Below are 72089 nucleotides of genomic sequence, written 5' to 3'. Positions count from 1 at the left end.
TTATTGCTAATATTATAGGTATAGAAGTTAGCTTTTGCTATGTAGCAAAAGCCCACAACACCTTAGTGGCATGCCACAATAATCGTTAATTTCACATATATTTATGGGCTTCAGGTGGGCTTGACTGCACAGCTCTGCTGATCTTGTTTGGGTTCACTTATATATCTGCAGGTTTGCAGGAGTTGGTTAATCTAGGCTGGGCCTGGCTTCCACATACCTGAGACCGTTGGGATAATCCCATGTAAAAGTTCTTCTCGTGTAGTGGAAGACATGTAGGAGTAAAGCCCAGTGCTTAGTTTCATCTCAGGCCTCTGCTTGCATCACTCTGCCTACATGCCAGTACCAAAGCAAGTCATATGGCTGATCAATGAGCGAAGCAGGGCACCTTGCCCATGGTGAGAGGAGATGTAGCAGTTATATGGCAAAGGGCATGGATATGGGGAGGAGGGAGGAACTAGGCCAAATGATGCAATCCAACACAAAAGAAAAATGATTAATGTTTGTATCTTTATCTTATACCCACCAACTACTGAACCCTCTTATTAGTTTTAATGATTTTCAATGGATTCTCTTGGTTTTTTTCCTTAAGTAGATGTTCTCATCTGAAAATAATAATCCTCTAGTCCAGGGATCAGCAAATTTTTCTTAAATGTCCAGCTAGTGGATATTTCAGACTTCATAGGCCATATGGTCTCTGTCCCAACTCCTCAACTCTGTTGCTGTAGCAGGGAAGTAGCTAGAGACATTACATACATTAACGGCTCTGGCTTTGTCCCAATAAAACTTTATTTAAAAATAAACAAGCAGTCAGCCCGTTTTCTGACCCCTGCTGCTATAATCAATTTCTTTAGAATACTATGTCTTGTTTCCTTTTGTTGTTATTATTTCACAGCTAGAATTAAGGAAATGCCATTTTTGTCATAGCAAGCCTGGTGGCCATTTTCTTCACTTTACTGGGAATACTTTCAGTGTTTTCCATTTAAATATCATGTTTGCTATTGATTTCATCATAAAGAATGGTTTTGTATTTCTAGTTTACTAAGTTATTAGAAATGTCTCTCAATTTTACAGAGTGTCTTTTTAAGTTCCTGTCAGGACCGTGAGTTTTATCTTTTCACTTATTCAAGTGATAAATTATTTTAATAGATTACCAAATGTTGAATCATCCTTACATTCCTTGAATAAAATCTATTTGGTCATACTATGTTACCTTTTTAACACATTGCTGGATTCAATTTGCTATTCCTTTATTTTGAATTTTTTATTTGTAATGCACACTGGGAGGTCTTCCTAGGCTCAATCAAACATTCAGCTAAATGTGGACTCAGCTAAACATTCAGACTCACAAGACTATCCTAGGTCACACTCAGTACCTGCCTCCTCCGAAGGGTAGAGGATGGACATAATTTGCAGGAAGGCAGCGTTGGTTGCTTCTCTCCATGGGAGCGGTCATCCAGGAGACATTCCTTTAGCCCTCCACATGAGATGGCTCAGGTGTGACGTAGCAAGACTCCCACTGCAAGGGGATAGGATGGTGGTGGCTTAAAGGCCTTGTGCCCCATAGGAGTCAATATCCCTTGGAAAAGTTCCACTGGGGGGGGGGGCTTCCAAGTCCCCTGCATTCAGGGGAGCCCAAGGCTGTGATGTCCCCATGAGGAATTTATAGTTCATTGGTAGTCCTCCCAGTCCAGACACACTTTGCCAATCAGGCCCAGTTTATATTTTACCTTCATCTGGTTTTCAGGGAAACAGAACTAAAAAATTAACGGAAAGGCCAAATTCTCTTTTGGAAGGGGAAACTGTTGTGTTAATACATTACGTGCACCATCTACATCCATAAGTTCATTCCTAATTTTCTCTTTTCTGTGCTTTTTCAGGTTTTGGTCAGGATTATGCTATCCTCATAAAGTGCGTTAGGAAGCTTTCCATTTTTCTCTATACTTTGTAAGAGTTTAATCAGCCTGAGAATTTTCAGTGTTCACGCCTCCATGGAAAGCGGGGGATTTTTCTTGTTCATTTCCACAAACCCAGTGACAACAGTGCCTGGGACACAGCAATTAGATTATTTGCTGTCCTTTCTGTTCTACCTAGACAGGGGTGCGTGGCATTGTTCTGGGCTCCTGTCGTAACTTAAAGGGAACCTTTCACAATGTCTGGAGCCCTTGAGGTCCTGCAAATGAAGGAGGGTATGTCCTCAAATTCCTTGCAGCAGGAACCCAGTTAGGTGGCACCAACCTTGACTTCCAAATGGAACGGTACGTTTACACAAGAAAAAGTAATGGTATCTACATCATAAATCTGAAGAGAACCGGGAGAAGCTTTTCCCGGCAGCTCGTGCCGTTCTTGCCTTTGAAAATCCTGCTGGTGTCGTGTCATATCCTCCAGGACTACTGGCCAGTGGGCTGTGCTGAAGTTTGTTGCAGTCAGTGCGGCCACTCCTATTGCTGGACACTTCACTCCTGGAAACTTCACTAACCAGATCCAGGCAGCCTTCTGGGACCTGCAACTTCCGGTGGTTACTGATCCCAGGGCCTGCCCCGCATCTCTATGGGTAAGGCACGCTCTCCTCTATGCCGTGTGGACGTTGCCGTCTCACACATGCGCAAGGGCGCTCACTCAGTGCATCCGATGTTCTTGATGCCGGCCGGGGAAGTTCTGCGCCTGCGCGGCGCCATCTCCCGTGAGCACCTGCGGAAAGTCAGAGGTGATCTACGTCTACGGAGACACTGAAGAGATGGCAGAGGTAGAGCCGGCTACAGCTGAAAAGGTTGAGAGCACGGAGGAACTTCTGGGTGAACGGACTGCTCCAGCTCCCGAATTTACGGCCCCTCAACCGGAGGTGGCAGGCTGGGCTGCAGGCACAGGGGCTCTCTGCCCTCTTCGGCGACTCACCGTTGAAGACGAGTCAGCCCGCCTCCCAGGACGGCACTGCAGCCAGTGGGTAGGGACATCCGCCAAGTCCCCTTAAGCTGTTCTTCCGCAGACTGTGAAACACAAAATGCAAATCAGGTTGACGGAAAACAACCATTTCTTTTTTTAAAAAAAAGCATTGCTGAACGAATTAAGTTCTTATAAGAACTTGTCCATAAAATCTGGTTCTGATGACTTTCGGAGGTTAACTCTGGCATTTTTTTTTTTTTTTATCTTTTTAGTGCTCTATTAGGTTTTTCACTTCTTGATTTTTTTTTATTGTGCATTTTCCTAGAAGATGATCCCAGATTTTTGCTAACAAAGTAATGATATTGTGCATTTTGCCCACATTTTCTCTTTGGTGAAACTTGTAGGAAAGTTTGTATAGTTGATTATTTTCAGAGAATCAAGTTATGCTTTTATTTATCAATACTGTGTATGATTTTTCTTATTCTAATTTAGCATTTTTGCTAAGTTATAAATGATTATTGCCTTTATTAATTCCTTCTTACCTGATTTAGATTATTTTATTGTTCCTCTGCTAGCTCCTTAAGTCACATGTTTGCTTCATTTTTTAAACAGATAGTAGCTCCAGTTATTGAGTACACTATCAAATGTATTATCTCACTGAATCCTTATAACACCCCATAAGGCCTCATAAGAAGTCTTTAGTATAGTGGTTATGAGTGCAGACTCGAGCTACAGTTGCTGCCATTTGTAACTTGTGCATGTGACTTCTCGGTGCTCCTATTTCTTCACCTGTAAAATGGGATAATCATATAATCTACATTATAGGCCTGTTAGGGGAGATAAATAAATTCATACACATAAAGCCCCTAGAACCGTGTCTGGCACATAATTTGCACCATGGAAGTAGTTGATATTATTATTTAAAGGTGAGGAATTGAAGCTTTATAAAGTTAAGTAACTTGCCCGGGATCACATAGTTATTACTAGATAAGAAGCCAGTCTTTTGAACACAGCAGCCCTGTGTAGATTTTGGGGTATGGTTTGCTTGTTCTCATTAATTTCTTAATAGTCTATAATTTCAGTTTTGTTTTCTACATGAAGTTTCTGTTGGTTTCTTCCTCTGAATGAAACCTTTTTGTTTCTTCCTATCCACGTGATCTTCATCCTTGGAACTCAGAAATTTCACCAGAATTTGTGTAGTTGTGGCTATTCTTTTTGCTCCTGACCAGCAAATAGCCCATTTGATCTTAAGATCATAATCTTTCTTCCAGTTAAAATCTTTTCTATTAGTTTCTTGATCACCAATCTTCATTTTTGTCCTCCTATAATTCCTATTGTACATATTTTGAAATGTCTTAAACTTAGTTTTCTTGCCTTTGTTTTTCCCTTAAATTTCTTACCATTGTTTTTACTCCTGATTTCTGGGGGAACTTTTGGATTGGGTCCTTTAATTCCCAATTCAATTATTTGCAGAATCCAATCTGTTGTTTAAACGCCTCTATTGAGGGTTTTTCCCCCATCAATGAATATTTTAACTTAAAATTTCAATGTGCATTCCAAATAGTATGTAATGAGCTCATGAAGCCCATCATGCACCATTTTTATAAAAATGATTAATTAGGAATTCCACCAAAGCTTTCATTTCCATTAAAGTTCTTTGACCCTGGATATAGCCATCCAACTTCTCTTTCTCCAAAATCTGACACCCACTGTCAGACCCTAAACCAACTTATTTGGTTCAGGCTCACTCTCCCCCATACCTTACTTCAGCATCTTTCCATGTTCCTTTTTGATCTTTAGTAAAGTTTTAATTTTAGAACAGTTTAAGCTTTACAGCAAAGTTGTGAATATAGTACAGAAAGTTCTCATATAGCCCACATCTAGTTTCCCCAGCTATTAACATCTTACATTTGTTACTTATGTACATGGTACACTTGTTACAATTGATGAACCAATATTGATACATTATTATTAACTGAAGTCCTTACCTTATTCAGATTTTCTTAGTTTTTCCTTTATGTCCTTGTGCTGTTCCAGGATCCCATCCAGGACACCACATTACGTTTAGTCGTTATGTCTCTTTAGGCTCTCCTTGGCTGTGACAATTTCTCAGACTTTCCTTGTTTTTGATGACCTTGACAATTTTGAAGAATACTGGTCAAGCATTTTGTAGAGAATGTCCCTCAGTTGAGATTTGCCTGATGGTTTTCTCACGATTAAACTGAGGTTGTGTGTTTTGGGAGGAGGACCACAGAAGTCAAGTGTTGTTTTTGTCACATCATATCAAAGGTACATACATCAACATGACTTATCCCTACTTATGTTGACCTTGATCATCTGGCTGAGGTAGCATTTGTCAGGTTTCTTGCTGTTGGTTATTCTTTTCTCCTTTTTCCATACTGTACTCTGTAGAAGGAAGTCACCATACGTAGCCCACACATAAGGAGCAGGGAGCTGTGTTCCATTTTCTTGAGGGCTGAGTATCTACATAAATTATTTGGGATTCTTTTGCATGGGAGATTTGTCTCATTTATTTGTATCAGTATGGACTCATGAATATTTATTTTACACTTTGGGTTACAATCCAGTACTGCCTTATTTATTTGGTTCCTCAAATTGCTCCAGCTTTAGCCACTTGGAGATGTTTGAATTGTCTTCTGTGTCCCTTTTGACCCTATCACTGTGGGTTTTTTCGTTTTCTGAGCACTGTATTACTTTCTGGTACTGTAAGATATTTCAGGCTCATCTTGTCTATTTGCTTCCCCAGTCCTAGAATCAGCCATTTCTCCAAAGAGTGCAGATTCCTTTTATTGGGGAATGGTATTAGAAAGCAAGATGGAAGCTAGCTTTGTTCATTGCTGCTGGGGTTTTGTTTTTTCTTCTTTTCAGTTGTGCAATTGTATTTTTTATCTTCAAGAATTGTTACATATTATTTGTTTTCCTAACAGCCTGCTCTTGCTTTATTGATACAATATAAGAATAAGAATTGTTAAAAATATATACACAAGAAGTGGGGGAGGGAGAAGCTCTTTTATTAAGCGCTTTTCATTCAGTATTATTTACTCTGAATGTTCTATTTAAACCGCTGAGTATTTTTATATATTTGGTAATTTTTTGCTCTGCTGATGCATATGGACAGTTGTTCAGAAAGATAATCAGGACAGGCAGCTGAGATGGGTTCCAACAGAGACTATGTAAGCCAGTGTAATTTCTTTCAGTCCTTAACAAACATAGAAGACAGATTTAGATGTATAATTTTTCTGTAGCAGCTTACAGATTGAATGGTTTGTTCAGGACAGGGATGGTGCTGTAAGCAGTGCTAAGCTGCTTGCGTGGAATTTCATGTTAGCTCAAGAGCAAGGTCTCCTTCTTGTCTTGGAAGTTGGACATCAGCTACCACAGAGCCTCCCTCTAGGTGACATCTTGGCCATCACAGAGTCTTCCTCCACCCAGAGGACAAGCCCTGTCCTCAGCAGCCTCAAGGATGCAGATTTTAAGCAAGGTTACTGGATTCCACTCCCCTTGGTCTCCAGCACCTGCTCTAGGTACTTTAGGGAAAAGACTCAAAACGAAAAAGTATTGAACTTTGTCTCTGCTCACTCCTTTTTTTTAAAAACGTCTTTATTGGAGTATAATTGCTTTACAATAGTGTGTTAGTTTCTGCTTTTATAACAAAGTGAATCAGCTATACATATACATATATCCCCGTATCTCCTCCCTCTTGCGTCTCCCTCCCACCCTCCCTATCCCACCTCTAGGTGGTCACAAAGCACTGAGCTGATCTCCCTGTGCTGTGTGGCTGCTTCCTACCAGCTATCTGTTTTACATTTGGTAGTGTGTATATGTCCGTGCCACTCTCTCACTTCATCCCAGCTTACCCTCCCCCCCCCCAGTGTCCTCAAGTCCATTCTCTACGTCTGTGTCTTTATTCCTGTCCTGCCCCTAGGTTCGTCAGAACCTTTTTTTTAGATTCCATATATATGTGTTAGCATACAGTATTTGTTTTTCTCTTTCTGACTTACTTCACTCTGTATGACAGACTCTAGGTCCATCCACCTCACTACAAATAACTCAATTTCGTTTCTTTTCTTTTTATGGTGGAGTAATATTGCATTGTATATACGTGCCACATCTTCTTTATCTATTCATCTGTCGATGGACACTTAGGTTGCTTCCATGTCCTGGCTATTGTAAATAGAGATGCAATGAACATTGCGGTACATGACTTTTTTTTTTTTTTTTTTTTTTTTTGGTGGTACGCGGGCCTCTCACTGCTGCGGCCTCTCCCGTTGCGGAGCACAGGCTCTGGACGTGCAGGCCCAGCGACCATGGCTCACGGGCCCAGCCACTCAGCGGCACATGGGACCCTCCCGGACCGGGGCACGAACCCGCGTCCCCCGCATCGGCAGGCGGGCCCCCAACCACTACGCCACCAGGGAAGCCCGACTTTTTTGAATTATGGTTTTCTCAGGGTATACGCCCAGTAGGCTGATTGCTGGGTCGTATGGTAGTTCTATGTTTAGTTTTTTAAGGAACCTCCATACTGTTCTCCATAGTGGCTGTATCAATTTACATTCCCACCAACAGTCTGCTCGCTCCTTTTATAGTAACCTGCTCTATCTCTAGCTCCCTGAGGGGGTACAATGGCAATCCTTTCAGTTACCCCAGGTGAACATCCTCTCATGGTGGGATGTCTGACCAGCCCTCCCTTACTCCGCTCCTACCTGGGTCATTCCAAGTGAAACCTCATAAAATAACAAGGTTGGCATGTTAGTTATTTACTGCTGCGTAACAATTTACTCCAAACTTAGCAGCTTAAAACACACATTTATTATCTCGCAGTTTCCGTCTGTCAGGAATCTGGGCATGGCTTAGCTGGGTCCCCTACTTCAAGGTCTCTCACAAGGTTGCAATCAAATGTCAACAAAGGCTGTGTGGTCTCATCCAAAGGCTCAGTTGGGGGAGGATCTGCTTTCAAACCCACATGGTTTGGGCAGGAATCAGTTCCTCTGTTTGGACTGAGGACTTTGATTCCTCTCTTGTTGGAGGCTGCTGTCAGTTCCTTGTCACGTGGGTCTCTCCGGTATAGCAGCTGGCTTCACCGAAGTGACCAATAGAGAGCATCTGCTAAAAAAACAAAAGATCTTTTATAAAACAAAAGATCTTTTATAACCTAATCACCGAAATGACACCCTATCACTAGGTCCAGCTCTCACTCAAGGGGAAAGGATTATACAAGAACACAAATACCAGGAGATGGGGATCACTGGGGTCATCTTAGAAGTTGGCCTACCACATGTAAGGATGGACCCTACTCCAGTCTCCAGCTGGGATACATAATTTTTTATCTGGTATGGTTGGGTTGTTTCTGTGGGACTCTGGGAAAGAATGCACATTAAAAAAGTGGGCTTAAAACATTTATCTAAGTCCTGGTTATGATGAACTTTATTTTTTATATGCTGAGTTTGAAATATAGAAAGAGCTTCAGGTGAAATTTTTCATTCTGTTGTTCACTTAACAATAATTCTTTTGCCATTTTCTGTAAGCCAGCTTTTAATTTAGATATTCTGTGTACATTATCTCACTTTAAACCTCACACCAATTGTTTGTGGAAGGCATTACTACCTGGAATTTTGGGGTGAGAAAGTTGAGGTATAGAGAATTGAGGTAACTTTCCAATGTCTGGGCATCCCAATACCCTAAGCAGCTCCCTCCCAGCCCCAGGATTGGCTGACTCATCCAGCTGCAGTCTCCATCTCAAAGGGGACAGGGCTCTGTGTATCAGCACTTGAGGATTGTGGTAGAATCCACTTCCTATGCACCCCCTCAGATCTGTTAACTCTATGTAATTGGCACCTATGCACCCCCTCAGATCTGTTAACTCTATGTAATTGGCCCCATATGCAAACGATTGGCCTCTGTCTCAGTTTCCACCTCTGTATCCTGCTCCCTTGGATGGAATGCATCAAAATGACTGTGTCCTTATACATCTCCTTATACAAAATGACTGGTTCCTGACTCGGTCTCCTTATAATCATGGCAAGCCCTGCTCCTCCTCCACGGCTAGTGACAGGTCCTAGAAACCCAGCCCAGCTTAGAGGGCAGGTTTCTCACTACCCACCCCACAACCCACTGGATTACTTAGACCTCCAGTATCACTAAGCTAGTGAGAGGCAGAGCCAGGATTCAACCCATGCTCTTTGTAGTATCTCATTCTGTCTCTCAGGTTGACCATTAAACAGTTCAAACTCAATCACTGTTTGTATTGTTCTTTCCATAGTCTAGATAGTATTAACTTGATTAAATAGGTAAAATGGAATAGAGGAACTTAATAAAGACACAGTGGCCACAGTCACAATTACAAGTGAAGGTCAGGGTAGGGGTAGCAGGCACCATGAACTAAGAGCAATGGTGGGGAGAAGCATGAGGCCACAGGCACCATGCACATCCCAGGGGTTTATTTCACGGCTCCTTTTGGTGGAAAAAAAGGACCATCTCTGGCTACATTTCTACAGTTTCCAGAATGCCTGGGACACCAAGCATGGGAGCCAGCAGAGGCCTCACCCACAAAACCATGTGCTTTAGTGTCTGCCTAAAAGAATGAAAGACTAATGTGTTTTCCAAGTTGATTTCAGAAAAAACGATAAGCAAAGCAAAGAAAGTCACCTTGCTCTTCATGACGCTGCATAAGAGGCAGACTGGAGATCCTGTGCAGTACCTCTAAAAGTTCTCAGTAAGGGCAGGGGATCTCCAACAGCCAGTGTTCACTTCAGTCGTCCTGATGGGGTTTCAGTTTGGCTCAAAGAGTGCAGAAATTGCTGAATAGAGTATCATCTTAGTTAACAGTGGTTACACGATTTTATGAAGTTTTGCTACTAATGGTCCTTTTAGATAAGATATTTGTTTTATTCATTCCAACTTGTCCGTATTATCCTTCTAAGGAAGCATTGGGGGTCTGAGGTAGGGTCAGGGTCAGTATCAGAGTGTGGGTAGGGTCTTTTTATAGGCTTGTCCCACTGGGAATGTTTGATTCAGTTGCACACTCCCTTTTTCCGGAAGCTTGCTCCTCTTGTGGCCCCAGTGACAGCACACGCTCGTAACTTTCTTCTGCCTCGTGCACTACCTCTCAGTGTCCTTTGCTGGCTCCTGGCTCCGTCCAGCCTCTCTGTACTAGATTGCCCCAGCACTTGGTTCTGGGCTCTCAGCGCTTTTCTACATGACTTAGATGCTCTCCTTCATTCCTGGCTTTACCCCATCCACATGCTGGTTTCTCTCAGTTGTATCTCCAGCACTGGCAGTTTCAGTGAGCTCTATACTTGTGTTACAAGTGTAATATATTTAAATATGTCTAGATTGCATTTCCCTCTGAATAATCATATCACCATTTCCCATAATCCCTTGGCCATAGCAATGTGACTGGAAAGAATTTTTGTATCCTTCAATTACATTAGAATTCTGTATATAGGGAGAAGATTCTCCCTGCCCCCACCCCATCTCTGCTGTCTGGGCTCTGATGCTTGCTTCCCAGGGCAGAAGAAGAATGGACCAGGATGAATGAAAGTTGGAAGCCCACCTCTTCTGGTACCAAGGGCTTGTTGGGAAAAGAAGATGGGGCAGAAGAGGCAGACAATGAGAGTTTTTGTTCAGGCTACTTTGGAGGCTAAGAGAGGAGATTGTCTGCCATCTGGGCCTGATGCCAGCTTGGGTGATGGGAGGCAGATGGTGGACAAACATATCAGAGTACAATCAGTGGTATGGCATGGTCAGGCAGAGACAGGGCTGGGTGGTCACTCTCTAAAGGTATCCTCAGTTCCCATGTGATGAGGATGGGACTCAGAAATGCCCACATGTTCCGAAAGTGTCCGTGGACCATGGCTGGGTAGAGAGCTAGTAAACGTTCATAGGGCCACAGTGTGGTTTGGGTCAGGGGCTGGGTGGAGAATATGGCAGGCACCCAGAGGGCTGTACAGGGCCAGCTGACAAGAGGCTGAATCATCCAGGGAGTCCCAGAGCCTGAACCGAGCTCTCACCAGCCATAGGCTGCCAGTTTCAGCAGTGAACAGCAGCAGGGCAAGCAGTGACCAGGGCCATGCAAACAAGGTGCACTGCTGCAGAAGCCAGAGGTGGTAGAGGACACCAAAAGGAACAAAGACTCCTGCCAGGCACTGCTGGGAGTGCACCATGGGTGCCCACCATCTTGGGGGAGAGAGGGGTGATGGGATGGAAATCCGAGAGATTGAACCTGTTTAAATTCTTCCCTCAGTTGAAGAATAGCAGACTGGGCTGACTCTAGTTCTCTTCCTCCACCTGACCCCATCCCTCAGTGGGTCAGGAATCTCGAGGAAGATGTAAGAGGCTATGATCTCTTCACACTTCTGAGTTCTACTTAATAGAGTCAAAAATTTCCTCAACTCATATGTCTGACTGTTTGACACCTAACATGCATCTCAGGCTAACTTTGCCAAAATTGAATTCTTGACCCCTCTTCTAAAAATAACCTAGCCCACTCCCCGATTTCCCTCCCTCAGTCAGTGACAGCACCGTACCCCATGGGTTTAAGGATCAGCATTGATTTCTCCTTTCCCCTCGCCTCTCACATCTAATCCATTAGTAAGTCCTGCCAGCTCTTCATCCAGGCATATCCTAAACCCACTTCTTTTTTTTCTCCACCATAACTGTTATCCCTACAAAGATTCTTTCAATATCTTCCCCCCCTGTTCTCACTCCTGAGGCTGCTTCCTGCCCGTATGGTGCATTATGTGTGATAGAAAAATATATGCCTTTCTCCAGGTGAACGTAGGCCCCTGCTGGACACAGGGCTTGGTGAGTCGTGCAAAAGCTGGATTTCAAGCCCACTCACCTACTCTGCGTGCCTTCCTCGCGTAGGATCCAACCTACATAAACAGAACCAGCACCCCTCCTCACTCCTAAGCTTCTCCCTATGGTCCGTTACCCACCAGCTGCCAGAGGGATCTTTTAAAAACACGAATCAGATATCACTGCCCTGGAAGACCCTCACTGTCTTCCCCAAACCCTTAGCACAGAGTTTCAGCTCCCCCCACCACCTGCTACCCCGTGACCCATGGTGTCCTGCATGCTGGGACCCCTGCTTCCTCCTTCAGCCTCATCACGCTCACTGGTGGCCGCTCTCTCTCTTTCCCTCCTGCACAATGCCGGTCCACTCTTTGTGCTCCTGCTGTCCCCTCATGCTGGGAAATGCAGGCTGGCTCCTTGTCATCCAGGTTCAAGCTCAAATGTCACCTCCTCAGGAAGGATTTTTCTAAACGCCCCTATTCATACCGCCCTCCTCCCACACCCTTTATCATATTACCTGTTTTGTTTTCTTGAAAGCATTTACCAACCTCTAAAATCATCTTTTTAATGAAAACATTTCCTCTCTCTCTCTCAAGAATAAAAGTTCCAAAAGCAGGGAAAGCATTTCTGGCTGGTCTGTTTTCAGAGTCTTGAACAATGAATAGCACATATTTGTTGAATGAACACTTGAATTAAAGAATGAATGGTGAAGATGCATGTGGTGCTATTGTAGGTGTTTCATAAAAGGACTGCACTGCTGACTGGCAAAGTCAAGTCTTTAGTGTTTCTCTGAGAGACAGTGATGTGGCCCTCGACACACACAGAGGGAAGAATAGCACAAGAAACCAGTGAGCAGTTTGCTGGACAGTGAACCATACACTCATGTTGTAAGTTTTTCAATAAATGACATGGCAAATTGATACCAGTGCCATTGGCGAATCTTAACAAAAGTCATGCTTATGTAAAGTTCTATCAGTATTTCAAAAGTTCAGAAATAATTATTGTGATGTACTCTACTTGGAATATAAAACCGTTGATAGAAACTATTGATGTCTAGCTTACCATATGAGTTAAGGCAAAGATTTCTTACCTAAAGAAAAACTTATTTTAACAAATAATTCACGTAGTGTATTCTATTTTGCTAATTTCATGAGGGTGAGAGTGAGATCTCCCTACCCCTTCCTTTTTATAATGTCTAAATTATATAATATGGTAAAAGATGCCCTTCAGTTCTGTGTTTATGATATTAAGGAATCTTTTGGGGTGTTGTTTTTCATTACTCAATTTAAAACTAGAAAAGAGCAAGTTTGAAAGTGTCTGGGTACTTTTGAAAGTATCTGGGTACTTTTACCATATGCAAAATATGCAAAACATATTCTCCTGATGACCATCTTATTTTCTGACTCTGAAACTTATTTTTTCACCTTTTGTCTTCATCCTGGTTGTGGTTTAAAAAGTCTGATCACAAAGAATGATAATAACACATACTAAACAATAATTCAAATAGAATAATCTTCACATCTATTCATCATCAAGTGCTCAAGTTTTCTAAAACGTTGTTCATTGTGTTACTAAATCCAGGAACCGCCCATTTTCACACAGTTTATTCCACAGCCCTTGTAAATGAATATCACTACTTGTGACTGAGCCCTGTCGTAACCAGTTCATGGAACTACTACAATTAGGGCATTTATCAAGAGTCACCATCTTCTGTTACCTTATTTGTTCCTAACGTTCAATCCTCCAAAGATGGGCTTGTCGTCTGAGGCTCTGGCTTGAGGTTTCTCTTCTCACGGTTCCTTCTGTTCAATTTAGGAGAAGCAGTAGTGGCATAGCAGACTAGGTTTCATGGCATTTATTGAGATTACTGTAAGATACTAGTTACTAACTTACGCTCTGTTGAACAGTAGAAAGAACAGTTGATTTTTACTTGAAACCCACTCTACTTTTCTTCTTCTTTCCTCTTTCTCCCCCTTATTGCCTGCTTTCCTCCCTCCCTCCCTCCCTATCTTCCTTCCTTCCTTCCTTCCTTCCTTCCTGTGTATACTGAGTTTCAACTATGCATTAAACCCAGTGTGAAGTAACTACACATGAACACATTTATAAAAGACCTTATTCTGTGCCTGGAACACAGTAGATGTTCCATTGGCAAAAGAATAGAATCAAGTACATGGTTTCTACCTTTGAGCCTGGCATGATCGAATCTTTTATTTGGAGTTACCTAGGCACAAATCAATTAGTTTAAATTGTCTTATCATATCACAGAATCTTTGGCAAATGATCCTTCATCTTTTGCTTAAATAAATGAATTTTGCCATGATGCAGTATGGTATGGAAAAAGACCTGTACTTCATTTAGAAAGTGTTGAATAATTCACAAGATAGAGTATATAAAGCACTGTGCAGTAGAAAATGTGTTGGAATGGAAATCAACAGATCTGATTTCAAGTCCAAATTTCGTCCCCAGTGTGCTGTATAACCTTGAGTCTACCACTCCCTCTGTGTGAACCCCACTTTCCCCATTTGAAAAATTAGAGGATGTATTACTCAGGATTCTTTTAATCAAAAGTGACAGAAATCTGGCTCAAGCTAATTCAGGCAAAAAAGAGAATTTTTCAAGTCAAACATCTTCAGGCATGGCTGAATCCGGGAATCAGACAGCATTGTTGGAACACTGTCCTTCTCTCTGCTCTGCTTATCTCTGTGTTGGCCTTACCTCTCCTCCTGCAGATGGACTTCCACTATGGGCTCAAAGGAAGGAGCCACTGTAACCTCACGTTTGCACCATCCCAACTTATTAACGCTAGAGGAAAGGACTGCTATTTCCCAAGATCTGCACACCAATCTGAGGAAATCTGAGAATGGTTTGCTTTGGTCACATGGCTATCCTTTGGCCCTGTTTCTTTTGCTAAGGGGAGTAGGTACTATCCTTGTTTGCATACAGATCACATGTCTACCACTGAAACTGGTTTTGGGGAGGGATCTTCTTGGTTGCCACCTGGTGTCCGTTTTCTGGCCACAGAAAAGAGCTGGAAAGACTTGGGATGGCACAAGCGTGCTCTCAGCCTTCCCAGGCAATCTGTTTCTCCAAGCCTCTGATAGATGAGGAGACGCTGAACCAGAGAGACATTTCTCCTTTAAAGTAAAACTGTGGCCCATTTGCTTTGCTCATTTCTCTGCCCTGTCCTAGTGGATGGTAGTAAGTTTGTCTGCTTACTAGGAGGGTTTCTATTTCCCAAAGAGATGAGGTACTCGCCAAAAGTGAAATGGCTAGACTGCGAATAAGTCTGGGCTAAAACTCATACCTACCTTCTCGCATCCAGCGTCCTCTCCACACCACCGTGCTTTTTCTTTGCTCAAGCAGGTAGTACTGATTTACCACTTGGTGCCTGAGGTCGTGGGCTACCCTAGTTTGGAGGCAGTTGACAAGTTAATTCCTCCTGGGCCCAGCTTGAAAATCTTCTTATTAGTTTATATGATTTGCATTCCTAGAATACAGGCAGTTTTGGAGCATTCTGGTTGACAAGCTCAATCAAATATCACTGCTTTTGGTGGTTGAGAGTCCGCCTGCCGATGCAGGGGAACGGGTTCGTGCCCCGGTTCAGGAAGATCCCACATGCCGCAGAGCGGCTGGGCCCGTGAGCCATGGCCACTGAGCCTGCGCGTCCGGAGCCTGTGCTCTGCAACGGGAGAGGCCACGACAGTGAGAGGCCCGCGTACCGCAAAAAAAAAAAAAAAAAATCACTGCTTTTGATTAAGAAGATGTATAGAATGAATGATTATGTTGAATTACAGGACCTTTTGCAAGAAATGCAGTCAGTCATTTCCAGGCACACACAAAAGCAAGACATGGAATGTGCACTGAGGGGCTCAGAGGACAGCAGTTAACGTTTAGGAACCTCAATTTCCTCACCTATAAAATGGGAGAGTTACACTAAATGACTTCTAAGGTCCTCCAGAAGTCTGTGAATATATGATTCAAGGCCTGTTGGAGTCTCTTTCAGACTTTAGACCCATGGGGCAGAGTTTATTTTAATAAGTAGAGCAGCTGTGTGCTGGAGATGCTTGGGGTGCAGGGGTTGTGAGTGTTTGGCCTACTTGACTCTATCTCCAGGGCATTGGCAGTCAAAGTCCTGCCCCCAGACACAGAGGCCTGGCTTGTTGATTCCTGAAACGTCACTGCTGGCATTTCATTCATTTTATTTCTGGCTTTGATCTCTCCAAAAGGACATATAACAACTTTGGAAGAGGCAACTTATTTAAGCCATAATCAGAGGCTTTCCTGTGTGCTAGTTTTGAAAGTAAGAAGAGTGAGGGTTCCGGGCATGAGAAGAGGGGATTTAAGGTGATGAGGGGCATGCCATTAGGAGACCAGGGCACCGAAACCACACTCTAAACATTTGACAGCTTTGTAGGGGCTCAGTCTCATAAAGGACGTTTGTCTTTAGATTGTAAGTGTGGTCAACACAGAGCATATGTGTCACTCACACTTTGACCTCAGGAAAACACTTATGGTTAAGAAAAAAGTGCCGAGAGTGAACCCCTCTTCCTTCGCCAAGCCTTCTCTGAGCAATCTGCTCAACTGTGATGTGGTAAGAAGACAGGAAGAACCAAGTGAAGTTAACTGAGGTCACTGGCTGGCCCAAGGTCGCCAAGACACTCTGTTGATAGTCAACACTTCATTTCACTTTTTTCTCATGCTGATAAGCGAGGCAACAATAGACTTTCTAAGGCTTAAATGACATATTGTAAATGTCAGCCTGCTGCTTGGGCTCCTCTTTCATTTTCTGTTCTATTGCAAAGGTGTCAAAAGCCAGTGAGATCTTGAATCCATTAAGCCTTCTACTGCTACCTGATGTTTAAAGTGATGTATAAGTACATGTAATTATGGTGCTCTTTTTTTAAAACACATTTTAAGATGTTCAAATGAAAGGTATTATTTAATACTTAATTTCTAAAACATATAAAATGTGTAATGATTATATGCTGTCCTTAGCCTAAAATGAGAAGTTCTGTCTTAGTACTTCTGCTCTTTTTTCTTGGAGTAGGGGTGGGGGAGTGGTAGTGACAGGTTATACCAACCTATCTGTATATAGGCTTGCTCTGTCTATCCATCCATCTATCCATCTTCTGTCTACTGGAACAATTTTGTGAGATGACAAGACATTCATTTACTCATGCCCTTTACAATTATGCTTTGAGTACTTCCTATGTGCCAGGCGCTATTCTAAGTAGTGAGGATACAGCACTGAATGAAACAGGCAGAAACCCCTGCCTGCCTAGAGCTTCCATTTTAGTGGGGGCAATCGATAAGCAGAACATATAGTGTATTACACAGTGGTTAGTACTAAGGAGAAATAAAGTGGGTGACATTTGAGTAAAGCCTTGGAGGAGAAGAGGGAGTAAGCCCTGTGGATATCTATGGAAAGAGCATTCTAGAGAGAGGGCAAAGTGAATAGCAAAGGCCCTGAGGCAAGAGTATACTGGGAGGGTTTGAGGAACAGAGAGTAGAGTGAGGGACAGACAAGGGAGGAGGTAGTAGATGAAGTCAAAGGGATGGAGTGGCAGACAGCGGACTGCAGGGAGGCTTCTTAGGTCCTTATAAGGACTGCTTTTTACTCTGAGTGGAAGGACGCCATTAGAGGGTTTCAAGCAGAGGAGTGACATGGCTGACTTGACATTCTCATAGGAGTCCTCTGGCTACCGCATTAAGAATACATCGTAGCAGCAAGAGCAGAGGCAGGGAGGCCGTTAGGGGCCACCAAACACTCAGGAGAGATGGTGGTGGCTTGGATCAGGATTTTGGCAGTCAGCGTGAGGAGAGGTATTCAGATTCTGGACATGTTTTGAAGTTAGAGCTGAGATTTGCTGACATTTTACGGAAAGAAAGGAGAGAATTCTAAAGTTTTGGGCCTGGACGGAAAACGTGGTGTTGCTATTTACTGAGATAGGAAAACAGCAAGAGAAGCAGGTTTTGAAGAAGAGGATCTAGAAGTCACTCTGGGCACAAATTTGAGATGACTGTCGGAAATCCAAGTCCAAGAGAGAACTGGATATAAAAGTCTGGGGTTCAAGAGAGAGGGGAGGACTGGAGATCTAGACATGGGAGTCAATAACATGTAGGTTGAGCTTAAAGTCAGGAGAAGGGGTGACGTCACCAAGAGAATCAGCATAAATAGAGAAAAAAGTGCTCCCAGAACTGAGCCAGGGCAGAGGTCGAGGAGCTGGGAGAGGGGGCAGCCAAGGAGAGGAGTGGCCATGTTAACGCAAGTTCACATGCCCCACACACAGTGAGGCCAGACAAACTGAAACGGTGGAGTTTGGAGCCGAGAAAGGCTTATCGTAAGGCCGTGCAAGGAGAGGAGGTGGCTCACGCCCTGAAAAGCCTCGAGCTCCCCGAAGGGTCGGTAAAGCATTTTTAAAAGCCAGGAGATGGGGGGTGGGGGTCACAGGGTAAGTGGTCAGCTTGTGCACAGTTCTCTCATTGGCTGATGGTGAGGCAGCACGGTGCTGTCACAGGGGTTAACATTATCAGTGCTTAGGCTCCAGAAGGCCTGGGGCTATGTGCTCGTGGTCTCCAAGCAGTTCTTCCATTTGGTGGTGGTGGTGTGGGGTTTCACATCCACAAAACAACTCAGGAAATTTGCATCAAATACTGTTATCTAGGCACTTCAGAGAGGAGCTAAAGCAGAGGATATGGGGGAAGGCCTGTCCCGGGAAGGCCCCATAGGGTCCTGCTCGGTTACAGCCAGAGGAACCAAGGGAAAACCAGAGACTACATCCATAGTCTTTGCCATGGAATAGGACATAATTAAATAGTGTACTAAAAACATCATTATACGTTATTGTCCTATATTTAGAAAAGTGTCTGTGATTTGGGTTGAGAGTAGGACAAACCAAAGCTAAAAGAACAGGCAAATGTGATGTCTTCTGGTCAGAGAAAGGTGATGCCTTTCCATCATTTTTCCTGCTTTACAAGAGGCTGCCTACCAAAGTATAAAATTTGAAGCATTTGTTTTAAAAACTATTTGGGGATTTTTTTTTTTTCTGCGTAATTCAGGAGTAAAGTCATTATAATTCTCAACATATTTCTATGGAATATTAGCCAAAAATTTTAAAATTAAATTTAGGCTATTTGAAAATAGGTTTTATACAATGTCCAGAATATAGGGCAATCTGAGTCTGTGAAAAGGCACTTTTACTCAAATCCTTTACCTTTTATGGATAATGTTCTAACTCTGTGTTGAGAACATTTAGGAAAAGTGCGAGGGATGCCATGAATATTGCATAAGAAATGCTGTGATTTATTAATTAATGTTTTTAGCATAATTTTCTAGGTAGTTAATTCAAGGAAATGCAACTGAATTATACTCAGAAGTCAGTGAAGTAGTTGCACATCATCACCGTCACTTGTCAAAGGTAACCTATATATGGCATTCTACAAGCTTGAAATTTGTTATTTTTTCTGGATTCAAAATGAAAACTGTTGCAAAGGGAAATACATCAGTATAATAAGAGTTTGACTCGGTTCTCCTCTGAAGTACCCATACAATTTTTCTGCTAGAAAGAACAAATCACTTTCAGGATATGACTCAACAGCAACTTGCTCTGAACGAAACACACTTCATTCAATAGTGGATGCTGTCATGATTTCCTTTCAAAGATTTGAAAAGTTCCCTAAAGGCAAGAAGGTGTGATCGATGTTGATAAAGGAATATGAGTAACAGAGTTTTCTCTGAAGAGAAAACGTCTTTTATTAAACATAAGGGCAAAAATGCTCAACAAGGATTTGAGGATCTAAAATATACTCTCACTATGATTTGACCCACACTGAATACATATTCTGTGACTCACCATCAAGGGAAGAAAATAGCTCCAATTCTCACACATGAGATCTGCTCCCCGCTTCTGGAGGAAAATCGTTCCCCCTAAGCCCAAAGCTTTGTGCCTTCTCAAAAGCCTCAGAGACCATCTTATGAGCGCACACCACTCCACGTGCTGGGTACGCATGTGGTCCGGAAAGTGGTTTCACTTAGATTTTTATTTGACATGTTTTGCACACCTCACCCCATTTTTATAAGGCTCAAATAAGAAGACTCATTTGAAAGATTTAAAGATGTAACTCTCTCTCTAAGTGTTGAGCTTTATAAGTTTACTCAACGGGGGAGTCCACACAGGGAAATGTAAAAACCAGACATGCTGTGTTCTGTTTGAATGTCTACTGATGCAGTAGTTTAATTAATACCACCATCTAGGAGCCTTGGTGGTAGGTGTGTGATCAGCAGTGACGTGAGCAGTAGTGAACATTATTGTCGTGAGCATCTGGCTGTGTTGCACAGGTGACTGTGTGGTTCAGTTTGTTCTTGCTCTGTTCTCTGTCTTGCACTGGTTACCATTGGTGTTGACTGGCAAACTCTGGTGATGTCTATGAACCTGTTTTTTCAGTGTCTCCTTATTACCTTGGTAACAAAGAGCTGCCCTGTTTCTGTTTGGGTACTTGATTGGTGTGTTCGCTGCCAGTCTACTGCTGTGCTGTAGCATTTAAAATATTACTTCCCCTAAATATTATAGTATTTTTTCTATTTCCTCTGACAATTGTTCTACTTTTATGATCTAATGTAATTGACTGGCAATATAGTATATCCCTTACGATAATGAAGAATAATCACTTTTTAAAAAAAACCCTACTTTGGAGCATTTTCTTTCTAAAGCCAGTAAGTCAAATTAAACTATTGTGTAGTTAATTTCCAATCTTAAGATGTGTTGTTTTTCAGAGATTTTAAATTAACATAGGAAAATGTCATAAACAAGAAAATTTAATACACTGAAAGTGTTTACTGCTCTACATAAGGAAACTATTTCAGCGTTAAATTTTTCCTCTTGTTAAAAAAGCTAAGACATTTTCATTCTTGCTAATGACTACTTCTTGAAATGCTCTAGAAATGGCTGATCACCAGGACAGCTATAAAACATGACCTACTAACATACTTTTATCAAATGATTTGAATGGCTGACCCTGTTTCTCTCTATAATCCCGGATTAGTGCTGACAATCAAATTAATAATATACATTTTGCCTTTCATAAATAAAGTGACTGCAGAAAATTATCTCTAAATTAACGAAGTATTTCTATGAAATGTTTAAACATAGCAATAAATTAGTTTCTTTTTAAAACAAAGTATATTTGCAGAATCATTTACTTGAGTTACAGCTTTTAAAACCAGATAATCTGCAAAGTTGAACATAATTCAAAGTTATACTTTATTTTAAAGACTTTGCATATAAAAACTTGACTAGAAAAGCATTAGTGAAAAGCAACAGGTTCAAAATCATTTTTCTTCTCTGTTTTAAGAAACGATAAGTTCAGATCCATGAGATGGTACAAAACAAGGCTACCTCACACCAGGTAGAACATGGTGTTTATGAAATCTTGAGCTCCGTGCAATCCCCTTGATTTTATTCACTTTTCAAAACAGGATAGTGGCTTTGAATCAGTATTGTCGGTGATGACTAACCCTGACCCATTTAGAAATGCTCATTTCATAATTCCCTCTTTTTACAGGGGCTTCATACTGTGTTTGAATACAGTAAAAACAGCAGCAAGTTCTTCCACATTTAGGAACACACTAACTGGCATTTCTGATTTTAAAATTAAAAGCCTTAATTTTTACTTTACTAATTTTACCTTTACTAATTTCCTTTGGGGAAAGCTTAATCTAAAGGAATATGAAGTGAAATCAGAAAGTCTTAACCTATTTAGAATAGCTTATATATCTTTTTAAATATTAAAAACCAAGTTCTTAAAAGGAAGGTAGGATAGATCTTCAGAGCATAATTATATGGATTTTAGGGTTCAATTGGGACAAACTGTAACAAAAACAACTTTTAGAGGGTCTTTTTATATAGGTAGTGTGTTTGGCAAATGTGACATTGTTTTTTCCCATCACACTACCAAAACTAAAGACTTTTTATTCAGCAGTACTGATATAATTCAAATGTTTTTTTGTTTTTGTTTTTTTGCAGTATGCGGGCCTCTCCCGTTGTGGAGCACAGGCTCCGGACGCGCAGGCTTAGCGGCCATGGCTCACGGGCCCAGCCGCTCTGCGGCATGTGGGATCTTCCCAGACCGGGGCACGAACCTGTGTCCCCTGCATCGGCAGGCGGACTCTCAACCACTGTGCCACCAGGGAAGCCCTCAAATGTATTTTTCTTTCCAGTAGGATACAGAGACAACTTAATTGTAGAGTTCTGAAATGATGTTGAATCAAATATGATTTAACCCCTGTGTAGTACAGAATTATCCTTACCTGAAGAGAGGTCTCATCTTCACCCTCAGCTCCCATAATGTGATCTCTAAGTCCTTGGAATGTTCTGCCTGATAAGAGTGTCTTTGTTTACCTGGGGCTTTGGGCCACACCAAACAGTCTAACAATGTGATTTATGGTGAGGGCTTTGGGCCATGTGGTATCATCTCTACCTCTGGTGGGGCTGGCCAGTAATCAGTCACACTGGCAGTCAACCATGTCTATGTGACCAAACCCCAATAAAAACTCTGCATACCAAGGCTCAGGTGAGCTTCCCTGGATGGCAATACTCCATGTGTATTGCCATACATTGTTGCCTGGAGAATTTAGTGTTGTCCATGACCCCACTAGGAGATGACAACTGCCGGCTTGCATGGGGAACTCTCCTGGTCTTTGCCCCATGCGTCTCTTCCCTTGGCTGATTTGATCTGTATCCTACCACTGTAATTAACCATAACCATGAGTATAGCCACTTTCAATGATTTCTGTGAGTCATTATAGCAAATTATCAATCTGAGGGTAGTCTTGAGGACTACCTGAATGGTGTCAGAAGCAAGATGGTCTTGGGTATCCCTGATATCTGTAGTTGGTGTCAGAAGTGACTGCAGTCTTGGGGACAGTCCTTTCCTGAACTTGATAATTCCCCAAAGTGAGACATTCTTTTATCCTTGAAAATATTTTTGGTGACATTTTGGTTGCACAATTTTACTAATATGACAGTCCTTATGGCTGTTCCCAGGTATTCCAGGTTTTTCCTTCTAGATATGTGATAGAATTGCACTTTCTCACCCACCTAAATTTGAGTGTGGCCATTTTGATGAGCTTTGACCAATGAAATGAGAATGGAATTGACGTGAGGTTAGATGCATAAGATACAATTATGCATCCCACTGCCTCTTCCCCTCTGCCACAAACTGATAACTTTCTAGATAGTAACTGTTCCATCATTCTTGGTCCCAGAATGAAGACAAGAGGGACCAGAGCTCCCAGCTGAATTATGAGAGAAACATAGCATGACTGAGAATTAAACCATTATCGTGTTAAATCCTGGTGGTTTGCAGTTATTTGTTATGCAGCATAACCTAGACTATTCTGATTCAAACCACCAAAATCACTATTTGTTCATAGCATGACAATGACATTCCCTACAAAAGGGCTACACAGAGATGCTCTTTTTAAAAATTATTATTGGCATATTTCTGTGGTCCTTAGCTTGAAATGAAGTATATCACAATTGTCTGTCCAGCATTCTTTTAGATATGGCCGTATCTGTCAAAATCTAATGTAGTTGAACAAATAATTCCATATCTAGGATTATTATTCAGTAATATCTGCAGAGGTGCACTAAGACATGATTTTCATAATAGTAAAAACTAAATTTCAGCGATAGGATAATAGTTAAAGGAATTGTGATTTTTCCATATAAGGGGAACTTCTCACTCATCCACTACAAAATATGAGGGGGAGACCTCCTATTCCAACCACGATAAACAGGGACTAGATTTACCCTCTATGGAAGAAAAAAAGGTGGGGAGGAGACAAAATATTAGAAACAACAGCTTTCAAGACACAAGACATCAGAAGCCCTGTGAGTGCTGCCATTTTACTGCATTGAGAGCTTCTAGACTGCTATACAGGAAGGGGGAACCTGGGCTGAGTTTAGTGGACCCCCTGAACTTAGGTATTTGTGATATGCCACTAAAGCAGTACTTAGGGGGATAGTTATAGCACTGAATGCCTATATTAGAATAGAAGGAAAGTTCAAAATTAATGAACTCCACTTCCACCTTGAGAAACTAGAAAAAGTATATCAAATTAAACTCAAAGTAAACAAAGGAAATAACTATCAGAATAGAAATGAATGAAATACAAAACAGAGAAAACAATTCAGAAAATCAATGAAACCGAAAGCTGGTTCTTGGAGAAAAACAATAGAATTGTTAATACTTTAGCCCGACTGAACCAGTAAAAAAAGAGTGTAGAGACAAATTACCAATATCAGGAATGAGAGAAGTGACATCATTACAGATACTACAGACATTAAAAGGATAATAAGAGAATATTATGAACAATATTATGCCAGTCAATTTAACAACTTAGATGAAACGGACAAATTTCTTAAAAAATGCAAACGTCCAAAGCTCACTCAAGAAGAAATAGATAACATGAGTAGCTCTATGTCTACTAAAGTAATTGAATTTGTAGATAAAAACCTTCCCACAAAATAAACTCCAGGCCCAGATGGTTTCATTGGTAAGTTCTACCAAATATTTAAGAATAAATAATCCATTTTTATACAAACTCTTCTAGAATATTGAAGAGGAGGAAGTACTTCCCAACTTGTTCTATGAGGCCAGCATTACTTGTTATCAAAATCTGAGAAGAATACTATAAGCAAGGAAAATTACAAGTCAATATCCCCTATGAACATAGATGCAGAAATTCTAAACAAAATTTTAGCAAATTGAATTAAACAATAGATTAAAAAGATAATAAATTATGACCAAGTCAAGTTTATCCTGGGAATGCAAGATTGGTTTAACATTTAAAAAGGAATAATGTAATTCACCATTTTAACAAACTAAAAAAGAAAACCGTAAGACCATCTCAATAGATACGTAAAAAGCATTTGACAAAATTGAATATCCCCTATTCATTAAAAAAACAAGAAGGAAGCTCTCAGCAAAGTAAGAATGGAAGGGAGCTTCCTCAGCCCGATGAAGGGCATCTATCAAAAGGCTATAGGTAACAACATACTTACTGATTAAAGATTGAATGCTTTCCACCTAAGCTCAAGAACAAGCCAAGGGTGTCTGCTCTCACCAGTAATCTTCAACACTGTACTGTAGGTAAAGAGCAGTCAGGCAAGGGAAAGAAATTAAAAGCATGTATTTTGGAAAGGAAGAAGTAAAACTGTCTTTATTCACAGACAACATGATTGTCTATGTAGAAAATCCAGTGGAATGTACTAGATTCCAATGGAAGCTTCTAGAACTAAAAAGTGATTTTTTTTTAGCAAGGTTGCAAGATATAAGATCAATGTACACAAATCAATTATATTTCTATATATTGGCAACAAATAATTAGAAATTTAAAATATAAAAAGAAATACTATTTACAACTGCATTTTAAAAACTATAAAATACCTAGGGATATCTCTGGAAAAAAATGTGTGCAAGACCTGGATGAAAACTCAAGCATTGCTGGGAGAAATTAAAGAAGAGTTAAATAAGTGGAGTGATATATTGTGTTCATCGATTTGAAAACCCAATGTTTTTAAAATATCAGTTCTCCCCAAATTGATTTCTAGATTCAAGGTTATCTCTGGCAAGATCCCAGCAAGATTTTCTGTAGATATTGACAATCTGAGTCTAAAATGCAAAGAATATAGAATAGCCAAGACAGTCTTGAAAGAGAACAAGTTGTAGGACTAAAACTACCTGATTTTAATAATTATTATAAAGTTACAGAAATCAAGACAGTGTGATATTGGCATAAAGATGGGCAAATATATCAATTAAACAGAATAGAGGGTCTAAAAATAGACCCACACATACATGGATAAATGATTTTCCACAAAGATGCAGAGGCAATTCAGTGGAGAAAAACAATAGTCTCTTCAAAAGCTAGTAATGAAATAATTGGATATACATATACAAAAAAAGTGAACTTTGATTCATATACAAAAGTTAACTCAAATGAATCATACATCTAGATGTAAAATCTAAAATTATAAACCATATAGGAGAAAATCTTTGTGAACTTGGCTTAGGCAAAGATTTCTTAGATTTGACATCATGATCCTTAGAAGATCAAACTGATAAACTGAACCTCAACAAAATGAATATTTCTGCCCTTTTGAAGGAGTATAGAAAGGCAAGTCACAGACTGGAAAAAAATGGTTATAAGTCATATATCTGAGAGGGAATTCGTATGCAGAATATATGAAGAATTCTCCAAGCTCAATGAGAAAACAGACAACCCAATTCAAATTAGGCAAAAGACTTTAACAGACACATCACCAAGGAAGTTGTACAGATGGCAAGTAAGTACGTGAAAAAGTGCTCAACAGCATTTTTCACTAGGGAAATGTAAGTTAAAACTGCTTTGTGATACGTCTAGACATCTATTAGATTAAAAAGTGTGGGTGAGAATGCGGAGGAAATGGAACTGTAATACGTTTCTGGTGGGAATATAAAACAGCCTCATTGGAAAAGACATTGGCAGTCTTTTTTAGAAGCTAAACATACATGTATTATATAATGCAGCTCTTCGATACTAGGTGTTCACCCAAGAGAAATGAAAGCATATGTCCATACAAAGATGTGTAATGTTCATACCAGCATTATTTATAATAACCAAAACCCCAAAACAACCCAAATATCCATCATCAGGTGAATGTATAAACAAACTGTGTTATATCCATAAAATGGAATACTACATAGCAATAAAAAGGAAAGAACTATGTATGATACATGCAACAACATGGATGAATCTCAAAACAATTATGCTGAGTGCAAATAACCAGACAAAAAAGAGTACACACTCTGATTCAATTTACAAAAAATTCTAGAAAATGTGAACTAATCTATAGTGTCAGAAAGCAGATGGGGGAGGGGTTGAAGGAGGGATTACAGAAGGGCATAAGGAAACTTTCGGGAGAAATTCGTATGTTCATTACCTTCACTGCAGCAATGGTTTCAAGGTGTCCAAACTTATCAAATTGTACATTTTAAGCATGTGCAGTTTATCTTGTCAGTTATACCTCAATAAAGATGTTTGTAAAAACAAAAAAGAAGGGGGATCTATATGTGTTGATAGAGAACTATGTCCATGGTGTAGTAAGCAAAAGAAGTTCCAGAACATTATATACAATTTGATCTCAGATGTTTTTCAAACTAACAAATGAGAATAATAAAATCCTTGCCTCTCACTGGATACTTTTGGGTGTGTACCAAAGGTCTAGTAATTTACACAATGAACAGTGGTTATCCCCAGGGAATGAGATGTGGAGCAGGACAAGGAAGTGATATATACATATTTAACACTGAGCTGTTAACACTTTTGATATTTTAAGTTTCAATTATTTGTATACTAATAAAGGGTGCACTTTTCAGGGAGGTTTTAAGTTCTAGAAACTGGAATTGCAAATTCACTCCCATTCGGAGAGGCTGGTAGTCAGTTTCACGGCGCAGGTGGCTACAGCGATTTCGGTGAAGGCGGCGGGCAGAAACTTCCCACTAACCAACTAAGAAGGTGCCCTGCGGACTCCTGCGCAGGTGAGAGCTGGCGCGCACGGTCTCCCGCGAAAAGTGGAGCTGCGCGCATGCGTGAACGCCCGGGGGCGGGTCTGGGAGACGCCTGCGGGCTCAGGGGTCTTCGCCACGGGCCCAGCGCACTCCGCTCCAGTGTAGCGGCTTCGAGCTGGGACGGCGTGGGCTGGTGCCGCCGCCGCAGCCTGGCCCACGAACACCGGGGCGCGCGCGGAAACACACGCGGTTCTGTGTTGCAAGGTAGCCTTTCCTTCTGGGGGGGCGCGGTGGTGTGCGGGGATTGCGCCTCCGCTGGCTTTGGGAAAAGCCGCGGGCCGGAACGCGGGTCCTGACTCGGGCGGGTTGTGGTTTGGGGACCGGGAGGCGCCCCGCCCAGCGCACTTTCTCCGGGAACGAGGAGGTGTGACCTGGCCTCCGCAGCCGGGGCGCTGCCCACCGAGGGCCGCCCGAGGCGGGGAGGGCGGGGGGGCCCTGGCTAACGACCCCACCCGGCCCCAGGCCAGGCCACCTTGCCAACCTCCACCCCCGCATTTGACTTGCGTTGAGGTCGGGTCTTACGTCTGGTTTTTACAGCCACAGGTGGTTGGTTTTTTCCCGTGGTCGTTTTTCTGCAGGGCCCAGCTCGGGACCCAGGTTTCCCAAATTCAATCATTTTGTTCATCTTTGGAGGGTAAGCTCTGAAAGGATTGCATTCGTCTTAACCTCTCTCTCTCTCTCTGTCTCTCAAACGCGCATTACATGTTTCCAGTCCATGTAGTTGATGAGAATGCTAAGTGATTGATACACGCGGTTGCTTCTGCACGACTACTTGAAGGGTTTTCCTTTTACAGGAGGATCGTGTTAAGAGTTTAAATTTACAAAGGCTTGTCTGGGAGAAAAGTAGACTCAAGCCTTTCCTGTGAGTTGGAAGAATCTATGCTCTTTTAGGTATACTGGTTTTGTTTTTAGCACCTGTGCCCAGAAGGTTTCCCCAAAGTTGAAAAATTATGATTATTTCTTCAGAAAAATGTTGCAAAATGCCTTCCTGAACTCTTTGTATTAATTGTTGGATCCCTTGGTGTACCCAGCCCTAAGATAGGGCTTTCCCCACGTCAGAAGTCTTCCCCGTAGGGGGCCTGGCTTCCTGTGCTCGCTCCTTTTTCTCTTCCAGAGTTGGGAGTAGAGGTGGTGAGGGTTAAGAGAGGGGAACAGCTGGGCCTCCCTTTCAAGGATTTTTAACAGATAGCTCAGTTCAAGTTCTGTTTAACCCTCTCCTTGCATCTCAAAAGGTGTTTTGAATCCACATGTATTTTGAAAACTTCAGTTTTCATGAGTCATTTAAAAGCAAACATACCTATTTTAAAATCAAAAGTTTTCCTGAAAAATAAATATATCTTGGTACAACAGAGACTATTGAGAGTGTATAGAAAATTGCTAAATCAATGAAAAAATATAACACCAAAAAGTTGGCAGTTACTGCTTTAGGAAAGATTTGTTTGACATAAATACTAATTTTTCTCCTGTTGAAACCTTGATGATATTGTAATTTGACTTTCATATTTTAAGAAATTGTAGTTTTAGATTTAGAAGGGAACTTAGGGGTCATGTGGGCTGCAAAGAACATAAATATTTTTGAAAACATCCCTAAAAAATTGTCCTCTGTTTGGGATATGTTTAGTGGGAGGATTTTGCCCCTCAGCACAATTTGCTTCTATTAGAATGCTGTGTGTTTCAAAGCTATATTTTGGAATAAATCTTCTGCTCTCCTGCCAGGCCACGCCTCCCTGGTCATTGCACTGGTGACTGGGATTTCAGACCCCTTAGCAGAGACCATGTGCCTGTGGTGGCAGCAGCCTGATTTCTCAGTGTACCACCTTAGAAAAGTAGCTTAAATAAAGAACATTTGCTCATTATTTCTGTTCATCTTCATCTTGCTGCTTCCAACGAATTTGTCTAACCTTTTAGATAGTTTTGAATTTTTATTCTTTATCTGTAGTATTTACACAATATTTCTACTGTTGCGACTATTAAAAACTTGAAACTGTTAAAAGTGCCTTTTGTTTATTCATTTCACCAATCTGGAAGAATCTGGTGATGGTGCAGAAGATATGGCTTTGGATGTTTAGCTTTTCGTCTAACCTGTCTTTGATTATCTTTCCCTCAAGAATCCTGTGGGAGATTTCTTAGATACTTCTAGAGGCTCCGATTCACAGGGTCACCTTATCTACCAAATTAATAGACGTATCAAAAAAAGGAAATTGGATTACGGTGGATAGTGAAGCCACCAAGTGGACTTTGAGTCATCATTGCATTCTTTCCCAAGTGCTTACAAACCTGCTTTATACTCTAGAATTGTGATCAGTGTCAGGCTTGCTCATCTCTCCCTTTTCCAAATTGTGGCTTACCACCCAATGGGATTCTGAATTCTGGGTTTGTCTTCCACCAGCCCTCACACTTTCAGATAGTGACTCTAAAACAGCAGTCAAATTCCTTCAGCCACCTGGGAAGTAATTCATCTGATCTTAAAGACTCCAGTGAACTGATCTGAATTAGGTACTTTGGTACCACCTTATGGGTCTTAGGTAGTGATTCCCTATTTATATACCTTTACTAGATCTCTTCAGTGTTCTCTAGCATAAAGAATGTGCTGCACACACAAAATCAGCCGTATTGATAACTCAGTAGAAAATTTTCTGCAGTAAATAAAATTGTGTGTCGTCTGATTAGGGAAATATGTCACTTGACTTTTCTTTCTCTTATTTGTGGTGTTCCTCTGAAAGTGTACCTGGTGGCTCCTTTCTGCCTACTTCTGGAGTGGAATGTAAAGGAGAGAGAGATGGCCTTGCCATTATCTGGAAAATAGTGTTTTGGATGATAGTAGAACAGCACTTGGCAGTGGGGAAATCAAATTGTGGATATTGACCTCTAATTCATTCTCCCTGTCTGTCCTCCAAAGTTCTATTTTAGGAGTAGGCTTCAGAGAGAAGTTGAGAGCTGGCAGGTGGTAGGCATTAGAGATTTAAGAGACGTTTTTAGTGGATCGATAGGTTGCCTCCTCCACCTCCTGTGTGTAACTGAGTTAGGCTCACAAAAATTAGCACAATGCATTTATTTATTTTTACTTATGATACTTATTCATGATGTCCAGGCAGTGAGTTTTATCCTGGTGTAGACCTGTTATTATTTTCTTCCATGTCCATAGACTGCTCCTAATTCTGATAAGTCACTGTGCCTAAAATTGATCAAACCTCAAAGAGAGTATGAATCAATCGATTATGAACGAATCAATTATATGTCTCAGTATAAGTGAAAAAATAAAAACCACAGAAGCTTATGTTAACAGCAGACTAGTCAAACAAACTACATTCATATGGGAATGATAAAAAATCAAAGTTCTGCCTGCTTAATTATTTTAACTGTAGTGGCGTTACGTGCTGCTAAAAACTGGAACTGAGAGATTTACACAGCCTATGAACAAATAAATGTAATCATGGGCTACCCTCAATGTTTTGTAATACCTCTCCATATGTGTTTGTTAAAATGTGGATTTTCAGAGCCCTCCTTTGACTGTTTGATCCACACACAGCCTTTTATTTGAGCAGAACTTCACATGTAATTCCTGGCAAGTGTTGCAGTATTTCCATTTATCAGGCTAATGTGTTTTTTGTTTTGTTTTGTTTTTAAGGGACAGGTTTTCTTCTGAGTAGAAAATAGTTTGGGAATCAGTAATTTCCTGACAAAAACTTTCAGCATATACAATGATATTTAAATATCCTAAGCATAAAAATTATTGGGATTTTACTTATATATTCTGATAAATGTGTTTTTGTGCTGTTTTGCCAAGCTAGGAAGTGAAGTCAAATGGATGTTGGTGAGCACCCCATGGCAGCAGTCACTTCATTTCGCTTGTTCAGAGGGGACTCTAACTTGGAAGCCTTCTTTAGGTAAGACAGTTGGTAGTTTGAAAAGGAAATAGCAGTTTTGAAAAGTGATTGTATATGCTTAGGCTGGAATTTCAAGCTAATAAAGATCAACTTGTCTTGAGTTCTAATATTTTCCTGATGCTCATTGCTATAAAATTATTATATATAAAATTTATGATTTGTGGGTGGGTTTTATATTCTGAAAATTAATGTACATGAGGAAAAAGAAAACTAAGGTGTTATTTTTAATAGAATTATTGGTACCTAATATCCTGAAGTTATTTATGGTGATTCTGTCAGTGAATTGGCAATTTAATGATTGTAATGAATAAACAGGTTTAACGTTTAATCCATGTTGATGCAGATTTAATGTATAGCACAATCCCCTTATTTAGAACTGCAAGGCAGTTTTCTAACTGGACATTTGGATGAAGTCTTTGTTTTATTTTTGGCTTCACTGCTTTTTTAATGACAGATTATGTTAGGGATAACTTTTTTGTAATTCCTTAGTAAAATTTTAACTCTCCATTCTGTAGGCTACCAAATAAATCAGTTACAAGCCAAATGTCAATAAATGTGCTCCACATCAGAGTTGAGAATCTAGTGTCCATTCCTCTACCTTCCCTGGGCCATCGTATTCCCTTTTAGGGAATTAGCCCTTTAAAATAGTATATGCTTTGAATTATCGATGTCAGCAGTTTCATGTATTCTACATTGTATTGCTCAGTTATGCACGTAACTGGTTTAGTCAGATTAAAGTGTGTAGTAGCTCTTTTGCCTGATGATTGAGATACATGTGTTTTCCTTTTTTTCTCCAAACCCTAAAGATGACCTTTCATTTTGTTCAGTGACTTTATAGGTCATTCCTGTTTCTGGGATCCACCTCTATGTTGTGGTTAAGAAATGTTTCACATCAGACAGAGTGACTCACAGACAGAGATATTTACATATTAAATAGATATTTCATTAGAGTTGAAGGTAGGTTTCAATTATGACACCAAGTCTTCCACATATACATTCCTAACATTCAGGGGTAAAGAGAGGGTTATATAGTCAACATAAGTTCAGAACTACTCTTATCATTATTTTACCTTTTAAATTATTGTATACTTAAAATACTTTAGATTCTTATGTAAAATCTATGTACAGGATTATATACTTGGGTATATCTAGACCTGAAATTTCTTGGAACTTAGTTGTGTCTCAAGCTGACTAATACCTGGAGAGTCATCATTTCTTTTCGTTGGGAAAGAATGCTCATTCCTTTGCTATTTTACATTGGCTGGTAAGGAACCAGTATGCTGGTCACACAGCTTCTGTCCCTGCTATATCCCACTTCTCTACAGCTCTTGTGTCCTGGGTGTCATCTGAACATTGTCACAGGTCATTTGACTTTTTGTTAGAATTGTGCTCCAACTTAAGTAATGTCATGAAATTTATTCAGGAAGATTCACTGGACAATTTAATATAACAACAATGACTGCAGCATATATTGAGCACTTACTGTGTCCTGGCACTCAAGATACTTTAATCCTCTCAATAACCTTATGAGATTGGTACTGCAGTTCTCCCTGCTTTTCAGATGAGGAAACTGAAGCTTAAGTTAATTTGCTCAGACAAGATCCCGTGGTCAGTAAATGGCAGAGCTGGGACTTACCCAGATTTATGCTTTTAATTATGTTTTAAGGGCTCCCAGACCCCCTGGGAGTTCTTAGCACAATTGCAGTGTGATAGTGAGAATACAGTCATTGACGAGGAATAAACCTGGCACTTACACTGCTTCCTTGGACCTTTCCTCCTGGAAGCCTCCCCAACCACTCGCTCCCACATACAAACTCAAATACATGCCCTTCCCTTAATCTTCCATTGCAACTTGTCCCAACTTCAGTGATGGCATGTATCACCGTATTTTGCCGTTTCATCATAGCTCTTTGAGAGCAGGTCCCCTCCTATTTATCTCGTATCCCTAGCACATAGTAGTACCTATCAATGCATGAAAGTGGAAGGTTCTTGTCAAAATTGTATTAAACTGTTTCTCATTTTCTAATGTTGTTATTCCATACAATTAAAGCAAAATATATGATGGAAATGTGGGGAAAATGGTCACTTAACATTGTTTAATGTTTACAGAATGAAGAGGAACAATTTATCTGTTGGGAATAAAGTTGTCCAGTCTTCACCAGCAGTGAAACAGCCTAAACTTGGGTTCTACTCTTCTCTCAACCAGACTCATACATACACTGTCCTTCTAGACTGGGGGAGTTTGCCTCACTACGTAGTGTTACGCATTTTTCAGTATCTTCCTTTAATGGATCGGGCCCGGGCATCTTCTGTATGTAGGAGATGGAATGAAGTTTTTCATATTCCTGACCTTTGGAGAAAGTTTGAGTTTGAACTGAACAAGTCAGCTACTTCATATTTTAACTCCACTCATCCTGATCTCATTCAGCAGATCATTAAAAAGCATGCTGCCCATCTCCAGTATGTCAGCTTTAAGGTAAGAGGAATAAACATTAAATAAAAACAATGACTTGGGTTTTCTTGACATTTGTGTATAACTAGATCATTATATTGAAGCAGTCAATGAATTTTGCAGAATTTTAATCCCAAACTATTTCCTATTTCTCTGTAGTTACTTGCATAGATTTAGGTGTAGCACTTGAGCTATAATTGAATAATTTAAACTTCAGTTTCCTTCATGTAGATGTCATTATTAAATTTCAGGTAATTGTATTTGAAAGTATAAATACAATTTGAAAGTGTAAATAAGATTTGAAAGTTTAAAGTGCTTAGAAAATTCACTTGTCATCATTTCTGTTTTTCATTTTTTATCTGAGATAGCGTGTATAGAGAAAAACTTCTAATTTATTTTATAGCTTGAAGGGATAAGTATGGTTTTGCAATTGAATTCTATTAAATAATTATATTGCCAATAACTTTCTGATAAGTTATATTCAGGAAATAAAGATTTTAAATTGTCTTTGTAGGTTGATAGTAGTACTGAATCAGCAGAAGCTGCCTGTGACATACTTTCTCAGCTGGTAAATTGTTCTATACAGACTTTGGGCTTGATTTCAACGGCCAAGCCAAGTTTTATGAATGTGTCAAAGGTAAAGATGCTAGACATTTTTGTGAGATCTACTAACATTCTTAAATATTGTCGAACTAGTCAAAAATAATTCTATTCCTAAAAACAGACCATAACCCTACTTGCATTCAAATAATTATTTAAAGCCGTTTTCTGTTGACTAGCACTTATTTTTGATGAAATAGCTGATGCATGGTTTCATTCTTTAGATATATTCTGTAATTTTAGTAATTGTTTCACAGTAGATGTCATTAATATAAAAGTTAGATGTTATACCTAGAATTTTCAAGTGCCAGTTTACTTAGTTGCTTTGAATGTAGAGTGTGTAGGGCCAATAGTGGGTGTCTTTCCTGTAATTCTATAGTCTCTCCATTGGAGGTGGAACAATATAATGTTTAACTAAATGTCCTATACTGATTAGGATGATGATTGCATCCTTACAGAAGAAATTCTAAAACAGCAGTGGCTTGAAAACATGACTGAGGTTTATTTCTCTTACACTAAAGAAATCCATAGGTGCCACAGTCCATAGCTGGTATGAAGTTGTTTGGAACCCACGCCCCTTCTAGGCGCTCCATTCTCTCCAAGGTGTTTTCTTCATTTTCATTGCCCAAGATGGCTTTCTCAGTTCCAGCCATCACGTCCTTGTTCTAGACAGCTGGAGGGAAGAAATGGGGGGAGAAGGGTGTGCCCTCTCCTTTTTCAAGCTGTAAGTACCACAGGACTAGCCATAAGTACCTCATGGTGCTTCTGTCTGTCAGCCAGCCTAGCTCTGTGGCCACATCACATTTCTGGGAGGCTAGGGCAGTCTTTTAGCTGGGTGGCAATGTGCCCAGCTAAAAATTGGAACCAGATTACCAAAAAAGAAAGGATGGACGATTCCCAGGAAGCAACCAGCAGTCTTGGCCACAGAAACTGATGACTGTCTTCTCTTCATTCAGTCTTCAACTTGAAGGCCATTTCCTCAGGGAGGCCCTCCTTGACCACTTTTGCTAAAACAACACCCCCTCCTGTAGTTACTCACTAATGTATTACAGTATTTTATTTTCTTTATATCCTTCATCAGGGCTTGAAATCACCTTGTTTATTTAACATGTTTACTCTCTTCTCCTCAGACAGAAAACATCAACCAACTCCTTGAAGGCAAGGATTCTATTTTGCTTATTTACTATTATAAACCCAGAATTAGAATAGTGCCTGATATGTAATAAGCACTAAACTATGGTTGTCTGTAAAACTGGCTAATGGAAACCTTCCTATGGAAGAGGACAGAGGAATAGTAGCATCTCCTTTCTCCCTAACTGGGTCATGGCTCTCCTCTAGCAAGCATTTCTGCTAGCCTGAAAAGAATGGGTCTTTTGGGGATTCAAGTAATTTAAGTAACCAGATGAAAACTTACTACTTCTAAGTAGTTATTTCCTTGTTTATGAGCTAGGGAATCAGATCAACCTGAAATTCTGAGATTCTGGGCTGTCTCTCATGTTGCACATCAGCTTCCAGGGCTAGCTTCTGGGTTAGCTGATGCAGTCACTAGAGTGGAGGACCAGCGATTAGCAGGCTTCGTTTCAAGCTCTGCCTCCACAGCAAAATGAGCTCTGTGGCTTCTGGCAAAGTTGTGGATCTCTCTGAGCCTCAGTTTTTTCATTTGTAAACTGAGGGAAAGTAATGTAAAGATACAGCATTTTGCTAGGCATAAGAAGTACTAAACTAATATATTGTTACTGTGATGAAATATGTACTCTTATGCTTAAATGTGTCCTTCAGTACTAAAAGAGTTGGGTGAGAGTTGATTAAAAGGAAAATAAACTTTATATTTCTTAAGGAAAATGAGTGATCTATTTCTATTCCTCTAATAATTTTTGGCACCATAAAATTTAGTAAAGAGGTTTAGCTGTCCACCATTTAAAAATTTGTGTAAATCAGTTTACAATTAGTATAAACCAATGTTTTGTTATAAATGAATTGAGATGTATAACCACTTTGGTCATTCTGATAGGGACAATAGAGCCTTTGATAGAATCCGAGTTGATTTTGAAAAAGGAAAAATGATCATGCATGGATTTCGTTTCCATACTTTCTATCTGTGTCAAAAAATACTGGATCTGAAAACTTGTGAAATTCCATCCATTTTGAAGTCAAACTGTAAATAAGCTTTAGTTTGTCAATCTTCAAAACAGAGAGAGTTTTCAAACTGTATCTTTGTTTAGATAATCTGCTAGAAAAAAATTTGGAAGAATATGACATCATTTATTCATTTATTCATCAACAATAAATATTGACCTTTTACTATGTGCCAGATACTATTTCAGGTGCTGGACATACAGGAGTGAATAAAACAGATAAGATTTCTATTTCTTTTAGGCTAAGGGGTTGAATAGGTCCTGAAAGCACAATTTTAGGTTTTGTGGGTGATATAGTTCTGCTCACCTCTAGCACTGTAGTGTGAAAGCAGACATAGCATTACATAAATGAGGCAGCATGGCTGTATTACGGTCAGACTTTAATTATGGACACTGAAGGAACTTCATATAATTTTCACATATCACAAAATATTACTCCTTAAAAATTTTCTTTCAACCATTTGAAAATGTAAAAACCACGCTTAACTCATGAGTCATAGCAGTAACAAGCTGTGGACTGGATTTGGCTGGTGGACCATAACTTGCCAACCTCTATTCTAGGAAATAAATATGATTATATCCTTTTAATATTGAAAAACAAATCCTTAAGATTGAAAATAATTGGAAGATGTGTTTATGAAATCTTTGAAATTTCTTCCTTTCTCACCATTCCATTTATTAATGGTAAAAGTATAAAACTATACTTTGTTATAGAAATGTCTTCTACTGGCTAATGGCACTGTAAAAAATAGTAGTATGTTGATTGCTTTTATTATGTTAGTGTAAGCATGTTGATATAAGTAGTTTTAATGAATTACTTAATTGAAGCTGTAGATGTTTAAATAATGTCTTTGTAATTTTTTTCTTATTGCCATGCTAGTCTCATTTTGTGTCAGCACTTACAGTTGTTTTTGTCAACTCAAAATCATTATCATCAATCAAAATTGAAGACACGCCAGTGGATGATCCTTCTTTGAAGATTCTTGTGGCCAATAATAGTGATACTCTAAGACGCCTCAAAATGAGTAGCTGTCCTCATGTTTCATCTGATGGTAGGTTATATTTTTTTATGCTTGCATGTTTTTTTATTATAGTAGTAGTAATAATGCAATTTCCTATTGAAAACTACATGCTTATGAGACATAATTCATTAATCTTTTTTCAAAAGACCTCTTAATGTATAAGCTACGTATAGTTTAAATTGCTTCTCCTAGGAGTATCTTAGTTATGGATATTTTTTATTACAAGTATAATTATATATATCTTGGCATCCATCTCCTCAGAAATCATTACGTCTATTTTAGCAAATAATGAATAATATCAAATTTAAATTCACAAAATGTTCTATTAGTATCCATATTCTTTGTGTTTAAGGATTTTTCCCCATTTCCTGCAGGAATCCTTTGTGTAGCTGACCATTGTCAAGGTCTTAGAGAACTGGCATTAAATTATTACATGCTAAGTGATGAACTTCTCCTGGCACTTTCAAGTGAGACCCATGTTAACCTTGAGCATCTTCGAATAGATGTTGTGAGTGAAAATCCTGGACAAATCAAATTTCTTTCTATTAAAAAACAAAGTTGGGATGTACTCATTAAACACTCCCCTGGAGTTAATGTTGTTATGTACTTCTTTTTATATGAAGAGGAATTGGAGACGTTCTTCAAAGAAGAAACCCCTGTTACTCACCTTTATTTTGGTCGTTCCATAAGCAAAGCAGTTCTAGGACGGATAGGTTTTAACTGTCCACGATTAATAGAGTTAGTAGTATGTGCTAATGGTCTTCAGGCTCTTGATAATGAACTTATTTGTATTGCTGAACACTGTAAAAACTTAACAGCCTTGGGCCTCAGTCAATGTGAAGTTAGCTGCAGTGCATTCATTGAGTTTGTAAGACTATGTGGGAGAAGGCTAACCCAGCTCTCTATCATGGAGGAAGTTTTGATCCCTGATGATGATTATAGCCTAGATGAAATTCATGCTGAAGTCTCCAAATACCTGGGAAGAGTATGGTTCCCTGATGTCATGCCTCTCTGGTAATTGATTACCAAAGATTCTTAACTTTTTTTTTAATCTATAAGATTAGCTTCTTTCTGTCTCTGCAAATGTACATTTTAAGATGCATTGCTGAAATGTCTTAGGTAAAATATTTTATTGTTTGCAAACTGTCTTAATGGATTACAGCAGAAACATTTGAGAAAATAAGAGAAATTTGAAAAGACAGAAACCATATATAGGGCACAGACACTGTATTGTGTATTAGATAGTTGATAGAAACAGTTGGTTTCTAGATAAGTTCCTCAGCCTTCCTTGAAGGTATATTTTGGCTTGCTAAATAAATTTATAATATTGAGCTCTGGATCCCTTAAATTACGTCATTTACAACTTTATATTGTTAATCATTTTTGTTTCATCTTGGTATTGATATATTTTACAAAATATTCAGTACTAAAAACTAAGAGTACAATCAAAATATAGATACAGAGGCTGGCTTAATTGTACTCCATTTTTAGCACTATATAAGATCATATTATGATTCAATAAATAACTTCTAATTTTCAGTGCACTTTGAATTCTACTTTATTATATTACTTGGGAGAAAATGGGCATTAGATTAAAATTAAATAATGCTAATTCATTTTCTAAAGATACTGTGATTGGTAATTGATTAAATACACTACTGAGATAAAAAGGTAAATTTTTCAGAGTGTGCTTGGGAGGGAATCAGCATTTACTGAATATATTTACTGTGTATCTGAAACTATGCCAGATCCTTTGCAGAAGTGATCTTAGAATTTAATTAGTAACACAGCTAAAACTCTTTAACGGCTGTGTATTTGTTGCCTTTAAGGTGAACATATATCCTTAAAATGACCCACAAGACCCTACAAGGTCTGGCTTCTCCCTGCTTCTTTGACCTTGTTTTCTCCTACCAAGTGCCCTTTGCCCTTCTGCTCCCATTCTCTTTCAGTTCCTTAAGACTGCCATGAACCCTCTAGTCAGAGTGCATTTGTGCATATTCTTTCTACTTCAATTACTCTCTTTGCTCCATCTTTCCTTTAGGTGTCATTTCCTCAGGGAAGCCTCCGTGAGTCTCAGTGTTCTGTGATTTCCCTTTGTGGCGCTTATCACTATTGTAACTTGCCCTTCACTTGTATGATTATTATCTGCTTCAACCATTGTGCTGTAAGCTCCATCGTTGCAGGATCAAGGTTGGGTTTTACTCACTGTTGTATCCCCAGCATCTAGCATAGTGTTTAGCACATAGTAGGCATTCGGCAAGTTTTACATAAGTATTTTCTTTTTCAGACTTTTTCCTCTAAGTCCTCTCCCCAATACCTTAAATTTCTAAGAAGTCAATTAAACTAAAAAAATTGAAATATGTTCATTATTTTCCAGTTTTGAATATTTTTATAGGAAAAAATTTTTAAATATTCTCATCTATTAAGGAATTAAAATATATTGTTATTTCTAAATGGTGATTTTAAAAAGTAGCACAGTTCATATCCCTTTATTTAGAGACTGTCCTTGTGCATACGCTCTCACCACTGTACCACGGTCTTTGTTACTGTGACTCTGAGAACAGGCATTTCATTCACCTTTGTGTTTGAAAGTCTCAGAACACATTCAATAAATGCTTGTGGGACCGATATTTCTGGTTCAAAAATAAAACCCATTTCTTAAAGATAGTTATTACTATTGCAGATCATGTAATTTATACTTTGAGATTTCAGGAAAGTGCAGAAGCAGCATATTGTAGGGAGCTTAAAGTCTGATTAGAACCACAGGACAAACAACCATAAAGGAAACGGCGTGAGATGGAGAGGTCAGTCTGATTGGAGATCAGAGTAGTGGTGGAAACACTGCAGAGATGAACCTCCAGTCTCACCTGGTGTTACTTTAAGTGTATATACCTGAATGGTGAGGTGATAGAATGCCAGTGGTGTTTGCACTAGAGGATAATGAAGCAAAACAGAGAGGGGCTAGAGAAGGGAGGTGAGCCCACTAGCATGGAGGGAGAATGAGTACCAGTGGCCTCTTTCGCATTGAATGAGCTGTTGCTGCTCTAAATATTGGTCTTTGGTGGCCCAGTATTCAGACCAGGTTAGCTAAGCGCTATAGTGACTCTTAGAACAAAACTCAGAGTAAAATTGATCAGCTCAGTTAAATGACCCTGGTTGATCTGGTATACTTTTGATAAATTGAAGAGCAAAGGTTTTAGGATAGCCAAAAGCAAGATGAGGAAGTAGAGCATTTTTGTTTCTCCATCGAATGAAAATGTCGCCATTACTTTGGAAGTCCATGAAAAGTACTGCTTACCTAAGCATAGAGGTTTCTAGATAAATGAGTGAGTTCAGTATTAGATGGATTTCAAGCATTAGCCTTTGAAAAATATTTTAGTTCTGTAAGCAAACTTGTTCTTTAAAATGTTTTTTCTGCATGTGTTAGAGGGTTCTGGAAAAGTTAGGATAATTTTCTGGGCAAATTGTAAATGGAGAGAATGGGAGAAAAGGTTCTATTGTAGGTTATATTGAAGAGACACAAAAATAGGATTCTCTTTGTTTTTTTCCTTCCTTATAAGCCTTGCTTGCCTCATTTGTATTTTACTAAATATTGGGGAGATAGGCAGATTTTAAAGTTATATGTATTGTTGTTAATATGCACTAAGTGTGATAAATGTTGCCATAAGGATGTAATAATTCTTCCCTCTCTAGCCTTGGCCTCTTAAATTGGCCACTTACCTTGTTCTTTCATTAAATTACTTTCTTTTAGAAAACTCAAAACATTTTCTAAATAAAAATGGATTTTATAGTCATTTAACCTAATATCTGACACCAAAGTTTTAAGTATATACTATAATAACCTTCAGTAAAGAAAATTAAGTTAGTCAGGGCTATTACTTCTCTGTCATTTGAACCTTTACAATACTTTAAACTGAACACTTAAACACTCAAACCTAAAGGAAAAGGAAATTAAAACAAAAAACAAACGAACAAAAAAACCTCTGATATAATGCACCAGAGGGCGCTGTATTGCAGTGATTCCTAGGAAAGAAGTCCTTTAGTCTTAAAGTTTGCATTTCCATTCAACAGATATGAGAGTGCTTGTGGAAAGCTAGGCAGAAGGCAGTGTTCTTGCTCTACCTTGGAGAAGCTCTCCGTTCCAGGTAATGAGTCTGGTTTTTAAAACAGTCACTTCAGAAGGTTGATTATTTAGAAGGGTAAGCATATATTTCATTGTTCAAACATTTTAGAGCTCCTTTTAAAATTGCCTTTGAAATCTGTATGCTATTTCCTTTTTTGTGATCTCAATGGGAACACAGCCTTTGTCTGTTGAAAACAAATGTAATCTTTGGAAACAATCTAAAGTTATTTGGCACTAAGGAGATGAGTAAGGTAGATGATCAAACCAAGACAGCGCTGGTGTTATAGTTTTCTTCTTCTTTTTTTTTTTTTGCGGTACGCAGGCCTCTCACTGTTGTGGCCTCTCCCGTTGCGGAGCACAGGCTCTGGACGCGCAGGCTCAGCAGCCATGGCTCACGGGCCTAGCCGCTCCGCGGTATCTGGGATCTTCCCGGACCAGGGCACGAACCCGTGTCCCCTGCATCGGCAGGCAGACTCTCAACCACTGCGCCACTAGGGAAGCCCTAGTTTTCTTCTTTTTAACCAAAAATTAAAGTCTTAATTTGCTAGCCTTGTATAAGATGTTATGACACAGTAGAGAATAGTATCTAACTGGATATGAGAAAGTACTAATTGTGTTGTTATATAGACTCTAAACGGTCTGAGAGCCATCACTGACTCTTTCTTCTTCCTGGAGACCCACCTGTAAGTCCTGTTGCCTCCATAACATCTTCTTCATAATAATAAATACTCATGAAATCACCTCCCAACCATAAAACTACAGCATTGATAGTAACTTAAATTTTTCTGTGTGGTCATTCCCTATCCAGTCCTGAGATAACTAGTGTTCATTATTTGCTTGATTTCCTTTTTATATATTTTTATCACATATGTATATGTGTTCCTAAAAATTACATTTTGGCTTTAATTGTTTTGACTTTATAAAAAGAGTATTGTGCTATATGTGATCTTTTGGGCTTTTTTTTTTTAACTCAGAATTATATTTCTATGATTCATCTATTTTGTTATGTTTAGCTGAGGTTCACTGCAGTATAATATTCCATCTATAACTAAACCACAGTTTGTCCATCTTCCTATTGATGAGCGTTTGAGTTGTTCCAGGTTTTGCTATGACAAATAGTGATTCATGAACATTCTTATACATTACGTCCTAGTATACAAATGCAGCCACTTCTCTCCAGTAAAAAAGTTCAATTGACTGCATTTCCTATAGCATATCTCCACTAGGAATGGAGTCATTCTACTGGAGTTTTCTACATTCCAAAGAGTTTAAGCAAAAATTCATGAAGAGAGTTTCCAGAATGATGACTTCACCTTACTCATTTCTTACTGACTGCGTAAAATCTACAGAGCTATATTATTTCTGGTCCTTTGAACATTCATATGGTTTTATTTCTTTTTTGTACTTGTTGTCAGCATAACCAGGAAAGAATAATAAGGATATACAATGATGTGTAGGAATCAGTAGCTATGATAGGCGTATGGCTAGATGAGGTTGACTGACTTGGTTTCATGAGATACTTCAGGTTAGGATAGACCTCTTTCTCTCTCTAGTACTCCCTGTAATGCAGTCTTTCTGAAATCTAGAATATTCCATATTACCTTGGATGGCTGTCATTCATTACCTGGAAGATCAACTGCTTAGATAGAGCATGGGAATGTGTGGATATAAAGACCAGCAAACTCTGTCTTATCCGTGTAAACCCCTCACCCTCCAAGCACTTTGACAGACCTAAGGCTATTGCTGAAATTCTTCACTACCTTAACTCAAAAGAAGCCTCCAGTTTATTCACCTAATATTTATCAGGTTTATGTGTCTAGCGTTGTACAACACTCTATTCTTGTACCCTAAAAACACTTCAGGCTTTTTCTTATTTTCAAGCAGAAAGCTAGTGGGACCAGTTTGAATTCATATGTTTATTTATCTTATGTATTGAGGACTGAGAAATCTTTAAGAAAAAAGACACCCCAAATCCCACAGATTACAGATCAGACCTGAGAGATTAATTGACCCTCAAAACATCAAAGTGACAATGAGTTGAAACCAACGTGCTTTTTTCTTTCTTGCATTCATCATGTTTCTATTTGAACACACGTTTCTTGAAACGCAGAATATGCAGCCAGGTTTAAGAAGATGGCTCTCTCTTTAGAAGATCTGGTTATTTGTCTTCCATTTATAGGTACACAGTAGGATCACTCAGGTCACAGTTTTCAATGTGTACATGAGATTGTATGCCAGGATAAACTTTCTGCAAGGGCAATAGAGTGCCCAGTTTTTCTCCCTTCTTGATAGAACCTTTATATTTAATTGGCTTAATGTAGAACACTTTAATACAGAAACCTAAAAGAAAAGAAGTAGTAAAATTATTCATTATCTGGGTTTTAGCAGCCTTGAATCAGAAATTGTAAAAGAAAAAAAAAAGCCAGAAATGAATAAAAAATATACAAAAAGAAAAGGTTGATTAAACTCAATGAGGGAGTAGAAGAAAATGACAGAATCATATCAGAAATGAAGATTAAAATTACAAGATGCCTAAGGAAGAATGGACTCAAAGGAGTATTTTAAAAGGCATTGAAGAATAGCAGCAAAACACCAGGTAACTGAGAAAATTGACCCAGAACGATGTCAGCTCCAAGACAGATTCCAATAAAACTATTAGACTTTAAAGACTAAGAAAAATGAAAATAACAGGCACACGAATACAAATCTTTTTAAATATCAAAAGAAAAATTTAAAACAAAGAAGACCCATCAAATAGAGAAATAGAGATAATACCATTATAATGCCATAATTACAACATAAAGTAATGACAGTGTTTGGACCGAATATATGAGTTGTATCTATAAATGTTAATTCATATAGTAAAAAGATTTTCCTATTGGCTTGGAAAGCAAAATGCAATTCTGTGCTGTATACAATAAAACAGTAATTGAAAAAGGCTAAAAATTCAGGACTGGAAAAGATTTGCCATGTAAATGGAAGGAAAAAGGATTATGATCCTGTTACCAGAGAGTGAAATTCAGGCCAAAACGCATTGAAACAAGACAAAGGAGGACAATGTATAATGCTAAATCCAATGAAGATATAATTATCCATGCAGTAAATAACACAGAAACCATCTATATAAAGGAGAGAATACAGGAGGTACAAGGATATATAGATAGAAACCCAGTAGTGACAGAAGACTTCAACACACTTGCATCAGTGAAAACAGGTCAAGTGGGCAGAAAACATAAGTAAGGCTATAGAATTGTCCTGTCCAACACAGTAGCTGCTACCCACATGTGGCTAGTCAGTGCTTGAAATAGCTAATCTGAATTAGATGTGCTTTAAGTATAAGATACACACTGGGGGCTTCCCTGGTGGCACAGTGGTTGAGAGTCCGCCTGCCAATGCAGGGGACGCGGGTTCGTGCCCCGGTCCGGGAAGATCCCACATGCCGCGGAGCGGCTGGGCCCGTGAGCCATGGCCGCTGAGCCTGCGCGTCCAGAGCCTGTGCTCCGAAACGGGAGAGGCCACAACAGTGAGAGGCCCACGTACCGCAAAAAAAAAAAAAAAAAAAAAAAGATACACACTGGATTTTGAAGACAGTACTCCCCAAAAAGTAAAATATTACTAATTTTTATATTAATTGCATTTTGAAATAATAATTTGGAGGTATTAAGTTAAATATGTTAAAATTAATTTCACTGTTTCTTTTTACTTAATATGATTACTGAAAAGTTAAGATTGCATATGTGGCTTTTATTATACTTCTGTTGGACAGTACTGCTATAGAAGATCTATGGAAAATTAATAAGGTGCATTTTATGTACATATATTAAACAAAAATATGTGCAAGACCTCTACATTGATACTAATACAACTCTAATTAAGTTACTAATACAACAGTGTAAGAAGACCTAAATAAATGGAAGATTTAACAAGTTCATTGATTGGATGACTTTCATTACTTTTAAGATATCAGTTCTTCTCAGTTTGATCCTGTATGATGAATGCAAACCCAAAGTCCCAGCAAGATTTTTGGTGGAAATTGACAAACTGATTCTGTAATTTATTTGGTAATGCAAATAACCCAAGAATTGCCAAGACAATCTGAAAGAAGATCAAAGTTGGAAGATTTATACTATTTATATCAAGATGTATTTTAAAGCTATGGTAATTAAGACAGTGCAGTATTGGTGGAAGATTGACAAACTGGCCAGTGAAACACAATAGAAGGACCATAAACAGACCTATGTATATTCAGACCCTGATCTATGACAAGAGATACTGCCGTGCGGTAAGGAAAAAATGGTCTTGGCAAGTTAATGGTACTGAGTCAGATGTCGATATGGGGGGAAATTTTGATCCCTATCTCATTCCTTACACAAAAACCAATTCCAGATGGATTATAAATCTAAGTATGAATGATGAAGCAATAAAGCTTGTACACAGAAACATAGGGACAATACCTTTATGACTAGGGTGGGCAAATGTGTCTTAAACGGGTAATAAAAATGCATCAAAGGTAAGGGAAAATATTACTAAATTGGACTGCATTAAAAATAAGAATTTTTGTTTATTAAAAAACACTAGAAAACTGAAAAGGAACCCATAAAGTGGGAGAAGATACTTACAATACATATATTGGACAAAGGACTCATATCCAAAAGACACAAAAAGCTTCCACATACCAATAAGAAAAAGGCAAAAAAGCCAGGGCAAAATACATGAATAGGCACTTTGCGAAAGACAATATCCATGTTATCAATAAATATGAGAAGGGGCTCAGTATCATTAGCCATCATGGAAATGCAAATTAAATTTAAGTGAGATACCGTTACATACTCATCAGAATGGCTGAAATGAGAAAGGCAGCTAGATAACACCAAGTATTGTGTATGGAGCAACTGGAACTTTCATACACTCCTGTTGGGGCTGTGAATTGGTACCACTACTTTGGGAAACTGGGTGGCAGTACCTTCTAGCACTGCAGATACATACACCAAGTAACCCAGCAACTCCACTCCTCCAGCGTTCTGCCAGTTGCTGAGTATATTGATTCCAGTTATGCATTCTGGTACCGGCGAAATTACCACAGGGTGGATATGTGGATGCACTAGGTCAACTGTAAGATGGACCCTAGGAAAAAACTATGTTGATCACCTGACCCTAGAAGCCCCTAGTCTGATTGATGGACTACAGTGGCTTGGGTCTTTAGGAATTACTGTCAGTTTTGAGCGAGTCTCTTCTTCCCCAGTATACAATCATCCTGCTAAAGGGCTGCAGGTCCTTTTGGGGATGGCTAGAAGTAAGGGTTACAGTATAAATTTTTAGCATTGTAATAGGGCCCTTCCTCAGAAGTACTCAGCCTCCCTTTCATTCAAGGGGCTCTGGGGCTATGAACTGGCTCAAGTCCGGGAATTGGTGGATGGTGTTGGGAGGAAGGTTTTGAGGCCCAGTATTGTCATGATTGAAGTCAGAATTTTGTTCATCAGACCTAGAGTGTTTCATTTATACAAATCAAATAAGGCTTTAGTAGGCTGCCCATGTATTCAGTTCTAGGTCACCATGATTAACTAGACAATGCCACAGGTCTCTGCTTCTGATGTATCTGATTACTGCTTCAGCTCTTCTCCCTGTTGGATAACCATGCCAGCCTTGGCTTCTAAGTGGACTCCATTCAATGGCAGTAGTTCCTCTTGTCATTTCAGGCCTAGAGAGGATAGCCACCAGATAGCTCTTCAAGGATGTGGGCTCCCTCACGAAGTGTTTCTCACAGCCTTAGTGAGAGGAGTGTCTTCCGGCTCCACTCCCAACAGGAATGCATGTTTATGTTAATGAAAAGAAATGCACAGAAAGTTCATAGCAGCATTTTCATAATCGCCTGAAACTGGATACTGCCCAGATGTCTGTTTAGAGAAGAATGATTAAATAGGTGAAGATATATGCATACAATGGAATGCTCTACATCGATAAGGATGAAGGGACTTAAACTACATGCAAAAACGTGAATGAATCTCACAAACCTTACGCGGAGTAAAAGAAGCCCCACTCGAAAGACTGCATGCTGTTTAATTCTATTTAAATCATTTTCAGAAACAGGCAGAGCTAATGTGTGGTGGGATAGTCATCACCCTTGCTGGGAGTTATGACTAAAAGGTAGCACAAGGGGTCTTTGAACTGCTGCTGATATTCTTTTTCTTGATCTGATGTAACCAGCAGGCTACACAGATGCGCTTACTTTGTGACAATTCACGGAGCTGGCCGTTTTTGCTTTGTGCACTTTGCTGTGTGTATGTCCTACGTCAGTCCAGTTAAAACAACCAAACAATAAGCCCAGCACCTGGAGTACCAGGAGGCCCAGCTTTACCTAGAACTTAGAGCGTTTGAAAATAGTTCACATCAACTCTTGCAGAGATGCCAACATTTTCGAATTGTGGGATTTTGGTGAATGAAAGCGTCTATTCATTACAGTTAATACCGCAATGCTGAAAGTGATTTTGCTTGTAGATTGTTAAGCAAAGCCACGTGGGCCTCAGGAAGAAAGCCCTTCAGTCAACTATAGAGTTAGGTGGGGAGTGTACGCATAAAGAAGATGACTTCAGGGAAAGTGGTGGAACATCTTTGAAAATGCAAGGGCTGCTTTAGTTTGGTACCCTTTGTCCTTTGGGTCCTAGGTTTTGTCACTTTGAAGGAAGAATGAAGCGTCTTTGTATAGAATACGCATTAAATAAATAAGCATCGAACATCTCCAGTATGTGCTCCAGGTATATACACCACCCCTTACCTCTTCCAGAGATCCGAACACCATTATCGATGGCATTTTTGTTTTTATAAGGTTTCTCCTGGCCCACAATCATTCCGGTGAAAGGTGCATACGCAGTAGATCCATCCGAGCACAAGACATCCACACCCCGGTGAAGCCTATGATTTCCAGGATGTAAATAAGAATGAACAGACTGAGGAACTGCCCTGGGAATTTTATTGCCCAGGAACATGGTGTTAGCCCACTGTTCCCAGACCAGGGAATCAAAAGTTGAAGCTGCTGGAACCTGTTGGAATGTCCCAGGTTTCCTCACTCTGTTCACCCAATTTTCACCTCCTTCTCTGCAGGTTGTAATAACAATGTTATAAAGGTTAAAACGTTTAACATAGTAAAACACAGGAAGCCTTTAAAAATGTTAGCCATTATTATTATATGGCATTTTGGGGAAATGAGGCAATCCGTGTAAGTAAATTTTATAGATAACTGAATCTTGACCCCTGCAAGACCACTTAGAAAAGAGATGACTTTTTATGGGAACCTATGATAAAAGAATCATATGTTACCCTAGTCTTATTTTTCTCCCAGTGATCCATAAGTCATTATAAACATCATTTATTGTGTATGGTTTTAATATAGTGAGTGATACCTCCTGCATTTATTAAAGTGTGTGGAGCACAAACACAAAATGATCCCAGGTTGTGAGATTTCTTGTCGTCTCCACCAGTCCTCACTGTTGACACTATGCCAGTTCTCCACCAGCCTCTTCTCCCTTCTAATAGTCTACCTGAAAGTCAGATTCACTAGGACTGTTAGCATTATGTGTAAAGCAACACTGAGCAGATTCCAGGTGAGGAGCCAGTAAGCTATTGTATGAGTCAAGTGCATAAAGTTTAGGGTATGAACTAATTGAGTCTTAATTTTGGCAATTCAGCGGCCATTTTCCCCTATGTCCTGTCTCTTAGCCCTATACCAGGTATGTGAGGTTGCTTTGTAAGTAGTATCTGTGTGAGTGAGAGTTGTTCTGTGATTAGGATGGAGATCAGTGATACAGTTGGACACATGGCTATTTCATCAGAAAGTGGCACTCCCAAGGTAGTACTGTGCACTGTTGAAAGTTCACATGTGTGTCTCTCACTGTCTGGAAGAGATTACCTGCTTAGGGCCAGCCTCAGTTGTTCACCTCCCAGAGCCTGGGTCAGTAACACCATGGTTTGAGGGGAAGAGGATCCAAAAGCCTGAATTCTAGTCCAGCCTTCACCACCTCCAACTGTGTTTGGTAAGTCCCTTAACCCTTTGGTGCCCCAGTTCAAGTTCCTCATCTATAAAATGGGACAGTAATGTTTGGCTTCCACCTTGGAAAAGCCAGGTGAGGTGAGTCAACGTGTGAAAACATTGAGAGAAAACACTGCTCTCCTCTCTCTTGCCCTTGTTCAATGCTCTGTTCCTAATTCAGAGCGCAGAGTTGACGCCCTGTTCTTGGAAGTTGCTCCACACGTGGTAATGTAACTGGTTATATCTCTGAATTTTCCTGCTGTCGGAAGGGAGAAGATGGTGAGCACTTGAAGAAACTTCGGGCAAGGACACTAAGCAAAGAGGTTACGAGCCAAAAGAGGATATGGTTATGTGTGAAACCCTGTTACCTTTGAGCCGTGTACTGGCCACAGCCGTGGCTGTCACATGTCCTGATCTCATTGGAAGACTTGCCAGCACATATAGTAGCCCATGGCCCAGCCAGTGCTAAAAAGGAGAAACAGGAGAAGCACATTTCCTGACCACATATTCCCAATCTCTACTATCCTTGTGTCTCCCAGTAGATTGAAAAATTCTGTTTTCACTATACTTTCTCTCTAATTTTTCTGTAGTTTAAGGGGTGGGCTTCCTTTAACTCCTGATTCAGCTATAAAATGGGCTTTTCCCCTGGTCACGGAAGTCTGTTTTATGACATGTGGAGTATTTGTGTGTTTCTTTATAAGCATTTACCTTTATCATTATAGTTTGTTTCAGATTATTCATTAAACAGTGGTATAGATTGCACTTTTCAAATTTTTTTTTGCTCATGACTTGGTATGGGGACCACTATGTTTAGGTTAAACAAAATAAACAGCATGGCTCAAACAAATAATTTTAGAAATTCTTTAGTTACTAGTAACTTTGAAATGTTCTTTATTGCTAGTCTTCATAATCAAATCCAAGAAAATGTTTGAATTAAAGCAGAAGCAAACTCTGCACTATAGCAAAGTTTATTTAACAGGAAATAAATCTCTTTCATATTTGCAAACATAGAAGAGGAGATTCTTAGAAATAAGAATAATTTAGCCTAGTGTGGAGTGAGAATAGAAAATAGGGAAGGGAGTAAAACAATTATTTAAAAAATTATGAAGCAGTAAAACATGGAGGAGCGCGCTGGCTCTCTTTGTGTATTTTGTGCAAACTTCGTTTTTAGTACGACTTCTCTTTGATAGAGTAGGCACTTGATAAATGTTTATTTGAATTAAATTTCCTGGATTTCCAATTGTTAACGTTCACAGAGAGATGCGTTAAGAAACTCGTCCTTTTACTTCAGGACAGACTAACCAAAGTAAAAGCAAGAATCTGCTAATTTGGTTGTTGATTTTATTTAAAGATATTTTGCTATTCATTAATATATGTGCTATGAAGAGGAGCTACAGAATATGGCCATTAAGCATATTCTTGAATATATCTCTAAAAGGTGGGTTTCATAAGTCTTATACCTTGGAGCCAAGCTTCAGATCTCTTTGGCAACTAATATATAGCCTTCAGAATTGAGACATATATTAGACAGTTTATTAATTTATTCATTTTCTCTTGTGCTGTGGCAGTTCCCCTTGTCCTAATCCGTACTAGTCTCTGTATCAGGAGTTTTATAAATCAGATTCTTATACAAACTTTATTTTCTAATTTTGTTCCGATTAAGTCCTAGACTAAGACGGAAAGACTTTTCTATTTCTCTTATGAAAGAAACAGAACATTCAGGTGGAAATCATTGAGGACCACCCCTCTCCCGCGTGTATCCTTCCTGTTCCACTTTTAATAACCAAATAGGCAAGTTTCTGTTGTGATTATGATGTTAATGACTTTTAAATCTATCCTTGAAATCAGTTTTCAAAAGTCAGCCAAGATTGTAAAATTGTAATTTTGACCTACCGGGTGAAATCAAAACAGCCAGAAGGAGGACTCCCGGGGAAAACATTTGGCTTTGGTCTCCCTTAGGATGCTTCTTCCTCTGATACTTAGGATTGCCCCTATGCTCTCTTGGAAGAATACTCAAGTTTGAATTAGTATTTTCTAGCTATTTAGCCTTAGAATGCTGCATCTCTCATATCTTTGTTATGAGACACACAAAACAAATATGAGAACGGGGGGAATCAGATTCTGATATTCCATGGATAGCTGTTTGGCTCACATGCAGGACCTATGTAAAAGCTTTTGTTCTGAGGGAGTTAACTTTATTGGAAATGCTGACTAAATATTAACAGAAAGTGATAAGGCTGGGTGAAGAGTGACTCTTTCCTGGGCTGTGACTGGTGGGAGAATATCCTGTGAAAAATTGAATGCTTAGTACTATCTTCTAGAAGATCCACCTTTCATTTCCTGGGTAGGACATATTTCAGAAAAGACCATTAATAATGTATGACCCTCTATAACATATTCTTTAGTATATATCCCTTGGGTTTTTTTGGATCATCAGTTCAGTTTCATCTGTGTAATGTTTGCAAATAATTTTACTATTTTGATAAAATTATATTTTTTTCCTTTAAATGTTTGCTTGTTTGTAACAATGTTACAAAATTAACAACATCCAAAGTATCCATAAGTAGAGGAAAAGATGACTTAGGATATCGTCATACAATGGAGTATAATAATAACATTTGGAATATAATTTAACAGTTCAAATGAAGGCAGTCTGTATGTTTTAAAACAGCTAGATCTACTGTTGAACACTTTTGAATAAAAAAGCTATGTTTAAAATGTTATATACAGAATTAAATTTAACCACTTACTAAATTTTGAAAGCAAGTGTATTATCTTTGTGAATAGCTGCATGTATAGTAAAAATACAAAAATGTGCACAAACTAACTCTAGGATAATAGCTGCCTCTGAGGAGGGAGGGAAATAGAATTGTGAAAGGATATGCAAAGTGCTTAAACTCTAAAATACTTTATAAAAAAGAAAAAGATCAGAAGCAACTATGTTAAAACGTTAATTTATTAATTACTGAAGGTCAATACATGGGTATTTGTTATATTATTCTCTTTACTTTTCTGTATATTCCAAACATGTATTAGCACCTCCACCTTTTTATGCTTAATATTAATTGAGGCCCTGGAATTTGCTATGGAAACGTCCCTATTTAAGTAATTTGTCAGGGTCTGCAGGAGACTGAGATTGTGGCCCTGGTTCTTCACCCCTCCCTGCATCAGTGCCCTTGCTGTGTCTCACTGGGGGCAGAGGAGCTTTCCCGACCTTCGATTTGTAGTTCAGTGATATGACTTGCTTTGACCAATAAAACGAAGCAGAAGTGGCAATGTGTCCGTAGAGCCTGAGTCCTACAGGGTCTGTGTCTTTCCATTTGCCTTCTTGTGTTCTGCCATCGCTGTGAGGAGAGCGTTCCCAGACTCACCTGCTGGCCTCAGGAAGAGAATGCAGGTCACGTTGGAGCAGTCACCCTAGCCAAGTCAGCCCCCTGAAGCCAGCCTAGCACGCCCCACAAATGTGTGAGCAAGAATAACTGGTTGTCATTTGAAGCGGGTGAGTTCTGGGATGGTATGTTAAGTAGCAGTAACTAAACAATACCAGTTAGAGTATATTCCACTTCTTACTTCACACAGTCTCTCAAGGAGGCACCTCATGTGTAAAGTGCGGACTGCCTACGCATTTACTATATCAAAGAACTTGAGTCTCTGTACTAGAGGAAAAACAGTGCCAGCAAATCCAAATTGTTTTTTTTCCTTTGGGTTGCGTTCTATTTGGTTTAAACATGTATGTATTTTAATCCATCAAAATGTAAAATCAAACACATATTCACATAAAATGTATAAATGTGTAGATTTGTGGGACGGTGTCTGGCAACAGTATCACAAACCATAAGGTGATACTATTAAATCCAAATATGCTTTTTCTTTCTTGGGATCTCTAAGAACAAAAGTGAGGAATTAACATACGGAATTGGGCTGGTGTTTTGAACTCTAGTGCCGTGCACTGTGTAGTGCAGCGTATGTGTCAGGCACTCTGCTCACTGCTTATCTTATTTCATTCTCACTAGAGCCGAGGACAGAGGAGGGCCGTGTCTCCCAGGAACGGGCCTACCTTAGTATCCTCCCTCCGATGCAGTCATTGGTGGGGAGCAGCCAGGTGGAGGCATGGTCTTTGGTGCAAATGAGGTGTTGATTTCAAAGCACAGAAGCTGGGGACCTTGGTCAATTACGCTCCCTAGGGGAGGCCCTGGGAGCAGCATTTTCACGGCCACCAGCTCCACGTTGCAGTAATTTTCAGAGCAGTTTTAAAAATACAGGCTTCGTCATTAATTTTCACACACGGTGTTGATGATGTTACTACCAGCCCTATTTTGAGGATAATGTTCGTGAAGGTGGGAAGTGTGAGATTTGAAAATCCCAAGGAAATGAGAATTAGATCCCAGTTTTCTCCAAAATCCATATTTTACCACCTGCATCATAGTGCTTGTTCAAAAGAGCAACTGTCCCTCAGTCAGAATCTTAATTTCCAGCTGAATATCCTAAGAGCCCTAGCTCACTGATTGCAGAGTGAGGACCTCGAAAAGCTGAAATTGGGATGAAAATATTAACAGTAGCAATAACGGCAGCCCGCAGTTACTGAGTGCTTGCTGTTTGCTAAGTGGATCATTTTATTCACGCCTTTGAGTTGTAGGTACTATTGTAATTCCCATTTTCCAGAGGAGAAAACAAAGGCACAGCTTGAGTAGGTAAATTCACTCAAGATCATACAGGGAGGAAGTAGCAGATCTGGGATTCAAACCTAAGGGGAAGTGGGGAAGTTTTGCTGTGTTAGAATCGTCTAAAGACATTCTCTCTGAGGCATCTGTCATTTATCCAGAGCATTGATTCTCACCCGGGATGGTTTTGTCCCTTAGGGAATTTGGCAATGTCTAGAGATATGTTTGGTTGTCACAGCTACAGGGGTGTTGTTGGAACATAGTGGATAGAGGCCAGGGGTACTGCTAAACATCCTACCAGGCACAGAACAGACCCCACGACAAAGAATTATCTGGCCCCAAATGTTAATTGTGCCAAGGTTGCAAAACTGTGATCTGAGGTACACCCAATATTTTGTTTGTAACTAGAATTTAGAACATGTTGAACTAAATTTGTCTAGGTGATTACTGACAGGTTTAAAAACATCACGACGGGCATTAGCATATTAAACCCGGACTATATTCCTTAATTCACATTAGAAAATCACCAGCTCTCAGTATTTTTGAACACAATAATTACACTCCATTGTGTCTAAGGAAATAGTAAGGGAGTTAAAGCAGATATAAGCTAGCTAACAGAACATTTGTTCTGAATAAGGCTGGCAGATGTCCATTTTGGAGTAGGATCCCAGGGCCAGAAAGCACTGCCATTGTTCTTTGTGTATAATCAGTGATTGTGAGGAATGATCAGATGGTTGCTACATATGAGAGATCTTTTGACTAGAAACAGTTATCTGTTAATAGACAGCTTTTTAAATTAATTAATTTATTTTTGGCTGCGTTGGGTCTTCGTTACGGTGCGCAGGCTTCTCATTGCAGTGGCTTCTCTTGTTGTGGAGCACAGGTTCTAGGTGCGTGGGCTTCAGTAGTTGTGGCATGTGGGCTCAGTAGTTGTGGCTTGCAGGCTCTAGAGCACAGGCTCAGTAGTTGTGGCTCACGGGCTTAGTTGCTCCGCGGCATGTGGGCTCTTCCCGGACCAGGGCTCGAACCCGTGTCCCCTGCATTGGTAGGCGGATTCTTAACCACTGCGCCACCAGGGAAGCCCAGTAGGCAACTTTGAAGGAGACCTTTATCTTCTCTGAGCTATACTTCATAAAGAAATACATGTGGAAGTACACATTCTTACTGGGCTACAATTACTGACGGGCATTTAACTCTTGCAAGAAGTAGTCAACTCTCAGCATTGTAAGTTGATCTCACATTTCTCTCCTACCCACCCCCACCTCCTGCCACCTCCACTGCCCCACCCCAGGCCTCATGCCTTGACCATTTTACTTTTCTTAGCACTTTCACCAAAGGAAGGGAGGCTCAGGATGAGGAGAAATTCAAAACTGGCTATAATTCAAATTTGAAGGCAGTGGTGATAAAACTATTTTTCCTATATTGAGATTTACTAAAAGTTGCTTGCAGCACATCATTCTCATCTTTTGTTAGAAAAGCTTGAGATAAAGGAATGTAAGAGCTCACCCGGTTGCAAGGCTCAGTTGTTTCCTCCTGTCTTGTCTCTGCTTCTCTGTAAATGTCTTCTGCTTCTGACGAGGTAGGTAGTGAACTTGTGCTGAAATATCAAAGTGATAATACTGGCCAAATTGCGGGAGTTTATGAACAAATTGATTCTGATATGTTAATATTTTGTGTTCGTCTTGGTCTGTTCAGGCTGCTGTACAGATCCCCATAGACGGGGTTGCTCATAAACAGCAGAAATTTCTCTTACAGTTCTAGAGTCTGGAAGTCCAAGATCATGGTGCCAGCCCGGTCAGTTAGCATATAGATTAAAATCTATTTATCCCTTGATTGAGGTGAATTTACCTTAATCCAGAGTCTGGCCCTTAGTTTTTTCATTGTCTAAGACTTAGACGCAGGGAGAGTGATTCAAGTTCCTCAAGTTACAGGAAGCCAAATGCACACAGAGATAGATAGATAGATAAATGATAGCTAGACAGACAGACAAATAGATGATTTTCAATGGAGATGATTCCTCTCTAATGGGAGGATATGCTCCCTTCTTGGTGTTAAAACCCTTGGGAAAGTGGTTTGATGAATGTAGAATGAGAGCAAAAAGAGGTAAAGAATTTTAAGGGCTTTTCCAACCGACTTTGTGGTCTGTCTGAAGTCTCTTTCCTTTTCTGCGATAAAATGGACTAGAAAATGTTTCTGCCTTCAGTGACACCAAATGGGCCCATAAACATCTTGCTCCTTGATTCCCTTTCTGGCTCCCTCGGCCCATGTTTTTCAACCAGGAGTATCTGGAGGTGGGCCAGGTAACACAAAAACGCACAGGATAAACATGGTGACACAGGTTGTCAATATTTCTTTAGGATTTGGAAATGGGCCAAAAGGAAGAGGCATAACAACAGTATACTTTTGTATATATTTATATACATATAAATATAATGTGTTTTTATATCTGCTAACATACTTGATCTTTTTTAAATTGAGATTTCATTCACATATCTTAACATTCACCCTTTTAAAATATATAATTCAGTGGTTTTTAGTATATTCCCAAAATCATACACCCATTACCACTAATTCTAGAACATTTTCATCACCCCAGACTGAAAAACCTGACACATTAGCAGTCACTCCTCATTCCCTACTGTCCCCAGCCCCTGGCAACTCTTAGTCTACTTTTTCACTCTATGGTCATGCCTGTTTTGGACATTTCGTGTAAATGAAACCATAGAATATGTGGTCTTTCATGTCTGGCTTCTTTAACTTAGCATAATGTTTTCAAGGTTCGTCCATGTTTTACCATGTGTGAGTGCTATATTTCTTTTTATGACTGGATGATATTTCATTGAATGAATATACTACATTTTGTTTATCCATTCATCAGTTGATGGACAGTTGGATTGTCTCCACTTTGGGCTATTATGAATAATGCTGCTATGAACATTCATGTACAAGTTTTTGTGTGGACATATATTTTCAGTTCTCTTGGGTGTATACCTAGGAGTGGGATTGCTGGGTCATATGGTATCTCTGTGTTTAACTTTTAGAGGAACTGTTAAATGGTTTTCCAAAGTGGCTACATCAGTTTACATTCCCACCAGCAATGTTTAAAAGTTCCAGTTTCTCTACATCCTCACCAACCCTTGTTATTATCTTTTTAATTATAGCTATTCTAGTGGATGTAAAGTAGTATCTAATAGTGGTTTTGACTTGCATTTCTCTCATAACCAAGGAAGTTGGACATCTTTTCGTGTGCTTATTACCCTTTTGTATATTTTCTTCGTCTGTTAAATGTCTATTTAAATCCTTTGCCCAGTTTTATTTATTTATTTTTTTTGCGGTACGCGGGCCTCTCACTGTGGTGGCCTCTCCCGTTGCGGAGCACAGGCTCCGGACGCGCAGGCTCAGCGGCCATGGCTCAGGGGCCTAGCCGCTCCGCGGCATGTAGGATCTTCCCGGACCGGGGCACAAACCCGTGTCCCCTGCATCAGCAGGCGGACTCTCAACCACTGCGCCACCAGGGAAGCCCCTTTGCCCAGCTTTTAATTGGATTATTTATCTTTCTTTTCTTGAGTTGTAAGAGTTCTTTATATATTCTGGACACAAGATCTTTGTGAGATAGATGATTTGCAAATATTTTTTCCCATGTGTGTTGTCTTTTCATTTTCTTGATAGTGCTTTGAAGCATACAAGTTTTTAGTTTTAATGAAGTTAAATGTATCTTTTTTTTCCCCTTTGGCTGCTTGTACTTTAGATATCATATCTAAGAAACCATTATCTAATCCAAGGTCATGAAGATTTATGCCTATGTTTTATTCTAAGAATGTTATAATTTTATTTCTTGCATTTAGGTTTATCTATTTCGAGTTAATTTTTTTATATGGTATGAAGTAGAGGGTCCAAATTCATTTTTCTTTTGTATGTAGATAGTTCTCTCAGCATTATTTATTAAAAAGACAATTATTTCCCCCGTTTAATTTTCTTGGAACCCTTGTCAGAATTCATTTGGCCATTCTGGACTCTCAATTCTATTTTGTTGATCTATATGCATATCCTATGGAAGTATCACACAGACTTGATTTGTAGCTTTATAGTAAATATTGAAATCTGGAAGTATGAGTCTTCCAGCTTTTTCTTCTTTTTCCAAATTGTTTTGGTTACTCTGGATCCTTTGCATTTCCATATTAATTTTAGAATCATCTTGTCAGTTTCTGAAAAAAATTGAAATGCAGTTGAAATTTTGAGAGATTGAGTTGAATCTGTAGATCAATTTGGGGATTATTGCCGTTTTAGCATTATAAAGTCTTACAGTCCTTGAACATGGGATGTCTTTCCATTTATTTAGGTCCTCTTTAATTTCTTTGAATAAGTTTTATGGTTTCAGGGTACCTGTCTTGCCACCTTCATTTGTTAAATTGTATCACTAAGTATTTTATTCTTTTTGACGCTATTGTAAATGAAATTGCTTTCTTAATTTCATTTTCAGATTGTTCATTCCTAATGTATAGAAACACAACTGCTTTTTGTATATATATCTTGTATCCTGTGATCTTGCCAAATAAGTTTATTAGCTCTTACACGTTTTTTTTGAAGAAGTCCTTAGAATTTTCTATATACAAGGTCATTTAATCTGAAAATAGTCTTTTTGTTCATCTATTTACTGCCTTTTGCGTTCAGTAAATATTTTCTATTGTACTGTATAATTTCCTTGTCATTTCTTTTACTATATATTTTTGAGTTATTTCCTTAGTGGTTCCCCTGGTGATTATAAATTAATTTACAACAATCTAGTTCAGATTAATACCAAATTAACTGCAATAGTGTACAGAAACTTTGTCCCTATATGGCTTCATTCTTTCCCTCCTCCTTCGTGCTTTGTCATATAAATTATACCTTTATACATTGTATGTCATCAACATACAGATTTGTAATTATTGCTTTCTTTACCTATGTATTGATAGTTACTTTTACCAGTACTCTTTATTTTTTCATGGAGATTCAAGTTACTCTCAGGTGTCCTTTGATTTCAGCCTGAAGGAGTTCCTTTGCATTTCCTGTAGAGCAGATCTGCTAGCAACAAATTCTCTCAGTTTTTGTTTACCTAGGAATGTCTTAACTTCTCCTTCATTTTTTGAAGGATAATTTTGCTAGATACAGAATTCTTGGTTGGCAGTTTTTGTCTTTCAGTACTTGGCAGTATTTTTCTTATATGTCATACCACTGCCTCTGGCTGCCATGATTTCTGATGATAAAATCAGCTGTTAACCTCTTTGAGAATTCCTTGTATGTGAAGAATTCCTTCTTTCTTATTGCTTTCAAGAATCTATTTTTGGCTTTGTCTTTTGAAAGTTTGATTATGATGTGTCCAATCTTTGAGTTTTTCAGTTTATCTTGCCTGGATTTTGCTGAGCTTCTTGGTTGTGTAGATTAATGTTTTTCATCAAATTTGAGAAGTTTTCAGTTATTATTTCTTTTTTTTTAATTAATTAATTAATTTTTATTTTTTAGTTTTTGGCTGTGCTGGGTCTTTGTTGCTGCGTGCAGGCTTCTTCTAGTTGCGGTGAGCGGGGGCTGCTCTTTGTTGCGATGCACAGGCTTCTCATTGTGGTGGCTTCTCTTGTTGCAGAGCATGGGCTCTATGCACATGGGCTTCAGTAGTTCTGGCATGAGGGCTCAGTAGTTGTGGCTCATGGGCTCTAGAGCACAGGCTCAGTAGTTGTGGCACACTGGCTTAGTTTCTCCTCAGCATGTGGGATCTTCCTGGACCAGGACTCAAACCTGTGTCTCCTGCATTGGCAGGCGGATTCTTAACCACTGCACCACCAGGGAAGTCCCTCAGTTATTATTTCTTTAAATATTCTTTCTGCCCCTTTCTCTCTCTCTCCTGTCCTTCTGGGACTTCCATTATGCATATATTGGTATTCTTGGGGGTTCCCCACAGGTCTCTAAGCCTCTGTTCATTTTTCTTCATTCTTTTTTCTTTCTGTTTCTTAGATTGGATCATCTCAATTGACATATCTTCAAGTTTCCTGATTCTTTCTTCTCCCTGATCAAATCTTCTGCTGAGCAGAAGAGAATGTTTTATTTTAGTAATTGTGTTTTCCAACTCTAGAATTCTTATTTGGTTCTTTTACGTATAATATCTGTTCTTTATTGAAATTCTCTATTTGGTGAAACATTGTTCTCATACTTTACTTTTTTATACATGATTTCCCTTAGTTCTCTGAATGTTTAAAGTAGCTGATTTATAGTCTTTGTCTAGTATGTGCAATGTCTGGTTTTCCTAAGGGACTGTATGTACTGGCTATTCTCTGTACGTAGTCCCTACATGAAATCGTGTGCCTGTATCTGGCCATCAGATCCATGACCCCAGGGAAAATGCTTGTACCTATGTAGGATGTAAACATCCTCCCTCTTTCTATCTACTGTGGGCTAAGGGCAGAGGATCAAAAATGAGGAGGCTACTCCTCACAACTCATTAAATTACAGTGTCTGCCTTCTCTGCTTACAACCACTAGTATTTACCTAAGGTTGCTCTCAAGAACACTTGTGAACCAATTGATTCTCTATCTCTTGCATACCTTTGTAGCTAAAAGAGAGTGGTAGTCATCTATACAAAATAAAATAAGATCATTCTAGCCTGTGAGATTTTTTTTTTTTTTTTTTTGCGGTACGCGGGCCTCTCACTGTTGTGGCCTCTCCCGTTGCGGAGCACAGGCTCCAGACGCGCAGGCTCAGCGGCCATGGCTCACGGGCCCAGCCACTCCGCGGCACGTGGGATCTTCCCGGACCGGGTCACGAACCCATGTCCCCTGCATCGGTAGGCGGACTGTCAACCACTGCACCACCAGGGAAGCCCTAGCCTGTGAGATTTAAATTAGACTTGAACTTTTACTGAAAAAAACTGTTCTTTATCTCACTGGGTATAAATATGTAATCAAGGAAGATCTGTTCTTTATTTAAATCCATTCTTTTCGAATGAGAGTCTCTTGGTTTTAAAATCCTGCCAGAGAATTTTTTTGTCAGAACTGACCATTTGAGTTTAAGGTTTCAGAATGTACTAAGCCCAGTCAATAGACAGTCCTCACTCTATCAGATACTTACAGACCCACAGTGGGCATATTTCCTCACCCAGTTTCACCATCTGCTAGTACTTTGACCAACAGAAAGCAAACATCCCGGGGCCACCTAGGGAAACAAAGACTTAGATTACCCCAAGCCGTGGTAAACAGATGTGATTGGCCCACTGAGCTTTGAACCCTGAAATTGCACCACACACAGACACGGTCAGAACATTGCCAGAGGTTATAACACACACATTCTTGGCGCCATTGTTCGGATTGACTCAGACCAGCTGAACATCTTAAACTGAGTAACAAGTGGATTATGATAATGGAAGAAATGATGCTCTCCTGTTAGGGGACTAAATTGTCTCTCTAGCTACTGATACCTCCTAAAAAAGGAACTGTCAACATGAGTGACTGTCAAAGTTACAGTACTGCTTCACTGTTCAGTGACTCAAGTTCATGTTCAGTGAGTAGTTTGTGCAAGGCACTCAACTAAGCGCTGTGAGAATGTGAAGATGAGTAGGGAGGCAAGCAAGCCAGGAAAGACTGAGAACATGGCAGGGGTCAACCCTGGATGTGAGAATGAGGGTGAGTGCAGGCCCAGGAGGAGTGAAACAGGTGTGGGGAGTGTTGATGGTCTTGAAGTTGGCCAAGCCCATGCAGCATTTCAGAGGGCCTTGGAAATCAAGACTGTGTGTGTTGATTTCCCACTGTGTTGCTTGTTTCTAACAATAAAGATGGAATTTAAAAATTTCATTTGACCCTAGGGAGATCTGGAACTGCTCCAGGAATACTCATGTTGGATGCTGTGAGAGAGGACAGGGAAGTCATTGTTGGATGTTTAGATATTTGTGCAAAGACTAAATATACTTGTGTTTTTATCTGTTTTCAAAGTTTATTTTTAAATTGTTTCATCAGACGGTATCTCAGAGATATAAAACTTTTTTTTCCTGTTATTTCTAAATAGGAACTATCAAGGAAAGGAACTGGGTTGGACCTGATGTTGGTTGGACATAAAAGACAGAGAGCATGACCTTCAAAGGAGATGACTCTAAGGAAACCTTTGCCAGACAACAGGGTAAACAGAACTTTTCAGGGAAAGTGTAACAGTGCTAGCCTAGAAGTATCTTTTGCAATTATGAATTCAGAAAATTTGTTTCTGCTGGAGATATTTTCTCTCTACAATTAACAAAAGGGTATCCATTTGTATTAGGGTTCTCCAGAGAAACAGCACTGGTAGGGTGTGTGTGTGTGTGTGTGTGTGTGTGTGTATACACAAATAACAGAACATATTTTTTCTATATAGAATATATATATATATATATATACACAAAATAGCCCTCTGTATACTGTATTCTAAAGAGAGAGAGTATGTTTTATTTTAAGGAATTGGCTTATGCAGTTGTGGAGGCTGGCAACTCCAAAATCTGCAGGTCAGGTGGGCAGGATGGAGACCTAGGGAAGAGTTGATGTTACAGCTTGGAGTCCAAAGGCAGTCTGGGGGCAGAATTCCCTCTTCCTTGGGGGACCTCCCTCTTTTGTCTCTCAAGACCTTCAACTGATTGACTAAGGCTTTCCCACGTTATAGAGAGTAATTTGCTTTACTCAAAGTCTACTGATTTAAGCGTTAATCTAAAAAGTACCTTCACAGAGACATTTAGATGGTCTCTGACCAAATACCTGGGTACCATGGCCTATGCAAGTTGATACATAAAATTAACTATCGCAACATTGTAGCACCTTTGCTTCAGGAGTAAAAATTTAACTCTGTGCTTTGACTTCAAGAGTTGAACCAGAACAGAAGCAAAGCTTGGCATGCCATGGGGGCTTTCATGGGACTTCAGGAAATTTCATTTTGTTGGTTTAATTTATGGACGCTTTATATACCCAAGTACAATCTCATTGAAAACGTTCCTTACGGTCTGTTCAATTTAAAACCTTTGGTGAGGAGTTAGAGGAGAAATAAGACATAATGAAAATGATGGAGCCCTAATTCTCACATTTCATTAGCATGTTTTGCATTTTGTGAGCGCTCTGCACATCTCTTTGTGTTTTACCAGTGCCAAACCATACAGAAACAGAAGGGCTGTGAGAGAAGAGCAAAGAGTGGGTGCTGTAGAGAGCAAATGGAGAATCCTGCAAGGGAAAGTGCACTGAGGTTAGCCTGCAGCCCCCCACGTGTTCAATAACAAATAGCAAATGATAAGCTGTTCCAATTTATCATTTAAGAGCAATGTTAGAAGAATTTCTGGCCCATATTTTTTGAAACAAAAACCTGCTAAATGAAAAACAAGTCACCTGCTAAATGACTTCGTGTTTTTGTTGATCATTATCAAATATTCTGAAACATCTTTTTGTTAGTTAGTTTGTTCCTTTCTTCCCAAAACCTTGTTGTAAAAAAAGAAAGAAAGAAAAGAAAAAACGTTACTGTGCCAAAATTAGAAGGCTTACGCATCGATCTTCGTTTCATGATTGAGGGGACTTCATTCCTTGTTGTGTTTCTTTAAAAGAGAACAAAGCACCTTTTTGTTTTCAAGTTTACTGCCTCATTTGTCCCTGCTCCTTGTTTGTGCCAAAACTGAAGCTCAGACACGTGAAGCGATGCCTGTCTGACTCCTGAGAAGCTGTCCTGAGTCCGTTCTCCTATCTCCAAGGACGGTCTCCCTGGGCAATTACTAATCCCGGGTCTCTTGGAATCACAGGAGCTCCAGGACTGAATATGTAGGGTAAATGTTTTCCCTTGTAAGTCTCACATTCACCTAATTCATGGAATGCCCCAAAGGAGAGATAGTGCTCTCTTCTGCAAGAGACAGAAAATATTGGGGAGTTGGGGGACCTAATTATAGTCTTACCTGAGGATGTGACGTGTGAAGGTGATGGGATGGTCTGGAACACGGAAGGAGAATAAGTGGCAATAAAGAAACATTTTCAACTGGGGACAAGGTATGTTGGAGCCCACGTAGAAGAGCCTCAATCTTCTGAGATGAGATGGGTAGAAAATGTGAGAGTTGCAAGGAAATGACCTGGAGCTTGAGATTAAGCATGGTTTGTACTGGCCATGGGAGCTGATAAATGGGAAATGAAGGAAAGGATTGCCAAGCAGCTGGGACTCAGGCGGCCGGTCTCTGTGATGCTCCAGGAGTGTCCAGCTGCACAGGAGTGGGAGAAGAGGACGCGGCGAGCAGAGGGAGGCCCCAAGGTAGCTAAGCATAGAGTCGACAAGCTTGATCAGAAGGGCTGACCATGACATCTAGGCTGGACGAGAGGCAAGAAAGAAGGCCGCTGGGAACTGGGAGAGGTTTGAGAAACTAAAGTCATGATGAGATGAGCCATGACAGGACATGTCCATGGAACGCCTTCCTGCCTCAGCCACCACCACCCTGTGTCCTTGTGCGTTTGCCTTTTCTGATCACTTGCCTTTCTTTCTACTTCAGTGCCCTTCCCATTCTTTAAGGTTCAGTTCAAGTCCTGTCTGCTTCATGAAGTTCTCCTAGCTCTTTCTAGGTTTGTCAGTGCCCCTTCTTGAGACTCCCTCCCAACTTTTTTTCTGGGGCATTTAAGTTATTTCAGAATTATAGTCATATATTGTATCCATTGTATACATCTTACTTCCTTGTGAAGATGTGCCGCCTCTCGGGATAAGAACTGTCACACGCTGCTTTTATTTTCCTAACGTGGTTAAACACTGAACACAAATATGCTTAATGTTTCAAGTATAGGTTGATTTCCAGTAAATAAATGGCATTACTACCATATACTTGAGACTACTTGGTGGATTTTGTCAGATTTTTTATACTGGAGAGTTTGCAATATGCTGTGCTGGTCACTCATGAGAAGTTCAAAATATCTGTCAAATAATTCTTACTTCCAATATAATTTATCTCTCTGAACCATTTTGATTCCAATAAAATATTCATGGGAGAGGGGATCCCAAGAATATTTGCACAGCTATTAAGTTATGACAAAATCAGAAGACCTGACTTTGTCCAGACATTTTATATTTCCTTGGATGAAAGATAGAGCAAGTTTGCTCTTTCTTTTAATATAATGACCAGGATCTTGCAACAAATGAATATTAAATGATAGGTTATTATAGAGAACCATTGGTGTGTTGTACAGAAGACAACTTCTCTGTGTGGACCAAATGGTCACCTCTGTCTCTAGCTAGCTGATGGGCTTGGACAAGACACTTCCTCTTTCTGCTGTTTCCCTAGTCAGGAGTTGCATGGGTGGACTTTGGGCTTAAACAGTGTAGAGCTGTTGGAACCCCTGCAATCAGCAGGTCTGCATCGCTACAATGTGGTCTTCCACTAGTGGACGCCATGGAGCAGACTTCAGAGCCTCTGCATCTGCCCCTGGGAGCAGCCTGCGTGCCTTTCCCATGTGGAGGCATTTGGGTCTGAAATGGAGCAGGATTATGAAAGTCACTGGTATTAATTCGATTCCATCAGCTCTTCTAAAGGTCTTCCTTGGCCCTCTGGTTTTGAGTCATGCCCATTCTGGAAGCTTTGCTGTTTTGCCACCACAGCCTGTTGCCATTGAAACAGAGTTTATCCTTTGTGGAAAATGCTGATCCTCCTAAAGCCTTGCTCTCTTTCTTCATAGGGCAGTTAACCTTTTTCTACATAGTCAAGCTAGGTTTCAGCCTCCCTGGGCTCCTGGATTGATTCTCACAGGCAGAATCTTAGAAGTGACTTAAATTGTAGAAGTTCAGAGCAGAGGGAAACCTTAGGAATCATTCCAGCCAGATCCTCTTGTTTTACAGAAGAATGTCCAGTCCAGAGAGGAGAAGTGATTAGTCCAAAGCCACACAGCCTCTCAGGGAGTGATTCAGGGCTGGAGCCCAGGGATAATTGTGAAGCAGAAGTGGAACCAAAAAGGGACCCTCATCCAGGTGGTTCCCCTTATCTTTCATTAACTGTCCTCTCAGGTGCCTTCAGTGATGTGGAAGGTATGTGATTTGCAGCTTGCTTTAGTCTGTTTTTGTGTAAATATCCTTCATTTTACCTTTATTGGCAGCTCATTATGTGCCAAGTGCTGGGCTAAACTCCCAAAATGCAGTATGTCTCATTTAATCTCAGGCTTATAAGGATGGGTTCTGGAGCAAGCAACCTGGGCTCAAGTCCCAGCTGCACTTCTCAAGGGCCATGTGGGTTGGGACAAGTGATATACCCTGCTTGCACCTCACTTGCCTCTGCTGAACTTGGAGGATAATTATAGAACCTGTTTCTATTTGGTAAGATAATGCAAACAAGCCACTTAGCACCGGACCTGTCCCATAGGAAGTGCCCCCAGAAATGGGAGCTATCGTTTTTATCAGTCTTAGGCATTAGTTGTCTTCATATTGACATTCAACATAAGAACCATCTAAATGTTCTATTTCTCATTTATAATGTGAATGAACTATTGAGTGTGTATAACTACCAATGTGTTAATAACTGTATTGTTTTCACTTCATCGTACCAATAATGTTTTTGTGAGATGAATACATAAAACCAAAATGATATAATTATCCTTTAAAAAAATCTATTCTTCAAAAACAGCTTATTTTCTCACAATGCCTTTCTTTACCCTCAAATTCTAAAAGAGAAAAACAAAAAGAAGAAAATATTCCAGGTAAAGGGCATCTTCACACTTCTTTCTGATAGTTGCTTTTGTTTTTTCTTTTAAGGATTGGCACTCTGTTTATGGCTCTGACCAAATAACCCTTTTGGCTTTGGGGTTATGTACTTTCTAATCTGTAGGAGATAATCGCAGTTAACTTTTTTCTTCATAGAAGAGGACAGCAAAGACTTGAATCCCCCGTATTGGTTAATGTGGCAGTGTTGCCCAGAACCATGCGTAACGATAGACCCACGTGTTTACAAGTTACGTAAGGCTTTGCCTTGTTGACAGCCATCGAAGTTAACACCTCACAGCTCGAGGATTCTGCTTGATTTCCCCGTGTCAGGCTCGGCATTGAAAGCAATAACTGTTTGCAGCTTGATGCATTTTAAACCTGAAAACTGGGGTTCTAGATATAAATAGTATGAACAGTTGGACAACAGCGTTACCATCACGGTGAGATCACTTCCAGGAAAACACTGCAGTGTAGCAATGGGAATAACATCTGGCCTTTCAACAGTTGCATTTGATTTAGACTTGGACATCCTACATGAAATAGAGGCTGTATTTATTAATGACTTCAGTTTCCGTGCAATCACTCACTTTAACTTGCAAAGCAAGACCTCCACAGCCTATTCGTTAAACCTACTATGTTAGGGTATGGATGCAAAGCTCGCTTGACTTAGTAATTGCTCGCTTGCCTGTTCCTCCCTGCTCCATCCAGTCCCCCTTCATACCACGACAAAGGAATACAGACAGAGGGGATCCTAGGGAGCAAAGTTTGTTTGTTTTTTGTTGGTGGTGATAGACTGGGGCTGGGGCTGGAGAAAATGTCCATTAAATAAGATAAAATGTGAATCTTTTTTTTCCTCTCTTTATTTCAGCATCTGGATATCATTATAGTTTTCCCTGTGTAACAATGAAACCCTCAATTTTTTTTCGCTGGGTACTTGGCCAACCAAAATAAAAACTTTATTCCCAGCCTTCTGTGGAACTAGATGTGAAAGTAACTAAGTTCTGGCCAATGAGATATAAGCAGAAATAGTACTTGCAAATTCTAGAAAGTGTTTTTACGAGGACGTTATGAAATCCCTCTTCTTCTCCTTCCTGCATTTGGAATGTGATCCTAATAGCTGGAGTTTCAGCAGCCATTTTGGACTGAGGCAGCTTCAAAATGGAAAATATATATAGTGGAACAACAAGGTAGAACAAGGCTGGGTTTCTGGCACCATGGAGAGTCTTAATCCTAGGTGGAGAACCTCCAGATTATTGTGGAAAGTAGTAAAAAGGAGTAATGTGAATAAAATTTTCAATACAGCTCAATGATTTATCAATAAAAAAAGCTCTATATAATACCACTTGAGGAAAAAATGTATCTTGCAGTTTGAAGTGTAGAAAGTTTGTCCACTGTGTCAGTTTGCTGATCATGTTGTTTACCTTTCCCGTATTTCTACCGGCTTTTTGTCTGCTGCTTCTTTCAGTTACTGAAATTGGTGTGCAATAATTTCCACTATGATTGCACATTTCTCTTTCTCTTAGCGTTTGAAGCTTGATTTGTGTGCTAATATTTTGAGGCTATTTTATTAGAGGCCTACAGTTTTAGAATACTTATATTGTTCTCTGAATTAAACTATTTTTAAAAGTGTTCCTCTTTATGTCTGGTAATGCATTCTATTTTGCAGTCTACTTTACCTTTAGATATTAATATAGCAAAACCAAATCTATTTAGTGACTTCCATATTATCTTTTTCAATCCTTTCAATCTTTCTGTATCCGTCTGTTTTAGATATAGCTCTCGTAAATGGCATCTGTTTGGGTCTGTAGTTTTAATCGTCTTGTAATCTTGGTCTTTTAATTAGGGCGTGTAAAACTGTTTTAACCACCCTGAAGAAGCAAGATAGACCCTTACCCAAATTTTGGTTTGGATGTTGAGACGATGACAACATACAGACACACCAAGAGGGTATGAAAAGATTTATTACTTACGTAACAGGCTGTCTGGGAGAACAGGTGCAACCTCTCAAGCAGGCCTGAAATGGCTTGAGAGCAAGGAAGAGAGACTGTAGTTAGGAGACTGGGCTGGGATTGAGATGCCTTCAAACAACGGGGCTTGTGTGGCTTGAATCTCCCACTGGTGCCTTAGGAGGAAGTACCCATGTTTTTCTTAGCAGATGTAGCACAGAAGGGAAGAGGGAAGGCAGAGACTGAAGAACTGTCAGCAGTCAAACATCCCCAAACGGAGGCAGACTTTTTACTACCTAGACCAATTCACTTAATGTAAAAACTGATCCCTTTTCAATTAAATCTACCATCTTCCTCAGTGTGTTCTGTTTTCCTTGCCTGTTCTATATTATTTCTTCCCATTCTTGACCTCCTTTTGACTAATTATTTCTATATGGCATTTACCCCTCCATAAACTTGAAAGTTGTATGATTTGTAGTCATTCTTTTAATACTTATTCTAGAGATTACAGCGTGCATTATCCAAATCCAGTTTTCATTGGTGTTTTTGTTGCTTTCTGGACGCTCCAGTGGTTTTATTTAATACTTTAACTCTCTGCTATTGTTTGTATTTTAATATTTTATCTTGTAAACACACAGTACATCATTATTATTATATGCAGTTGAACGTCATTTAGATTTATTCACATATTTTCCATTTTCATTGTTCTTTGTTTCTTTCTGCATCTCCAGACTCCCATGTGGGATCATTATCCTTCTACCTGAAAGAGGCTTTTTAATATTTCTTATAGTGCAAAGTAGTTGGAGAAAAACTTACCTCATTTTTTATTTGTCTGAATTTTATCATGTCACAATTTCTGAAGGATGTTTTTCCTGGGTATAGAATTCTAAGTTACCATTGTATTTTTCAGCCCTCTGAAGATACCAGTGTCTTTTGACTCCCATTATTTCTCTTTAGCTTTAAGTCCAGTAGGGACTCCAGTGTCTTTTGACTCCAGTGTCTTTTGACTCCCATTATTTCTCTTTAGCTTTTGACTCCAATATTTCTCTTTAGTGTCTTTTGACTCCCATTATTTCTTTTGACTCCCATTATTTCTCTTTAGCTTTAAGTCCAGTAGGGACTCCATTGAAGGTCATCTGATTTTATTTGTTTTTGTCTTTGGTTTTCAACAGGTTTATTATGCTGTATCTGTGTGTGGATTTTCCTTTTTTTTTTAACATCTTTATTGGAGTATAATTGCTTTACAATGTTATATTAGTTTCTGCTATATAACAAAGTGAATCAGCTATATGTATACATATATCCCCAAATCCCCTCCCTCTTGTGTCTCCCTCCCACCCTCTGTATCCCACACCTCTAGGTGGTCACAAAGCACTGAGCTGATCTCCCTGTGAGATGCAGCTGCTTCCCACTATCTATCTATTTAGTATCTATCTATTTAATATTTGGTAGTATATATATGTCAATGCTACTGTCTCATTTTGTCACAGCTTACCCTTCCCCCCCCATGTCCTCAAGTCCGTTCTCTACGTCTGTGTCTTTAATCCTGTCCTGCCCCTAGGTTCGTGAGAACCTTTTTTTTTTTTTTTTAGATTCCATATATATGTATTAGCATATGGTATTTGTTTTTCTCTTTCTGACTTACTTCACTCTGTATGATAGACTCTAGGTCCATCCACCTCACTACAATAACTCAATTTCGTTTCTTTTTATGGCTGAGTAATATTCCATTGTATATATGTGCCACATCTTCTTTATCCATTCATCTGTCAGTGGACACTTAGGTTGCTTCCATGTCCTGGCTATTGTGAATAGTGCTGCAGTGAACCTTGTGGTACATGACTCTTTTTGAATCATGGTTTCTCCAGGGTATATGCCCAGTACTGGGATTGCTGGGTCATATGGTAGTTCTATTTTTAGTTTTTTAACGAACCTCCATAGTGGCTGTATCAATTTACACTCCCACCAACAGTGCAAGAGGGTTCACTTTTCTCCACACCCTCCACAGCATTTATTGTTTGTAGATTTTTTGATGATGGCCATTCTGACTGGTGTGAGGTGATACCTCATTGTAGTTTTGATTTGCATTTCTCTAATGACTGTGATGTTGAGCATCATTTCATGTGTTTGTTGGCAATCCGTATATGTTCTTTGGAGAAATGTCTATTTAGGTCTTCTGCCCATTTTTGGATTGGGTTGTTTGTTTTTTTGATCTTGAGCTGCATGAGCTGCTTGTATATTTTGGAGATTAGTCCTTTGTCAGTTGCTTCATTTGCAAATATTTTCTCCCTTTCTGAGGGTTGTCTTTTTGTCTTGTTTATGGTTTCCTTTGCTGTGAGAAAGCTTTTAAGTTTCATTAGGTCCCATTTGTTTATTTTTGTTTTTATTTCCCTTTCTCTAGGAGATGGGTCAAAAAGGATCTTGCTGTGCTTTATGTCATAGAGTGTTCTGCCTATGTTTTCCTCTAAGAGTTTTATACTCTCTGACCTTACATTTAGGTCTTTAATCCATTTTGAGTTTATTTTTGTGTATGGTGTTAGGGAGTGTTCTAATTTCATTCTTTTACATGTAGCTGTTCAGTTTTCCCAGCACCACTTGTTGAAGAGGCTGTCTTTTCTCCATTGTATATTCTTGCTTCCTTTATCAACGATAAGGTGACCATATGTGCGTGGGTTTGTCTCCGGGTTTCTATCCTGTTCCATTGATCTCTATTTCTGTTTTTGTGCCAGTACCATACTGTCTTGATCACTGTAGCTTTGTAGTATAGTCTGAAGTCAGGGAGCCTGATTCCTCCAGCTCTGTTTTTCTTTCTCAAATTGCTTTGGCTATTCGGGGTCTTTTGTGTCCATACAAATTGTGAAATTTTTTGTTCTAGTTCTGTGAAAAATGCCATTGGTAGTTTAATAGGGATTGCATTGAATCTGTAGAGTGCTTTGGGTAGTATAGTCATTTTCACAATGTTGATTCTTCCAATCCAAGAACATAGAATATCTCTCCATCTGTTGGTATCATCTTTAATTTCTTTCATCAGTGTCTTATAATTTTCTGCATACAGGTCTTTTGTCTCCTTGGGTAGGTTTATTCCTAGGTATTTTAGTCTTTTTGTTGCAGTGGTAAATGGGAGTGTTTCCTTAATTTCTCTTTCAGATTTTTCATCATTAGTGTATAAGAATGCAAGAGACTTCTGTGCATTAATTTTGTATCCTGCAACTTTACCAAATTCATTGATTAGCTCTAGTAGCTTTCTGGTAGC

General features: G+C 39.5%; 2 protein-coding genes and 1 pseudogene across 2 annotated transcripts; 2 read left to right on the top strand and 1 right to left on the bottom strand.

The window, feature by feature from the left end:
- Positions 1-1782: 1782 nt before the first annotated feature.
- LOC101270667 (40S ribosomal protein SA-like) lies at positions 1783-3681 on the top strand (annotated as a pseudogene).
- Positions 3682-33288: 29607 nt separating this feature from the next.
- FBXL21P (F-box and leucine rich repeat protein 21) lies at positions 33289-38748 on the top strand. Its single transcript, XM_004282097.3, has 4 exons — positions 33289-33669; positions 34160-34282; positions 37261-37432; positions 37777-38748. The coding sequence occupies exons 1-4, from the start codon at positions 33304-33306 to the stop codon at positions 38418-38420; spliced, it is 1305 nt and encodes a 434-aa protein (XP_004282145.1). The 5' UTR covers positions 33289-33303; the 3' UTR covers positions 38421-38748.
- Positions 38749-43403: 4655 nt separating this feature from the next.
- Positions 43404-51700, bottom strand: LECT2 (leukocyte cell derived chemotaxin 2). Its single transcript, XM_004282096.3, has 4 exons — positions 51442-51700; positions 49917-50013; positions 48298-48434; positions 43404-43865 (listed from the first exon to the last, which is right to left on the bottom strand). The coding sequence occupies exons 1-4, from the start codon at positions 51485-51487 to the stop codon at positions 43699-43701; spliced, it is 447 nt and encodes a 148-aa protein (XP_004282144.1). The 5' UTR covers positions 51488-51700; the 3' UTR covers positions 43404-43698.
- Between the last annotated feature and the right edge of the window lie 20389 nt (positions 51701-72089).

Source organism: Orcinus orca, chromosome 3, assembly GCF_937001465.1.
Source record: "Orcinus orca chromosome 3, mOrcOrc1.1, whole genome shotgun sequence".
Taxonomy (NCBI): domain Eukaryota; kingdom Metazoa; phylum Chordata; class Mammalia; order Artiodactyla; family Delphinidae; genus Orcinus; species Orcinus orca.
Note: the sequence above shows the minus strand (reverse complement) of the source record. Positions and strands in the feature narration are given on the sequence as shown.

Excerpts from the sequence above, each read along its gene's own strand:
- LECT2 (XM_004282096.3), bottom strand. The coding sequence starts at position 51,487 with ATGTTTTCCCCGGGAGTCCTCCTTCTGGCTGTTTTGATTTCACCCG. Across the intron at positions 50,014-51,441 it reads GGCTGTTTTGATTTCACCCG|CACTGGCTGGGCCATGGGCT; the intron begins GTAGGTCAAAAT and ends TCTCCTTTTTAG. Across the intron at positions 43,866-48,297 it reads TGTTCGGATCTCTGGAAGAG|GTTTCTGTATTAAAGTGTTC; the intron begins GTAAGGGGTGGT and ends CTTTTCTTTTAG.
- FBXL21P (XM_004282097.3), top strand. The coding sequence starts at position 33,304 with ATGAAGAGGAACAATTTATCTGTTGGGAATAAAGTTGTCCAGTCTTCA. Across the intron at positions 33,670-34,159 it reads TCCAGTATGTCAGCTTTAAG|GTTGATAGTAGTACTGAATC; the intron begins GTAAGAGGAATA and ends TTGTCTTTGTAG. Across the intron at positions 37,433-37,776 it reads TCCTCATGTTTCATCTGATG|GAATCCTTTGTGTAGCTGAC; the intron begins GTAGGTTATATT and ends CATTTCCTGCAG.